The sequence below is a fragment of the Helianthus annuus genome, chromosome 3 (assembly GCF_002127325.2).
Source record: "Helianthus annuus cultivar XRQ/B chromosome 3, HanXRQr2.0-SUNRISE, whole genome shotgun sequence".
NCBI lineage: Eukaryota > Viridiplantae > Streptophyta > Magnoliopsida > Asterales > Asteraceae > Helianthus > Helianthus annuus.
The window spans coordinates 78,205,919-78,278,007 of record NC_035435.2 but is presented as its reverse complement, the minus strand read 5'-3'; the positions used below and the strand labels follow the sequence as shown (position 1 = coordinate 78,278,007).

Below are 72,089 nucleotides of genomic sequence, written 5' to 3'. Positions count from 1 at the left end.
GTTTATTAGTTAACAATAGTGGATATTCTTATTTTTCTCTTTCCCATTTTGTTAATGTGAATTCTACATGTAAGCACCATCTAATTTCAACCATTGAATTACTTAATCAAAGCCCAACATGTCTCTTACACTTCCTACAAATTAACTTTCTTATACATGATCCTTTCACTATATTTAGTGTATACGCATATGTATTTATTTATTAATATGTTTATAAATATTTATTTATTAATATCTATATGTGTTAGCATTCATATGAATGTGTTTGTATATGTGTTAGCATTAATATAAACGTGTTTGTATGTGTAGCTTTATATATATATATATATATATATATATATATATATATATATATATATATAGTGGAGAGTTCAAATAAGAAGAATTTTTTTGTAAGAAGAAAAAAGAATAAGTTTCAACCAACAAGAATGCTTCATTTTACTTCATTTAATATTTACATTTAATTTTAATATAAGGGTATATTGGTAAACTTACATAAATCATTAATTTGTATTCTTTCCCTTTAAGACCATAGGTAATGGTTAATGCCCACTAAGGGGCATTTTTCACCACATCATCATCATAATGCCCTTTTAAAAAATATGTAATGGATAATGCCCATTTCATTTATTACTTTCCATTATTTTTCTTCTCTTTGGGCATTATTATAGAAATGCCCCACCTTCTTCATGCCCTTATAATGCCCAAGGGGGTGGTGTTGAGGGCATTATCAAACTTTTTCATGCCCTTATAATGCCCATTACACATGATCTAATAACTAACTAAATTAAATTTGTAACTCCTTTTCAAAATATATAGTTTTTCCAAATTAAAAAACAACTTAATTTAAATTGTTGAATAAATTACTAGTTGTGTAGGATAAATTACGAGTTGTGTAGGATATATTTCGAGGTGTGTAGGATAGATTTCGACTGTGTAGGATAAAATTCTATAATGTGTATGGTATATGTAGGAAACTTTTGATATGCGTAGGTTTTGTAGATTATATATAGGATAATTAATGATTAGTTGACTAATTAATTAAAGAGAGAAAAAGTAATGATATGAGTTATAAATAAAATAGTATTTTACTAATATGCTCTTTCTTCTTTTTCTTCTCACATTAAATTTCTTCTCAAATGAATCTTCCCCTATATATATATATATAGGGGAAGGTTCAAATGAAAACCACTTTTTATTGTAAAAACTCGAAAACTAATTAAAAAAAGCCAAAAAAACATACACAATTTTTTTTTATTATTTTTTTTTGCAAACCAAATTTCGCAGGTTTTTTTATATATAAAAAAAATTTGAAAAAAAAAATTTGTGTAGTGCACATGTGTAATAATACACATGTGTATCACTACACAAAATTTTTTTTTTTTTTTTTGAAAAAAAGTTTTTTTATATATAAAAACCAGCGATTTTAATAAAAAAAATTGAAAAAAAAATTTGTGTGTTTTCTAAGCTTTTTTTAATTTGTTTTCGAGTTTTTACAATAAAAGTGGTTTTCATTTGAACCATCCCCTATATATATATATATATATATATATATATATATATATCACATATATATATATATATGCAGTATTCTGTTTGTAGATAGCTTTTCTTTTTGCCTATATAAGGCATAGAATGCACTTGGAATATATACCAAGTGCATACCACTCTATATACCATATCAGAGGGTAGTATATACCCTCTTTTTTTAAAACAGTAAAAAGTAAATAAGAGGGGTAATAAAAGTTGTCTTACAGTGGGTTACAAGAAAATGGCTCTTGAATGTGAAGGCAGAAGCTCGAGCAAATCTTAAGATTTATGCACAGCGGATTGAACAAGAGGTCACAAAAGGTAAAAAAGACTTTTTTTTTGGAATATAATATGAAGAACAATGAACGAAACTAAGGGGCTAGGAGGTTAGGCTAAGGAGTGACGGAGAGAATTTTAGTGTGCCATGAGAGGATTGAGAATGCAAGAAATTTTTTTGAATTTTGGGATGATTTTTACAAGTGCATTCTATGCCTTATATAGGCAAAAAGAAAAGCTATCTACAAACAGAATACTGTACATACTGCTCTAATGTCAGAAAAATAGAAAAATAAACGGATACAAATAAAAGAAAGAAGAAGACAATGGATTTATATGTTAATAGATTTTTTAACAGATTTATTATATATATTAACAGATATATATATATATATTAATAGATTTATTAAAAAATTATTTATAAATTATTTTATGCTAACCTCTTTTTTTTAAAGTCTTTTTTACCTTTTGTTACCTCTTGTTCAATCCGCTGTGCATAAATCTTAAGATTTGCTCGAGCTTCTGCCTTCACATTCAGCAGCCAAATTTCTTGTAACCCACTGTAAGACAATTTTTATTACCCCTCTTATTTACTTTTTACTGTAATATTTTTACTTTTTACTGTTCAAAAAAAAAAAAAAGAGGTTAGCCATTATTTTGAATAGTAAAAAGTAAAAATATTATAGTAAAAAGTAAATAAGAGGGGTAATAAAAATTGTCTTACAGTGGGTTACAAGAAAATGGCTCCTGAATGTGAAGGCAGAAGCTCGAGCAAATCTTAAGATTTATGCACAGCGGATTGAACAAGAGGTAACAAAAGATAAAAAAGACTTTTTTTTGGAATATAATATGAAGAATAATGAACGAAACTAAGGGGCTAGGAGGTTAGGCTAAGGAGTGACGGAGAGAATTTTAGTGTGCCATGAGAGGATTGAGAATGCAAGAACTTTTTATTGAATTCTGGGATGATTTTTACAAGTGCATTCTATGCCTTATATAGGCAAAAAGAAAAGCTATCTACAAACAGAATACTGTACATACTGCTCTAATGTCAGAAAAATAAACGGATACAAATAAAAGAAAGAAGAAGACAATAGGCACTATCTACAATAATGGATTCTTTTTCAGATGCATGTGCTGGGCAACAATTTGTCTAGAAATGTTGTGTACACCTGTCTCTTCATGTCAATGCCTTCATCATTTCCTTTTAGAAATCCCTGTGTGTTGAGTCTATGGACTGTGGGCTTCCAGGGTCTGAGTCCGGTTCCTGGTCTTCTTCCAAATCGATTATGTGATCAATTTTAAGAGATTCTCCTTCTCCCACAAATGGTAGTAACATACTCCATTTGGAGGCTGTGTAAATCTGAACATAATGCCCTTCACCTGATAATTTAAAGTCTAACCATTGCAAACTCTTAGGAATTTCTGGGGTTTTTTGATGTGTTTTGATAAAATTGTTTAAGGCTTCTGTATTTTCTTTACTCCCATCCTTTAATTATGGTAACTTACCAAAGTCTATATTGTAGTTTACAAATTTGTCTCTTAAAGAGTATTTATAATCATCAGTATCTCTGATAAAGATCCTTTTCCTAGCTGGCCTGTATGTATAAGCATCTGTATAGGGGAAAGAAGAGAATATTTTGCAGGAAATTGTAGGACATAATGCTCTGATAGCAATATTGCCTGCTATAATTACCATCTTTTCACCCATTTTGTTTAAGAGATTTGTTGTTCTAACGTCTGTCTTTATCTCTATATAATCAATCATACCATTATGGTAAAATTGAAGGATTTGATCATCTATTAATTTTGTAGGTGAGTGGATTTGGATTAACAGCAATCCAGTCCCTCTGCCTTCTTGATCTGTTCTTTCAACAATTTTAAAACCTTGTTTTTCAACATCTTTTGTAAATGCCAAATCTACTAGCTATTTTTGTAATTCGTACAGAATTATTGGGAACTCTGTGCAAACTTTTTGTGACACCAACGTTTTGAATTCTTGAAACTTGTCTGTAACTTGTTGAATGCCTGCCCACCATGGTGTATCAATCATTCTTGCTTTGAATGAATCATAGCTTCTGTTTAAGACTGTGTTTGTTTCTTTTTCTTGAAGTTTTTGTAACACCTGTTTATATTTTGTTTCGAGAATACTAACTTTTTGTTTTAACAGACTATTTTCAACCTTTTCTTGTACAGACTGTGTATTTTTTCCTTGTTGTACAAGCTGATCTTGTAGCTCGATGATCAGCTCCTCTTGATTTTTAATTACTTGTTCTGGCTTAATTTTTGCCATGTCTGCAAACGTTTGAACCTCTTCAGGTTCTATGTAAAAACCATTTACCCCAAAATGTTCTCTTGTTGTTTCTATAGCCTTTTGAAAATCTGTAAAGCCTTTATAAATTGGGTTGGGGCATTGGATGTGCTTAGCCATAGTTTCCCATTTATTAAAAATACCAATTTTAGTACCTCGAAATATGACATAATGGGTAAACTTAGGCTTGTGTGGTTTCTCAGGTGTTTTGCTACTTTGTTCATAAAAATAAATGATTAGTGCATTTAACACCTGGACTTTAAAGGTTGAGGCCTGAGGCATAGTTTGAATATGCCACAGGTTGTCTAGTAAAGAATGTTGTTTTTCTGTTAATTGCATCCTAATAATTGGACGAAACTTTGTATTGGGATCATCACATCGTTGTAATGCATAATTTCCAAAGGTAATGACCGCATTTTGTGTATTCTGTGATTGAGAGCTAGCCCTTTGTGTAAAATGTCTATTTTTTGGAGGACGAACACTTGTAGCTTTTGATTGACTCGGGTTGTAAAACTGTGTAACACTGTTGAAATCTGTCAGTGTTGCAGGCAATTTTCTAAAATTCTGTGTTCTTGCTGCTTGGATTGATTGGCTCATGAATTTCTCTGTTTTTTCTTCTTCGGATGATGTATTCATCGGAGAGGATTTTGTAGGCTGTGTAGGATGTACAAGTATTGCCTTTCCTTTATCTTTTTTCCTGTCCATCTAAAAGCAACAATCTGTTAATATTACGGGATAACATATCGGCTATCCCATTATTTTTCCCCTTAATATGTTCAAAATTTATTTGATATCCACTTCCTTGGATAATATTTTGTAAATTTACCCATCGGGTCCTGTTTATCTTTTTGCTTTGATCATTCTTTATAAATTTTACAATAGCCACACAATCAGTTCTTACTGTAAATTCTTTGTGAAGAAAAAGTTTGAATTTTTCTAATGCATATATCAATGCCTGTATTTCAAAATCGATAGTAGTCTAACTTGTTTGTTTTGAAAATTACCGCTTGCATAAGCACAAATTTTCTCTTCTTGCTTAGGGCTATATTTATTTGGTTTGCAGAGAAGAACTGCTCCCCATCCTTCTTTGCATCCATCTGTCTCAATAATTATGTAATCTATAACAAGTGGTAATTCTAGTGGTTTAATATTTTTAACTGCCATTTTAATTTCCTTAACTAGTTTTATATCTTCTGAATTAAAGTACCTCCGGCCGTTTTTTGTTGTTTTACTGTATAAAGGCCCTACTAACTTTGATAAATTTGGAACAAATTTTCTTGCATAATTGATCAGTCCCAGAAAGGCTTGTATTTGTTTTAAGTTTTCAAATTTTTCTGGGAAATCAAGTATCTTTGTAGATATATGTGATTGTAATTCTATTTTTCCGTTACCTATTTCTAATCCTAGGAAAGATATTTTTCTTTTAAATAATTCCATTTTTCGTTTGGACACTACTATTCCATTCTTTTTTATTTCTTCAAACACCTGTTGTAAATGTTTTTCATGTGCTTGTACTGTTTGGCTTGCTACAAGTATATCATCAATATATACTAAACAAAAGTCATATTTTAAGAAAATACTATCCATAAATCTTTGAAAAATTGAAGGAGCGTTTTTTAGCCCAAAGCTAAGAACATTCCATTCAAATTGTCCTTCTGAGCATGTAAAAGCGGTCCATGGCTTAAAGCTTTCTTCAAGTTTTAACTGATTATATCCTGACTTTAAATCAAATTTTGAAAAAACCTTCTTTTTCTATATAATATTTTTTTGAACAGTAAAAAGTAAAAATGTTACAGTAAAAAGTAAATAAGAGGGGTAAATCTTAAAACTATAGTGTGCCATGAGAGGATTGAGAATGCAAGAAATTTTTATTGAATTCTGGGATGATTTTTACAAGTGCATTCTATGCCTTATATAGGCAAAAAGAAAAGCTATCTACAAACAGAATATTGTACATACTGCTCTATGTAAAAAATTGGTATATACCCCCCTCTGATATGGTAAAAAATTGGTATATACCCCCCTCTGATATGGTGTATATATATATATAGAGTGGGATTCCTGCGCAAAGTGTGTTTTTCCTACAAAGTGTAGGAAGCGATCATGGCCATTGGATGAGTGTGTTTAATGGCTGAGATCAAGCTGGTGGTATTTTTGTAATATTTGCGTGTCATTAATTAATTGTTATAATAGGTTAGGGGTATGTTGTTCATTTACCATGTTTTAAATCAATCAAATAACTGCCAAAAATAACACACCTCCTATAATCTCGCACATTTCCTTCTCCCTATCTAAAACCCACTTGTCACGCCCCGACCACGTAAAACAACAAAACGTGGCGGAAACGTTGGGGAGTGTTGTAACAGAATCATTGTTTCACAACCATGGATTAAACAAATTTTGTTTTATTGAATTAAATGTATTACAATGTCTTAACAACAAAGAAAATATAACATAGTTAACTAGTCTTGCATCTTTTAATGTCACTAAGGCACTCGTCCAATCCTATGTGAGCATGCATCAATATCATCATCAAATATCATCAACTATTGTACCTGAAACACATGTGAAAATACGTCAGCATAAAAATGCCGGCGAGTACATAGGTTTTATTGATTTAGAATTCATGACTTATAAGTTTAGAAAAAGTTGTTTAACAAAAGTCAGTCATGATCCTTGTAAAACGTTTTGTTTTATAAATCGTTTGAAAATCGATGATAGATATGTATAGTAAAACAAAAGAATGATGTAAGGTTAAATGAATAACCAAGTAAAATGAATTTGTATAAAACTAACTGTTTTTGTAAAACAATGTCTTGTGAAAAATATGTTATTTGTGTAAAAATGTATAAATCCAAATTGAATGTTTTTAAATAACGCTACGACATGTAATATAATACAAGCACTTATATATATGAAGTACCAGCGGCGTATCCACCATGCTTGTATCATGTTACACATGTCTCGTTACTTAAATCACTTACCCAAACAAACCACCAATGTAAATTGCCCGTGTCTAAACCAATTGTCAAATGTCTTTGCGAAAACCATGTCAAAATGTAGTCTATGGAATGTGTATATCGATAACAAAATGTCTATGTCAAATGTCAATCAAGTAATGTGTAAACATAATGTCATGTATGGCAAGTGAAATATGTATCAACTAAACCATAGGTAAAAATGCACAAACGATGTACTAAGTATGCGACAAATGGGCATACCTAGCATGTGATGTAAAATGTACTAAGTATGATGAACATACATAGCATGAAATGTCATGTAAAACGATGTACTAGGTATGCACACAATGGGCATACATAGCAAAAACATAATGAAATCATGTACTAATAGTGTACTAGTGAACATAGCAAGTATATGATATGAAAACATGAAAACACGAAAGTAACAAGTAGGCACATGTGTTTCACCCCAAAACGTTTGAAAAACAGTAAAAGAGGGGACTATGTACTCACTTGAGATTGCTCAATAGACTTTAGATATCCACCAAGCAAGCTAGGAGATCACGGAAATCAAACGGCACCTAATATAGGTAACTATGTAAATAACCGGACCTAAATCGGGGGATTGGATAGTATGAGGTTTCGTAAACCAAATGAGTATTGGAACTCATATGATATGGTTTAACAAAGCCCGCATACTAAAATGAAACCTAACCTAAGTGCTTATGACCCATTACGACCCGTTTAGGTAGCTTATGCTACTTTAACGCGTCGTTCGCGTAAAACACGTTCAGACTGCCTAACTAGTCCTATGACAAGTAGAATATGCCTTAATCATGTCTAATATAGTTGCCTAATCAGTTTAGATGTCAAAATTTAGGTTACATATGTTTAAAATGAATTTATGCGTAAAAGGGTATTTTGGTAATTTTCCTAAGGCATATAAACTACCTATCATACAACTACTTAAACGACGTGACCATAAGGTATAACCTTAAAAGGTTATTCCCTATACAACTAAGGTCACCTAACGTGTTTGGTCAGATCCTAATGAACGACCAAATGGGTCGGGTTCGAAAGTATAAGCGACTGATTAGATCGCTTACCTTTACGACCCTAAACAAGCACAAATCTAAAAGCGACGAGCTAAACATGCTAGAACATGTTTAGTAAAGTTAGAAAACAGGTTTGGTATCAAAACAAACGGTTTTGATAACCTAGAGTAGTTTGGTTACAAAATACGCGAGGAAACGCATTTTGGCCGAAACTACGACTCGTCACTGAGCCTAGATAACGTGGAAATCAGTAGGTATAGTCACTAGGGACTATAACCATCGTGATTACGCTCACGTTATGAAGTTCAAACGAACTTCACATTGACCATAAACTGGTTAATGCAGAAAGTCAAACACAGTTTGACTTTAACGCTAAAATGAACGAAAAACGCGAAAGATTACTTACAGAAGGTCCCCGCAAGATTTGACCCGATTCGCTCTCAGGTAGGAAACATAAACTTCCACTTAGAAAGCTTTGAATCAGATCAAATGTGAGGGATGAATGAAATGAAGGTGGGTATTGATAGGAATGGCACAACCGTTAGGATCGTTCATCGCGAAACGTGCTTCGATCTCGGCCTTCCAAGTGGGCACATGGTATTTGGATACCATGGGCTCTTAAAAACCATCAAATTTGGCCCCTAGAATGCTTAAAAACCAGGTTCAAGGGTGTGGAATAGCTGGTAACAGCTGGAACAGATTTTTTTGCTGATCTGGGACTCTCAAGCGGCCCGTGTAAGAGTTTAAGGTAGTCTTACGCGGGCTGCCTGGCCAACTATTACAGAATTGCAGTTTTGGTCCCTGAACTTCAGAAACATGAGTTTTGATGCATTTTTGGCACGTTTAAGCCCCGTTAACCTCATTTCAAGGCTCTAAAATGATGTTAAAGTATAGGGGACATGAAATATGCTCAAAAATATCTCGGATGTCGGTTCGTCTGGTTGTACGGTTGCGTTGTTCGGTTAATTACGACGGAAATCGTAACGAACGCAAAAACGATCCAAATTAAGCGACGAATGGATTTTTATTATGCGAAACACTAAAATAAAATATTTTAATGCTTACATAAATTTTTGGAGGTCCGGAAGTATTTAGAACGTAAAATATGCGTGAAAATGCAAACTTATGCACTTTTTGACGCTTTTAGTCCCTGAATGAGCATAAAGTTTATTTTAGCACACCGAACACCTCAAAGCCTATTTCTAAGCTATGTAAAGGATATTTAGGGTGTGTTTAACTTATGATCATGTTCCGGAAGGTTTGTTACAGTACAAATTGACATACTTTCACAGTTTGTCGAATTTAGTCCCTGTAAGCGAATAAACTTGATTTCAGCATACCAACCCATCCAAAACTTAGTTCTAAGTTATGTAAAGGTTATTTAAGGTATGTTAAGCCTATGTCACTATTCCGGAGTGTTTGTTGCATTAAACTGGTTATATTCACGCATCAGATCGCGTATAACCTTCCAGAAAGCGATTTAAAGCCCGAAATCGAACAAGAATTGATATGTGCAAACGATACACATATTTTTACAAATCCCACGTATGAAACATAATATTTCATTGATTTGGTTTTTGTTTTATGGTCACGGAGGCACAAGTGTCACAGTCTCCCCTACTTTAGGAAATTTTATCCCGAAATTTATTCGTAGGAGTCTGTCTGTGACTTTGTGTGTCACACCCCGAATTTCCACGTGTCACCGGTGGGCCCGGTGGGGGAGTATCGTGACGTAGTTGATATCATCATTGTCAAACAACATAAATTATAATGCACAGCGGAAGCAAAAGAAATAGATTTATTTCAACCATCAAATGTAATATTTAAGTATCACAAGTAGTCGAAATAGATCCACAGGCGGATCGGAATAAAAAGGAGAAAATTGTTCAACAGATAAATGCATCCCAAAGCTTGCGAGACTCTATGATGCTAAGGAGAAACCAGCCTATTACGTATAGCACCTGCACTTAATCTTTTTGGGGAAAATACGTCAGTTTACACTGGTAAATACAATTTAACTGACTCATTTTGAAAAGGTTTTAAAAAAAATTGATTTAAATGCTCAAGGCACAAAACATTTTATAACTTGGGAATAATTAATCAAAGTTAAACTTGTAAAAGAATTACATGTTCGTTATGCGTTCAGTCGCCCGAGTCGTGTCGGGTTTAAGGTTAATTGACACACCACTCAGTATAAGTCCGCGGCGGGAAGCCAACGTTTATACCTTAATAATATGGACATAATACCGGGTGTACGCCTACACCCGGGTGTCAAGGTCGTGGCCATTACTTAAAATGATGCCAAGGATATCCGGGACATGGTCATTAAACTCCCAAAGGCGTAAAAACAAACAAAACCAATTTTTCAAACGGGTCACATTGATAGTACCCAACTACTAATGAGTTGGGGTCAATTGCCCGACCAAGCGGTATTTTATATACCGTACCCCCAAGCCCGTATAAGGGAAAATAAGTTAAAAGTATTTACCTGAGTAAGTATAAACCACAAAAGCAAAATGCAAGTGTCTTTTACTGGGCTCCTATTCTGGAACGAAGGTTTATAATAACCTATTAGAATCCTAACGGGTCTTTTAACATAGCCTAAGCTTAGACCGGTTAGTTTCAAAGAATAAATATGGTTTAATCGCGAGGAAGGCGAAAACCGAAAAGGAATGTGACTTAGACCCTTCAAGCTTGGATACTTGTATTACATGGGTAAACTAAACACATTCAGGATTTAGAGACTAAGATGTTACGGTTTGACCCGTTTCGGCTAATGTGCGTAAACTAGTCACATAAGCCGATCCGAACGCGAAAGTGCGTAACGGGTAACCATATAAATCATATACATGTTTCCTGAGATTATATGCACCAAATATGTTGTAATATCAGTATGGTATGTCCCATTATGCCCCGAATGATTTTAAACTCCAATTACGCCTCATAAGGGTATTTTGGTAATTTTACATAGGCTTAAAAGGTCAAAACGGGAAACCTAAGTCCTCATCCTTAGTTTACTGTTATAATATGAGATTTTACTAAATATCTCAGTAGGTATTAGACCTTTTGTATAAAAACTAGTTTTGACATATACTATGTCGTAAAAATGCCTAAAAGGCGATTTGGAGCCATTTCCGGGTTTTAAAGGAAAAGCTGATATTTTTAAAATTCCAGAAGGCTCAAAATATTATATTTAACATAATAAATCAGTAGGAAAAGGTTTGGGGTCAAAAGGCTTTGTAAAACTCATTTTATGTCCGAAAAGGGCAAAATCGGCATAAGCCGAATTAAGTTTAAAACCTTAAGTTATGGTCAGCCTAAAAATAAATAAAAATCTTTAAAATTCCCAAAATATTATTACATAATAGTGGGTATAAGGTTTCGGTATAAAATCTAAGTTTAAATAGGCTATACGTTAAATACGCTAATTATTTACTAAGAAAGCTTCTAATTACGCTAATGAGCATAACTCTTATTCTAGACTTCAAACTGATGTCAAATTTTGGGGACAAGTTTATAATTCAGTAACTAAGATGTCTACCCTTTTACATTTTCAAAAATCATGATTTTTAGACTTTCGGGCATAAGGGTCAACATATGGGCATTTAACGAAAACATGCATGTGAACAAGATATCTAATGAACCAAGTTGTATAATCATAGGAGGATATACTAACATATTATTAGGTCCAAAAGAAGTTCTAAGGCAATCTTAATCTTGACTAAAACGGGTCAGAAATGAAAGTCAAAGCGAAAGTCAAACTATGCGACTTTCGGTTCCGAACCGGGTCTAAACAGAAAATTGTCGAGTTGAACATGTTGGAACATGTTCTTACATCATTTACCAAATTATATTAGTGATAAAACAAGTTGCATGCATCCTACATTGCTAATTATAAGTTAATTTGAATTTAAGCGTTCTGTTGACTTTTTATAGTTAACTTTGACTCGACAATTAACATGCTTAGAGTGGGAATCTGGAAATACCCTTTTAAGGGTTTGTTACCCACTTAATTACCTACTTAAAGGTATCTTTAATTCGTGATTTGACAGAGCACATTATGATTAATCACGAAGTCAAACCTTAATTATGACGGTTTGACTTTTAGCTAATTAACTAAGTTAAGATGGATTAGGGGAGGTTAAGGTTACTTACAAGAGTCCTAAGAAGGATTAGGGACCTAACGAAACTTAGTTGATGTCCAGCAAAGCTCCAGAGATGTCTTGAACCAAAGTCCCAAGTAAGCAAGTGACAATGGTTACCATTCAAGTCCTTATATAGTGAACTAGAAGGTCCAAGATCATGCCAAGCTAGCCTAGAATGGTTACAAGATCAACCCAAGTGTCCCTATGAGCCTAAATACTGCCTAGCAAGCCCCTGATTTCGAAAACCATCATTCTAAGTCGGTGCAACGGGCTGGACAGGCAGCTGTCCAAAATCTGCTGCCAGCGACGGTCTTACGGACCGTAAGCTTGAGGCCTTACGGTCCGTATGGACCTCTTGCGGACCGTAAGCTGAAATGGTTACGGTCCGTAACCGACCTTGCTGAAACATGTCCAGATACCCTCCTTACGGACCGTAAGCCTAAGGCTTTGCGGTCCGTAACCGATGGCCAGAGAACAAAATTTTTTGTGAGCTTTTAAGTCTTAATCATGCAATCAACCCAACTCCGAAATCAGTCCCTCTTTTTCAGATGTGGGACCATCTTGATCAGCCATTGCATGCCTAGCATGCTCTTACATGTTTCCCATTCAATTTCAACTCACGAGGATCTTGCAAAGTGATGGAGATTTCCAAGAATGAGTCTTGGATTCTCATAATGGTTGGCCAAGGAAAATAAACTATATTGATTTCTATTTACCAGGATTTTATTTTAACATTTTCAGTAATAACAACCTATAATTCCAAAGTCCTTAATAAAGATACAACTTTATTTATTTGAGAGCAACCGGTTATCATATAAGATGGTTATCAGATGATTTAAGGATCTTGGGATTTATAAAAATTTCGGGTCGTTCAGAGGTATTTTAAATAACATGACGCCCTATAAAATCCTACCAAACATCTTTTTATTTAATCCGGTTTTTCTGACACCTTTGTCTAACGTGACACGTGTCTTTATTTTAATGGACAGTAATTTTCAAGGTGTTACATCCTCACCCCCTTAAAAGAAATCTCGACCTCTCGATTTACTGAAACAATTGAGGGTATTTCTCTTTCATCGTGGATTCTAACTCCCACATATAATCAGGACCTCTGCGGCCTTCCCATTTGACCTTGACAATGGGTACATACTTCCTTCGAAGCTTCTTTACCTGTCGGTCCTCAATCGACACGGGTTTTTCTATAAACTTTAAGCTTTCGTCTATATGCACATCTGTATGCGGTATGACTAGCGATTCATCATCTAGACATTTCTTCAGATTGCAGATGTGGAACACATTATGAATACCACTAAGCTCCTCTGGTAAGTTCAACTTATAAGCCACCGATCCTACATATTCGATGATCTCGAATGGTCCAATGTACCTTGGGCTTAACTTACCTTTCTTGCCAAATCTCATTACCCCTTTCCAAGGTGATACTTTGAGCAGAACTTTATCGCCAACCTCGAACTTGAGGGGCTTTCGCCTATCATTAGCATAGCTCTTCTGCCTATCACGGGCAGCCTTTAGGTGCTCACTAATCTGGGTAATCTTGTCCGTCGTTTCCAGGACTAATTCTGGTCCTGATATTTGAACTTCTCCTACCTCTGCCCAACAAATGGGTGTTCTGCACTTTCTACTGTATAGTGCCTCAAAAGGCGCAACCTTAATGCTGGTGTGGTAGCTATTATTGTAGGAGAACTCGATCAGAGGTAGGTGCCTATCCCAACTTCCTCCTAGGTCAATCACGCAAGCCCGAAGCATGTCTTCCAAGGTTTGAATGGTACGCTCACTTTGCCCATCCGTCTGAGGATGATAAGCTGTACTAAAATTCAATTGCGTACCCAGGGACTTTTGGAAACTCTTCCAGAAATGAGATGTGTATCTGGTATCCCTATCGGAGATAATAGATACTGGTACGCCATGCAGGGATACAATCATATCCACGTACAGTTGGGCTAGCATGTCGGAACTGAAAGTTTCTCTAAAGGGTAGGAAATGTGCTGACTTAGTCAGTCGATCAAGTATCACCCAAATAGTGTCATTTCCTTTCTGCGTCTTAGGCAACTTGGTGATGAAATCCATCGTTACCATTTCCCATTTCCAAGTGGGAATTTCAGGCTATTGTAGCAAACCTGACGGTTTCTGATGCTCGGCCTTTACTTGAGCGCACGTCAGACATTTAGCCACATGGGTGCCTATAGACTTTTTCAAGCCTATCCACCAATAATTTGCCTTTACATCCTGGTACATCTTATCCGCTCCAGTATGGACGGAATATCTAGAACTGTGGGCTTCCTTGAGGATGACGTCCCGAAGTCCTCCATAAACAGGAACCCATATTCTTCCATTCAGTCTCAAGATTCCGTCTTTGCCATAGGATAACTGCTCTTCAGTTACCCCTAGCTTTTCATTAGGATAGTTAGCTTCTAACACTGCCTCTTTCTGTCCAGCTAACAACCTTTCGTTCAGACTGTTCCTGACCTCAATGCTTTTGGCATTGATCCTTATTGGCTTCATCCTTTCTTTTCGGCTCAAGGCATCTGCGACTACATTGGCCTTGCCTGGATGGTATCTGATTTCACAATCATAATCATTCAGAGTTTCCATCCAACGTCGCTGTCTCATGTTCAATTCTTTCTGGTTGAACAGGTGTTGGAGGCTTTTGTGATCGGAATAGATCACACATTTGGTACCATACAAATAGTGTCTCCACAACTTTAGTGCAAATACAACGGCACCCAACTCCAGATCATGGGTGGTGTAATTCTTCTCATGCACCTTCAACTGTCGTGAAGCATAGGCAATGACCTTGCCTTTCTGCATTAACACACAACCCATCCCGGTGTGTGATGCATCACAGTAGACTACAAATTCATCAATTCCATCAGGTAACGTCAACACGGGAGCGTTACTCAACTTCTGCTTCAAAATGTTGAATGATTCTTGCTGCTTAGGTCCCCAATTGAATTTGCTATTCTTGCGAGTCAGCAAAGTTAGGGGTGCTACAATTCTTGAGAAATTCTCGATGAATCTCCTGTAGTAACCTGCTAAACCTAGGAAACTGCGGATTTCCGTAGGCGTCTTTGGCTCCTGCCAATTCATGACAGCCTCAACTTTAGCGGGATCCACTTGAATACCGCGCTCACTGACCACATGTCCAAGGAATTGGACTTCTCTCAACCAAAATTCACATTTTGAAAATTTTGCATATAGCTTTTCTTGATGAAGCAGTTTCAGAATACAACGGAGGTGTTTCTCGTGATCAGCTTGATTCTTGGAATAAATGAGAATGTCGTCGATGAAGACGATGACAAATTTGTCCAAATATGGCTTACAGACGCGATTCATGAGATCCATGAATGCGGCAGGTGCGTTAGTGAGCCCGAAAGGCATCACTAGGAACTCGTAATGACCATAACGAGTCCTAAACGCAGTCTTGTACACATCTTCATTCTTAACCTTCAATTGGTGATACCCTGACCTTAAATCAATCTTGGAGAAGTGACTCGCTCCTTGAAGTTGATCGAACAAATCGTCGATCCTGGGCAAAGGATACCTATTCTTGATAGTAACCTTGTTAAGCTCTCGGTAATCGATACATAAACGCATCGAACCATCTTTTTTCTTGACAAATAAGATCGGCGCTCCCCAAGGAGACGAACTAGGTCTAATGAAACCTTTGGCTAATAAATCGTCTAGCTGCGTTCTCAATTCCTTCATCTCCGTTGGTGCTAGTCTATAAGGTGCTCTAGCGATAGGTGCAGCTCCAGGAATGATATCGATCCTAAATTCCACTTGCCTGTCTGGTGGCAAACCAGGCAGTTCTTCTGGAAAAACTTCAGGGTACTCCGAGATAACGGGAATGTCCTCAATCTTAGGCTTCTATTCATCAATGGTCACTTGTGCCATATAGATAACACAACCATTCTTCAAACATTTGGATGCTTTGAGCATAGACACTTGCTCAGGCAGTCCATGATGTGTATCTCCCTGAATGGTGAGAGACTCACCAGATGGAGTCTTGATTGTTACTTGCCTCCTACTGCATACAATCTGGGCTTGGTTATGCGATAACCAATCCATGCCCAATACTACATCGAAGCCGGCTAACTTAAAGGGTAGCAGGGATAGAGGAAAAGAGTGGTTCCTAATGGATATAGTACATCCATCTAACACAGTTGAGACAATTTCTAAAGTCCCATCTGCCAACTCTACCTCATAATTTGCACTTAAGGCTTTAACAGGCAATCCTAACAGCTCACAGAATTTACTATCCACAAAAGATTTATCTGCTCCAGAATCAAACAATACTCTTGCGTAAACGTCATTAATGAGAAACGTACCAGTTATGACGTTATCGTTTTGGATGGCCTCCTGCACATTCATCTGGAAGACCCTAGCATTGGTCTTCTTCCCATCTTCAGTCTTCTTCACAACTTTTGGGCAATTAGTCTTGATGTGTCCCTTTTCGTTGCAACTGTAACAAGTTGCATCCTTCAACTTTTTGCACTCAAGAGTTCGGTGCTCAGAAGACTTACATATCCCACACGCCTTGGGCTGGGATTTCTGTTCATACCTGCACCTCCCAAAGTGGTGCTTCCTACAAACCTTGCACTTGGGCTTATCGCCCGACTGTTGCTCGCTCCTCCTGGCTTCAAACCCCTTCTTACCATCACGGTTCCCCTTATGTTTCTTGCCTGATCGACGTGAATTTTCATCTTCACGTTTCCTCTTGTCAGAATCCGCATTTTTCAATGCTCTTTGTCTTGCTGCATCCTGAGTGAGAGACAGAGATAAATCGGTGACAGATCTGAATGTAGTAGGTCGAGAGGCCTTCACACTGGCCTTGATTTCTGGTGCCAAACCCCCAATAAAGCGCGCGATTCTCTTGGGTTCCGGGGTTACCAGGTAAGGAACCATTCTGGACAAAGTGTTGAAACTGGTGAGGTATGCCTGGCAGTCTAGGTTTTTCATAACCAGAGATAGGAATTCAGATTCTATTCGTTCAACCTCATGCTGAGGGCAGTAGTTATACTTGACAAGAGCAACAAATTGCTTCCAAGACATATTGTACAAGGCAACTTTTCCAGAAGCCTGGATCAATGCCCCCCACCAAGCTAGAGCCTCACCCTTGAAAGACTGGGATGCAAACTTAACCATATCCCTTTCAGCACAACCACTGATGTCTACCACTGTCTCTATCTCATCAAGCCATGTCATACAGTCTACTGCCCCTTTTTCTCCAGTAAACTCTCGAGGTTTACAAGATACAAAATATTTATACGTGCAACCCTTAGCACGTGGGGCTTCATCAAACACGATCTTCTTGGGGTGAACACTATTTTCATTCGAGGAGTGTCGGTCATCATCTTTCTTAGATTTGGGTGGAGTAGGTGGTGGTTTGTTGTGAGCCTCAGAATGATTCTTTGGTTTAGCATGCGGTGTAGGTAGGGTTCTTTGGTCTCACTGTACTCACTGTACTGTCGTTCTAAGGCTTTTGCAACTGCATCATTCACAATTGCTTTTAACTCAGCACCAGTTACTAGGAATTTCGCATCATCACGGTTCCCTACCGGATGGCTATTGACTTCCTCTGATCCGGCCATGTAGCTTCAATTGCTACATATAAATGATGGACAAGGTTTTTAACTCAAAGGCTCTTATAGTATTTTATGTTTTATTAACCAAGGTTTTAAATTGCCATTTTAGGTTAATTCATTAGAACATTAGGATTTTACTATTATCATATGATACTCTATTACTAGCACATAAGGCCTTGTCACAAGGACAGTTAAGATATTTAGTAAACCAAGATTTTTTTATAGTATCTAGGTGTTTTAGGTTAGATCATTTATTAACAGGGAGTCATAAGCTACCACTGTCCTTAGTCACGGAGGACATATAATTATTGCCCACAGGCACTTCACTTCAAAGAAGTGGTTAAATAATTTAAGGGAATTTAAGATTAACCTTCATGATGGATGGCCTGTGTGACTTTACTGATTCACAATTTGCCAAGATCATTATCATACTAACAGACGTTAATAATTGGAATCTATTATGCGGGTTATACCATCTTGGCCATGTTTGCGACAACATAAAGGCTAGGTTTTACCTCCAAGATTCTTTAATAATAAACGCAGAATAGTCCTAAATTGAGATGTTAATTATGGATCTTAACCTAATTATGGAACTACCATCTTGGCCTTGTTTTATAAATTATAAGGCTGGGTCTTTGTTCTCTTTAGATTTTACCAATTTAATATAATGGCAGATCTTTTTAAATTTTCATTCATTTTCATGTTTTACGCATATAATTAACAGAAATAAATAAATATGAAAACTTAACTAAAACATCCCATAAATTGTCTTAAACAAGTACAACATTTGCCCAAAACGGGACTTCTACAAAAACAAATGCCCACGCAGGGGCGGAATTCAAGAACAAACCCACGCAGGGGTTAACTAACCAAACATGCCCACGCAGGAGCAGAGTACTAAAAGACAAGCTCACACGGGAGCTGAATACTGAAGCAAAAAGTCCACGCAGGGACTGAATTACAACTAAATAAAAATAACAAGGATCTTCAATAGCCCCCCCCTTCTGGACTTTCCCTTGATCAGATCTGATAGTCCTTTGAAGAATCCTCTGTTGTGTCTGCGCTCAGTCTGAATTTCCCGTTCACAACGGTCTAGTCTCTCAAGGACTTCCTGCTGACGCTCAGGTGGAATAATCTGTGGCTGTGGCGGATGATACACAGGTGGAGGAGGTGGCGGTTGCTGGTATCCAAAAGTCGGGTAACCAGTAGTCCAAAGTCCTCCATAAGGCCCTTCAGGGTGACTGGCATTGTAGTCCCATGCCTCTTGGTACGGGTCCACACTAGCATAATTGTAGTTGTAGTGGGTATGCGCCGGCTGCTCGAAGGGGTTATACGCCGCTGACCCGGCGTACGCAGGAATTGGGTTATCGAAACCCAATGGTGGTGCCACAGGTACTGAGTTGATGTCTGGAATAGGGCTTGATGGACCTCCCATCTGTGGGTCCTCTTCTTCCTGAAGTGGCGGGTAATGGCTGCCACTTGAAGGCTGGGGAGTACTAATCCGAATTCCTCCTCGCACGGACATCCGTGCGTTCAACCTTCTCCGCCTCGGCGGCTCCGGAGGCGGTTGCTGCTCTACTGGCGGTGGCGGTGGTGGCGTAACTGCCCTGAATCGAGAATCCTGGGAAGGATCCAGTTGCTGTTGATGCTGCTGCTGCTGCTGGTGCTGCTGATGGGACGACGAGTGCTCGGACGGGGTGAAGTACCAGTCATACTGGTTAAACCTTTCCTGGAAGCTATCTGGACCACGGTAAGGTGATCCGTGAAATGATGACCCGTCAGAGATCTCTATCGGGTGATTGGGTGTTCCGGACGCGGGCTCCACTGGATCCGTGTCTTCATCCATATCATCATCGTGTTCGCCTGGGAAATGATCCTCAGGACCAAGTGGGTTATGACCCACAAGTTCAGGGAAGATGTTAGCCGGGTTGAATCGGCTCTGAAAGATCGGAGTGGGATCGCCGTACGCATGGTGCAAGTTGGATCTCTGTAGCGGTATGAAGGCTGGTGGTTGGTTGTTGGGCTCGTTTTCCGATTGGGGCCCAAAGGAATGCTGGTAAGAAGGTGAAGAGCTAAGGGAGATAGACCGTCTTCCAGGTTCAACATAGAGCCTCCATGGCTCTTGCGGGCTGGTGCTCATAGTAATGGATGGGGTTCGCCGGTGCGAAGGCCCGGCTTCGTGATCATGTCCCGTGACGGGTCCCTTGCCTCGACCGCGAAGAAACCTTGGTGGCATGATGACCTGCATATATGATTTAAATAACAACCACAATATATTTATAAAAGACTCAAAATAAAACAAAACAGAGTTGGTCCTATGTTCAATGTCTAGACTTGGAACTCGAAGAATGTGCAATTTGTACACTGAGATTAAACACAAAAGGCTAGTGTTTAATTCACTCAGTGTTGGCTCTGACACCAACCTGTCACACCCCGAATTTCCACGTGTCACCGGTGGGCCCGGTGGGGGAGTATCGTGACGTAGTTGATATCATCATTGTCAAACAACACAAATTATAATGCACAGCGGAAGCAAAAGAAATAGATTTATTTCAACCATCAAATGTAATATTTAAGTATCACAAGTAGTCGAAATAGATCCACAGGCAGATCGGAATAAAAAGGAGAAAATTGTTCAACAGATAAATGCATCCCAAAGCTTGCGAGACTCTATGATGCTAAGGAGAAACCAGCCTATTACGTATAGCACCTGCACTTAATCTTTTTGGGGAAAATACGTCAGTTTACACTGGTAAATACAATTTAACTGACTCATTTTGAAAAGGTTTTAAAAAAAATTGATTTAAATGCTCAAGGCACAAAACATTTTATAACTTGGGAATAATTAATCAAAGTTAAACTTGTAAAAGAATTACATGTTCGTTATGCATTCAGTCGCCCAAGTCGTGTCGGGTTTAAGGTTAATTGACACACCACTCAGTATAAGTCCGCGGCGGGAAGCCAACGTTTATACCTTAATAATATGGATATAATACCGGGTGTACGCCTACACCCGGGTGTCAAGGTCGTGGCCATTACTTAAAATGATGCCAAGGATATCCGGGACATGGTCATTAAACTCCCAAAGGCGTAAAAACAAACAAAACCAATTTTTCAAACGGGTCACATTGATAGTACCCAACTACTAATGAGTTGGGGTCAATTGCCCGACCAAGCGGTATTTTATATACCGTACCCCCAAGCCCGTATAAGGGAAAATAAGTTAAAAGTATTTACCCGAGTAAGTATAAACCACAAAAGCAAAATGCAAGTGTCTTTTACTGGGCTCCTATTCTGGAACGAAGGTTTATAATAACCTATTAGAATCCTAACGGGTCTTTTAACATAGCCTAAGCTTAGACCGGTTAGTTTCAAAGAATAAATATGGTTTAATCGCGAGGAAGGCGAAAACCGAAAAGGAATGTGACTTAGACCCTTCAAGCTTGGATACTTGTATTACATGGGTAAACTAAACACATTCAGGATTTAGAGACTAAGATGTTACGGTTTGACCCGTTTCGGCTAATGTGCGTAAACTAGTCACATAAGCCGATCCGAACGCGAAAGTGCGTAACGGGTAACCATATAAATCATATACATGTTTCCTGAGATTATATGCACCAAATATGTTGTAATATCAGTATGGTATGTCCCATTATGCCCCGAATGATTTTAAACTCCAATTACGCCTCATAAGGGTATTTTGGTAATTTTACATAGGCTTAAAAGGTCAAAACGGGAAACCTAAGTCCTCATCCTTAGTTTACTGTTATAATATGAGATTTTACTAAATATCTCAGTAGGTATTAGACCTTTTGTATAAAAACTAGTTTTGACATATACTATGTCGTAAAAATGCCTAAAAGGCGATTTGGAGCCATTTCTGGGTTTTAAAGGAAAAGCTGATATTTTTATAATTCCAGACGGCTCAAAATATTATATTTAACATAATAAATCAGTAGGAAAAGGTTTGGGGTCAAAAGGCTTTGTAAAACTCATTTTATGTCCGAAAAGGGCAAAATCGGCATAAGCCGAATTAAGTTTAAAACCTTAAGTTATGGTCAGCCTAAAAATAAATAAAAATCTTTAAAATTCCCAAAATATTATTACATAATAGTGGGTATAAGGTTTCGGTATAAAATCTAAGTTTAAATAGGCTATACGTTAAATACGCTAATTATTTACTAAGAAAGCTTCTAATTACGCTAATGAGCATAACTCTTATTCTAGACTTCAAACTGATGTCAAATTTTGGGGACAAGTTTATAATTCAGTAACTAAGATGTCTACCCTTTTACATTTTCAAAAATCATGATTTTTAGACTTTCGGGCATAAGGGTCAACATATGGGCATTTAACGAAATCATGCATGTGAACAAGATATCTAATGAACCAAGTTGTATAATCACAGGAGGATACACTAACATGTTATTAGGTCCCAAAGAAGTTCTAAGGCAATCTTAATCTTGACTAAAACGGGTCAGAACTGAAAGTCAAAGCGAAAGTCAAACTATGCGACTTTCGGTTCTGAACCGGGTCTAAACAGAAAATTGTCGAGTTGAACATGTTGGAACATGTTCTTACATCATTTACCAAATTATATTAGTGATAAAACAAGTTGCATGCATCCTACATTGCTAATTATAAGTTAATTTGAATTTAAGCGTTCTGTTGACTTTTTATAGTTAACTTTGACTCGACCATTAACATGCTTAGAGTGGGAATCTGGAAATACCCTTTTAAGGGTTTGTTACCCACTTAATTACCTACTTAAAGGTATCTTTAATTCGTGATTTGACAGAGCACATTATGATTAATCACGAAGTCAAACCTTAATTACGACGGTTTGACTTTTAGCTAATTAACTAAGTTAAGATGGATTAGAGGAGGTTAAGGTTACTTACAAGAGTCCTAAGAAGGATTAGGGACCTAACGAAACTTAGTTGATGTCCAGCAAAGCTCCAGAGATGTCTTGAACCAAAGTCCCAAGTAAGCAAGTGATAATGGTTACCATTCAAGTCCTTATATAGTGAACTAGAAGGTCCAAGATCATGCCAAGCTAGCCTAGAATGGTTACAAGATCAACCCAAGTGTCCCTATGAGCCTAAATACTGCCTAGCAAGCCCCTGATTTCGAAAACCATCATTCTAAGTCGGTGCAACGGGCTGGACAGGCAGCTGTCCAAAATCTGCTACCAGCGACGGTCTTACGGACCGTAAGCTTGAGGCCTTACGGTCCGTAAGGACCTCTTGCGGACCGTAAGCTGAAATGGTTACGGTCCATAACCGACCTTGCTGAAACATGTCCAGATACCCTCCTTACGGACCGTAAGCCTAAGGCTTTGCGGTCCGTAACCGATGGCCAGAGAACAAAATTTTTTGTGAGCTTTTAAGTCTTAATCATGCAATCAACCCAACTCCGAAATCAGTCCCTCTTTTTCAGATGTGGGACCATCTTGATCAGCCATTGCATGCCTAGCATGCTCTTACATGTTTCCCATTCAATTTCAACTCACGAGGATCTTGCAAAGTGATGGAGATTTCCAAGAATGAGTCTTGGATTCTCATAATGGTTGGCCAAGGAAAATAAACTATATTGATTTCTATTTACCAGGATTTTATTTGAACATTTTCAGTAGTAACAACCTATAATTCCAAAGTCCTTAATAAAGATACAACTTTATTTATTTGAGAGCAACCGGTTATCATATAAGATGGTTATCAGATGATTTAAGGATCTTGGGATTTATAAAAATTTCGGGTCGTTCAGAGGTATTTTAAATAACATGACGCCCTATAAAATCCTACCAAACATCTTTTTATTTAATCCGGTTTTTCTGACACCTTTGTCTAACGTGACACGTGTCTTTATTTTAATGGACAGGAATTTTCAAGGTGTTACATCCTCACCCCCTTAAAAGAAATCTCGACCTCGAGATTTACTGAAACAATTGAGGGTATTTCTCTTTCATCGTGGATTCTAACTCCCACATATAATCAGGACCTCTGCGGCCTTCCCATTTGACCTTGACAATGGGTACATACTTCCTTCGAAGCTTCTTTACCTGTCGGTCCTCAATCGACACGGGTTTTTCTATAAACTTTAAGCTTTCGTCTATATGCACATCTGTATGCGGTATGACTAGCGATTCATCATCTAGACATTTCTTCAGATTGCAGATGTGGAACACATTATGAATACCACTAAGCTCCTCTGGTAAGTTCAACTTATAAGCCACGGATCCTACATATTCGATGATCTCGAATGGTCCAATGTACCTTGGGCTTAACTTACCTTTCTTGCCAAATCTCATTACCCATTTCCAAGGTGATACTTTGAGCAGAACTTTATCGCCAACCTCGAACTTGAGGGGCTTTCGCCTATCATTAGCATAGCTCTTCTGCCTATCACGGGCAGCCTTTAGGTGCTCACTAATCTGGGTAATCTTGTCCGTCGTTTCCAGGACTAATTCTGGTCCTGATATTTGAACTTCTCCAACCTCTGCCCAACAAATGGGTGTTCTGCACTTTCTACCGTATAGTGCCTCAAAAGGCGCAGCCTTAATGCTGGTGTGGTAGCTATTATTGTAGGAGAACTCGATCAGAGGTAGGTGCCTATCCCAACTTCCTCCTAGGTCAATCACGCAAGCCCGAAGCATGTCTTCCAAGGTTTGAATGGTACGCTCACTTTGCCCATCCGTCTGAGGATGATAAGCTGTACTAAAATTCAATTGCGTACCCAGGGACTTTTGGAAACTCTTCCAGAAATGAGATGTGTATCTGGTATCCCTATCGGAGATAATAGATACTGGTACGCCATGCAGGGATACAATCATATCCACGTACAGTTGGGCTAGCATGTCGGAACTGAAAGTTTCTCTAATGGGTAGGAAATGTGCTGACTTAGTCAGTCGATCAAGTATCACCCAAATAGTGTCATTTCCTTTCTGCGTCTTAGGCAACTTGGTGATGAAATCCATCGTTACCATTTGCCATTTCCAAGTGGGAATTTCAGGCTATTGTAGCAAACCTGACGGTTTCTGATGCTCGGCCTTAACTTGAGCGCACGTCAGACATTTAGCCACATGGGTGGCTATAGACTTTTTCAAGCCTATCCACCAATAATTTGCCTTTACATCCTGGTACATCTTATCCGCTCCAGTATGGACGGAATATCTGGAACTGTGGGCTTCCTTGAGGATGACGTCCCGAAGTCCTCCATAAACAGGAACCCATATTCTTCCATTCAGTCTCAAGATTCCGTCTTTGCCATAGGATAACTGCTCTTCAGTTACTCCTAGCTTTTCATTAGGGTAGTTAGCTTCTAACACTGCCTCTTTCTGTCCAGCTAACAACCTTTCGTTCAGACTGTTCCTGACCTCAATGCTTTTGGCATTGATCCTTATTGGCTTCATCCTTTCTTTTCGGCTCAAGGCATCTGCGACTACATTGGCCTTGCCTGGATGGTATCTGATTTCACAATCATAATCATTCAGAGTTTCCATCCAACGTCGCTGTCTCATGTTCAATTCTTTCTGGTTGAACAGGTGTTGGAGGCTTTTGTGATCGGAATAGATCACACATTTGGTACCATACAAATAGTGTCTCCACAACTTTAGTGCAAATACAACGGCACCCAACTCCAGATCATGGGTGGTGTAATTCTTCTCATGCACCTTCAACTGTCGTGAAGCATAGGCAATGACCTTGCCTTTCTGCATTAACACACAACCCATCCCGGTGTGTGATGCATTACAGTAGACTACAAATTCATCAATTCCATCAGGTAACGTCAACACGGGAGCGTTACTCAACTTCTGCTTCAAAATGTCGAATGATTCTTGCTGCTTAGGTCCCCAATTGAATTTGCTATTCTTGCGAGTCAGCAAAGTTAGGGGTGCTGCAATTCTTGAGAAATTCTCGATGAATCTCCTGTAGTAACCAGCTAAACCTAGGAAACTGCGGATTTCCGTAGGCGTCTTTGGCTCCTGCCAATTCATGACAGCCTCAACTTTAGCGGGATCCACTTGAATACCGCGCTCACTGACCACATGTCCAAGGAATTGGACTTCTCTCAACCAAAATTCACATTTTGAAAATTTTGCATATAGCTTTTCTTGATGAAGCAGTTTCAGAATACAATGGAGGTGTTTCTCGTGATCAGCTTGATTCTTGGAATAAATGAGAATGTCGTCGATGAAGACGATGACAAATTTGTCCAAATATGGCTTACAGACGCGATTCATGAGATCCATGAATGCGGCAGGTGCGTTAGTGAGCCCGAAAGGCATCACTAGGAACTCGTAATGACCATAACGAGTCCTAAACGCAGTCTTGTACACATCTTCATTCTTAACCTTCAATTGGTGATACCCTGACCTTAAATCAATCTTGGAGAAGTGACTCGCTCCTTGAAGTTGATCGAACTAATCGTCGATCCTGGGCAAAGGATACCTATTCTTGATAGTAACCTTGTTAAGCTCTCGGTAATCGATACATAAACGCATCGAACCATCTTTCTTCTTGACAAATAAGATCGGCGCTCCCCAAGGAGACGAACTAGGTCTAATGAAACCTTTGGCTAATAAATCGTCTAGCTGCGTTCTCAATTCCTTCATCTCCGTTGGTGCTAGTCTATAAGGTGCTCTAGCGATAGGTGCAGCTCCAGGAATGATATCGATCCTAAATTCCACTTGCCTGTCTGGTGGCAAACCAGGCAGTTCTTCTGGAAAAACTTCAGGGTACTCCGAGATAACGGGAATGTCCTCAATCTTAGGCTTCTATTCATCAATGGTCACTTGTGCCATATAGATAACACAACCATTCTTCAAACATTTGGATGCTTTGAGCATAGACACTTGCTCAGGCAGTCCATGATGTGTATCTCCCTGAATGGTGAGAGACTCACCAGATGGAGTCTTGATTGTTACTTGCCTCCTACTGCATACAATCTGGGCTTGGTTATGCGATAACCAATCCATGCCCAATACTACATCGAAGCCGGCTAACTTAAAGGGTAGCAGGGATAGAGGAAAAGAGTGGTTCCTAATGGATATAGTACATCCATCTAACACAGTTGAGACAATTTCTAAAGTCCCATCTGCCAACTCTACCTCATAATTTGCACTTAAGGCTTTAACAGGCAATCCTAACAGCTCACAGAATTTACTATCCACAAAAGATTTATCTGCTCCAGAATCAAACAATACTCTTGCGTAAACGTCATTAATGAGAAACGTACCAGTTATGACGTTATCGTTTTGGATGGCCTCCTGCACATTCATCTGGAAGACCCTAGCATTGGTCTTCTTCCCATCTTCAGTCTTCTTCACAACTTTTGGGCAATTAGTCTTGATGTGTCCCTTTTCGTTGCAACTGTAACAAGTTGCATCCTTCAACTTTTTGCACTCAAGAGTTCGGTGCTCAGAAGACTTACATATCCCACACGCCTTGGGCTGGGATTTCTGTTCATACCTGCACCTCCCAAAGTGGTGCTTCCTACAAACCTTGCACTTGGGCTTATCGCCCGACTGTTGCTCGCTCCTCCTGGCTTCAAACCCCTTCTTACCATCACGGTTCCCCTTATGTTTCTTGCCTGATCGACGTGAATTTTCATCTTCACGTTTCCTCTTGTCAGAATCCGCATTTTTCAATGCTCTTTGTCTTGCTGCATCCTGAGTGAGAGACAGAGATAAATCGGTGATAGATCTGAATGTAGTAGGTCGAGAGGCCTTCACACTGGCCTTGATTTCTGGTGCCAAACCCCCAATAAAGCGCGCGATTCTCTTGGGTTCCGGGGTTACCAGGTAAGGAACCATTCTGGACAAAGTGTTGAAACTGGTGAGGTATGCCTGGCAGTCTAGGTTTTTCATAACCAGAGATAGGAATTCAGATTCTATTCGTTCAACCTCATGCTGAGGGCAGTAGTTATACTTGACAAGAGCAACAAATTGCTTCCAAGACATATTGTACAAGGCAACTTTTCCAGAAGCCTGGATCAATGCCCCCACCAAGCTAGAGCCTCACCCTTGAAAGACTGGGATGCAAACTTAACCATATCCCTTTCAGCACAACCACTGATGTCTACCACTGTCTCTATCTCATCAAGCCATGTCATACAGTCTACTGCCCCTTTTTCTCCAGTAAACTCTCGAGGTTTACAAGATACAAAATATTTATACGTGCAACCCTTAGCACGTGGGGCTTCATCAAACACGATCTTCTTGGGGTGAACACTGTTTTCATTCGAGGAGTGTCGGTCATCATCTTTCTTAGATTTGGGTGGAGTAGGTGGTGGTTTGTTGTGAGCCTCAGAATGATTCTTTGGTTTAGCATGCGGTGTAGGTAGGGTTCTTTGGTCTCACTGTACTCACTGTACTGTCGTTCTAAGGCTTTTGCAACTGCATCATTCACAATTGCTTTTAACTCAGCACCAGTTACTAGGAATTTCGCATCATCACGGTTCCCTACCGGATGGCTATTGACTTCCTCTGATCTGGCCATGTAGCTTCAATTGCTACATATAAATGATGGACAAGGTTTTTAACTCAAAGGCTCTTATAGTATTTTATGTTTTATTAACCAAGGTTTTAAATTGCCATTTTAGGTTAATTCATTAGAACATTAGGATTTTACTATTATCATATGATACTCTATTACTAGCACATAAGGCCTTGTCACAAGGACAGTTAAGATATTTAATAAACCAAGATTTTTTTATAGTATCTAGGTGTTTTAGGTTAGATCATTTATTAACAGGGAGTCATAAGCTACCACTGTCCTTAGTCACGGAGGACATATAATTATTGCCCACAGGCACTTCACTTCAAAGAAGTGGTTAAATAATTTAAGGGAATTTAAGATTAACCTTCATGATGGATGGCCTGTGTGACTTTACTGATTCACAATTTGCCAAGATCATTATCATACTAACAGACGTTAATAATTGGAATCTATTATGCGGGTTATACCATCTTGGCCATGTTTGCGACAACATAAAGGCTAGGTTTTACCTCCAAGATTCTTTAATAATAAACGCAGAATAGTCCTAAATTGAGATGTTAATTATGGATCTTAACCTAATTATGGAACTACCATCTTGGCCTTGTTTTATAAATTATAAGGCTGGGTCTTTGTTCTCTTTAGATTTTACCAATTTAATATAATGGCAGATCTTTTTAAATTTTCATTCATTTTCATGTTTTACGCATATAATTAACAGAAATAAATAAATATGAAAACTTAACTAAAACATCCCATAAATTGTCTTAAACAAGTACAACATTTGCCCAAAACGGGACTTCTACAAAAAACAAATGCCCACGCAGGGGCGGAATTCAAGAACAAACCCACGCAGGGGTTAACTAACCAAACATGCCCACGCAGGAGCAGAGTACTAAAAGACAAGCTCACACGGGAGCTGAATACTGAAGCAAAAAGTCCACGCAGGGACTGAATTACAACTAAATAAAAATAACAAGGATCTTCAATAGCCCCCCCTTCTGGACTTTCCCTTGATCAGATCTGATAGTCCTTTGAAGAATCCTCTGTTGTGTCTGCGCTCAGTCTGAATTTCCCGTTCACAACGGTCTAGTCTCTCAAGGACTTCCTGCTGACGCTCAGGTGGAATAATCTGTGGCTGCGGCGGCTGATACACAGGTGGAGGAGGTGGCGGTTGCTGGTATCCAAAAGTCGGGTAACCAGTAGTCCAAAGTCCTCCATAAGGCCCTTCAGGGTGACTGGCATTGTAGTCCCATGCCTCTTGGTACGGGTCCACACTAGCATAATTGTAGTTGTAGTGGGTATGCGCCGGCTGCTCGAAGGGGTTATACGCCGCTGACCCGGCGTACGCAGGAATTGGGTTATCGAAACCCAATGGTGGTGCCACAGGTACTGAGTTGATGTCTGGAATAGGGCTTGATGGACCTCCCATCTGTGGGTCCTCTTCTTCCTGAAGTGGCGGGTAATGGCTGCCACTTGAAGGCTGGGGAGTACTAATCCGAATTCATCCTCGCACGGACATCCGTGCGTTCAACCTTCTCCGCCTCGGCGGCTCCGGAGGCGGTTGCTGCTCTACTGGCGGTGGCGGTGGTGGCGTAACTGCCCTGAATCGAGAATCCTGGGAAGGATCCAGTTGCTGTTGATGCTGCTGCTGCTGCTGGTGCTGCTGATAGGACGACGAGTGCTCGGACGGGGTGAAGTACCAGTCATACTGGTTAAACCTTTCCTGGAAGCTATCTGGACCACGGTAAGGTGATCCGTGAAATGATGACCCGTCAGAGATCTCTATCGGGTGATTGGGTGTTCCGGACGCGGGCTCCACTGGATCCGTGTCTTCATCCATATCATCATCGTGTTCGCCTGGGAAATGATCCTCAGGACCAAGTGGGTTATGACCCACAAGTTCAGGGAAGATGTTAGCCGGGTTGAATCGGCTCTGAAAGATCGGAGTGGGATCGCCGTACGCATGGTGCGAGTTGGATCTCTGTAGCGGTATGAAGGCTGGTGGTTGGTTGTTGGGCTCGTTTTCCGATTGGGGCCCAAAGGAATGCTGGTAAGAAGGTGAAGAGCTAAGGGAGATAGACCGTCTTCCAGGTTCAACATAGAGCCTCCATGGCTCTTGCGGGCTGGTGCTCATAGTAATGGATGGGGTTCGCCGGTGCGAAGGCCCGGCTTCGTGATCATGTCCCGTGACGGGTCCCTTGCCTCGACCGCGAAGAAACCTTGGTGGCATGATGACCTGCATATATGATTTAAATAACAACCACAATATATTTATAAAAGACTCAAAATAAAACAAAACAGAGTTGGTCCTATGTTCAATGTCTAGACTTGGAACTCGAAGAATGTGCAATTTGTACACTGAGATTAAACACAAAAGGCTAGTGTTTAATTCACTCAGTGTTGGCTCTGATACCAACCTGTCACACCCCGAATTTCCACGTGTCACCGGTGGGCCCGGTGGGGGAGTATCGTGACGTAGTTGATATCATCATTGTCAAACAACACAAATTATAATGCACAGCGGAAGCAAAAGAAATAGATTTATTTCAACCATCAAATGTAATATTTAAGTATCACAAGTAGTCGAAATAGATCCACAGGCAGATCGGAATAAAAAGGAGAAAATTGTTCAACAGATAAATGCATCCCAAAGCTTGCGAGACTCTATGATGCTAAGGAGAAACCAGCCTATTACGTATAGCACCTGCACTTAATCTTTTTGGGGAAAATACGTCAGTTTACACTGGTAAATACAATTTAACTGACTCATTTTGAAAAGGTTTTAAAAAAAATTGATTTAAATGCTCAAGGCACAAAACATTTTATAACTTGGGAATAATTAATCAAAGTTAAACTTGTAAAAGAATTACATGTTCGTTATGCGTTCAGTCGCCCGAGTCGTGTCGGGTTTAAGGTTAATTGACACACCACTCAGTATAAGTCCACGGCGGGAAGCCAACGTTTATACCTTAATAATATGGATATAATACCGGGTGTACGCCTACACCCGGGTGTCAAGGTCGTGGCCATTACTTAAAATGATGCCAAGGATATCCGGGACATGGTCATTAAACTCCCAAAGGCGTAAAAACAAACAAAACCAATTTTTCAAACGGGTCACATTGATAGTACCCAACTACTAATGAGTTGGGGTCAATTGCCCGACCAAGCGGTATTTTATATACCGTACCCCCAAGCCCGTATAAGGGAAAATAAGTTAAAAGTATTTACCCGAGTAAGTATAAACCACAAAAGCAAAATGCAAGTGTCTTTTACTGGGCTCCTATTCTGGAACGAAGGTTTATAATAACCTATTAGAATCCTAACGGGTCTTTTAACATAGCCTAAGCTTAGACCGGTTAGTTTCAAAGAATAAATATGGTTTAATCGCGAGGAAGGCGAAAACCGAAAAGGAATGTGACTTAGACCCTTCAAGCTTGGATACTTGTATTACATGGGTAAACTAAACACATTCAGGATTTAGAGACTAAGATGTTACGGTTTGACCCGTTTCGGCTAATGTGCGTAAACTAGTCACATAAGCCGATCCGAACGCGAAAGTGCGTAACGGGTAACCATATAAATCATATACATGTTTCCTGAGATTATATGCACCAAATATGTTGTAATATCAGTATGGTATGTCCCATTATGCCCCGAATGATTTTAAACTCCAATTACGCCTCATAAGGGTATTTTGGTAATTTTACATAGGCTTAAAAGGTCAAAACGGGAAACCTAAGTCCTCATCCTTAGTTTACTGTTATAATATGAGATTTTACTAAATATCTCAGTAGGTATTAGACCTTTTGTATAAAAACTAGTTTTGACATATACTATGTCGTAAAAATCCCTAAAAGGCGATTTGGAGCCATTTCTGGGTTTTAAAGGAAAAGCTGATATTTTTATAATTCCAGACGGCTCAAAATATTATATTTAACATAATAAATCAGTAGGAAAAGGTTTGGGGTCAAAAGGCTTTGTAAAACTCATTTTATGTCCGAAAAGGGCAAAATCGGCATAAGCCGAATTAAGTTTAAAACCTTAAGTTATGATCAGCCTAAAAATAAATAAAAATCTTTAAAATTCCCAAAATATTATTACATAACAGTGTGTATAAGGTTTCGGTATAAAATCTAAGTTTAAATAGGCTATACGTTAAATACGCTAATTATTTACTAAGAAAGCTTCTAATTACGCTAATGAGCATAACTCTTATTCTAGACTTCAAACTGATGTCAAATTTTGGGGACAAGTTTATAATTCAGTAACTAAGATGTCTACCCTTTTACATTTTCAAAAATCATGATTTTTAGACTTTCGGGCATAAGGGTCAACATATGGGCATTTAACGAAATCATGCATGTGAACAAGATATCTAATGAACCAAGTTGTATAATCACAGGAGGATACACTAACATGTTATTAGGTCCCAAAGAAGTTCTAAGGCAATCTTAATCTTGACTAAAACGGGTCAGAACTGAAAGTCAAAGCGAAAGTCAAACTATGCGACTTTCGGTTCTGAACCGGGTCTAAACAGAAAATTGTCGAGTTGAACATGTTGGAACATGTTCTTACATCATTTACCAAATTATATTAGTGATAAAACAAGTTGCATGCATCCTACATTGCTAATTATAAGTTAATTTGAATTTAAGCGTTCTGTTGACTTTTTATAGTTAACTTTGACTCGACCATTAACATGCTTAGAGTGGGAATCTGGAAATACCCTTTTAAGGGCTTGTTACCCACTTAATTACCTACTTAAAGGTATCTTTAATTCGTGATTTGACAGAGCACATTATGATTAATCACGAAGTCAAACCTTAATTACGACGGTTTGACTTTTAGCTAATTAACTAAGTTAAGATGGATTAGAGGAGGTTAAGGTTACTTACAAGAGTCCTAAGAAGGATTAGGGACCTAATGAAACTTAGTTGATGTCCAGCAAAGCTCCAGAGATGTCTTGAACCAAAGTCCCAAGTAAGCAAGTGACAATGGTTACCATTCAAGTCCTTATATAGTGAACTAGAAGGTCCAAGATCATGCCAAGCTAGCCTAGAATGGTTACAAGATCAACCCAAGTGTCCCTATGAGCCTAAATACTGCCTAGCAAGCCCCTGATTTCGAAAACCATCATTCTAAGTCGGTGCAACGGGCTGGACAGGCAGCTGTCCAAAATCTGCTGCCAGCGACGGTCTTACGGACCGTAAGCTGAAATGGTTACGGTCCGTAACCGACCTTGCTGAAACATGCCCAGATACCCTCCTTACGGACCGTAAGCCTAAGGCTTTGCGGTCCGTAACCGATGGCCAGAGAACAAAATTTTTTGTGAGCTTTTAAGTCTTAATCATGCAATCAACCCAACTCCGAAATCAGTCCCTCTTTTTCAGATGTGGGACCATCTTGATCAGCCATTGCATGCCTAGCATGCTCTTACATGTTTCCCATTCAATTTCAACTCACGAGGATCTTGCAAAGCGGAGATTTCCAAGAATGAGTCTTGGATTCTCATAATGGTTGGCCAAGGAAAATAAACTATATTGATTTCTATTTACCAGGATTTTATTTTAACATTTTCAGTAGTAACAACCTATAATTCCAAAGTCCTTAATAAAGATACAACTTTATTTATTTGAGAGCAACCGGTTATCATATAAGATGGTTATCAGATGATTTAAGGATCTTGGGATTTACAAAAATTTCGGGTCGTTCAGAGGTATTTTAAATAACATGACGCCCTATAAAATCCTACCAAACATCTTTTTATCTAATCCGGTTTTTCTGACACCTTTGTCTAACGTGACACGTGTCTTTATTTTAATGGACAGGAATTTTCGAGGTGTTACATTGTGTCAAATAACCACCAGAGATATGCAAGGCAAAAATCCTGTCATTTCTTTAACATACATTCTTCAGAAACGAAAATGAACAGAAGGAGTCATTTTCCTCAACGAGTATTCTTCAGAAGCGAAAATGAAGGAATAAACAAACGGAGATTCATTTCCTCAACGGACAATCTTCAGAAACGAAAAATGAACAGACGGAGTCATTTTCAACGGGTGCTTCATCAGAAACGGAAATGAAAAGGAATAAACAAACGGAGATTCATTTCCTCAATGGACAATCTTCAGAAACGAAAATGAACAGACGGAGTCATTTTCAACGGGTGCTTCATCAGAAACGGAAATGAAAAGGATAAACAAACGGATATTCATTTCCTCAACGGACAATCTTTAGAAACGAAAATGAATAGACGGAGTCATTTTCAACGGTTGCTTCCTCAGAAACGGAAATGAAGGAATAAACAAACGGATATTCATTTCCTCAACGGACAATCTTCAGAAACGAAAATGAACAGACGGAGTCATTTTCAACGGGTGCTTCATCAGAAACGGAAATGAAAAGGAATAAACAAACGGAGATTCATTTCCTCAACGGACAATCTTCAGAAACGAAAATGAACAGACGGAGTCATTTTCAACGGGTGCTTCATCAGAAACGGAAATGAAAAGGATAAACAAACGGATATTCATTTCCTCAACGGACAATCTTTAGAAACAAAAATGAACAGACGGAGTCATTTTCAACGGGTGCTTCATCAGAAACAAAAATGAAAAGGATAAACAAACGGATATTCATTTCCTCAACGGACAATCTTTAGAAACGAAAATGAACAGACGGAGTCATTTTCAATGGTTGCTTCCTCAGAAACGGAAATGAAGGAATAAACAAACGGAGATTCATTTCCTCAACGGACAATCTTCAGAAACGAAAATGAACAGACGGAGTCATTTTCAACGGGTGCTTCATTAGAAACGGAAATGAAAAGGAATAAACAAACGGAGATTCATTTCCTCAACGGACAATCTTCAGAAACGAAAATGAACAGACGTAGTCATTTTCAACGGGTGCTTCATCAGAAACGGAAATGAAAAGGATAAACAAACGGATATTCATTTCCTCAACGGACAATCTTTAGAAACGAAAATGAACAGACGGAGTCATTTTCAACGGTTGCTTCCTCAGAAACGGAAATGAAAAGGATTAACAAATGGATATTCATTTCCTCAACGGACAATCTTCAGAAACGAAAATGAACTACCGGAGTCATTTTCAACGGTTGCATTCATCAGAAACGGAAATGAAAAGGGTTAACTCTAGATACATGACAAAACTTGCTGTGGTTTCTATGCACTAAATTCCATAATTATGTACGCGTCCATAATTACGTAATTCCTTGCGCAGTCCGCTCAGTGCATTTCATAATGTGTAGGGGAAGAAAATCAAACTTGTGATGAGTGTGGCTAGACTATCATAGGGTCCTTTTAATTAGATCGACAAATGATCACTTTAATTTGACCACCAAGGAGTCTTTTTAGCTATATCATCACATGATATTCCTAACCAGATTTTTGGATCAATCTGTTTAACTAGACCACTCAAGGGGTCTAATTTATGGAATAATACTTCATAACCCAAGGTACTTTACTACAACGTAGAAGTCCATTAAGGATTTCAGATAGTACCTTTGGATATCCTACTATGAATCCCTTATACGAAGATATGGAAGATTCTACGAGGATTTGGATAACATAAATTTGGATCACACAAAAACATAAAAGGGAACACATAAGCACACAATCACATAATTGATTAACTTGGCCCTTAATTTGTTATCTTTGGACACGAACATTTAAAGCACACCAGGAATCCAATCCGTGTATTTCATTTGGCACTTTAATCATTTTAAAGAATCTATCTATGAAGATAGGAAAATCTTAATAGGAATTCGGCTTTGTCCTTATTGAATTGTAATGTACGTATTGAATCATACAAAGAATTCAATTAAGGGATCCGATGAACATTACCCATCCACAAGGATCTAATTATGAGGATAGAAAGATCCTATATGGATTTTGGAATTTGTGTAAAGAGAGGTGTTTCGACACCTTGCACTAGGCGTGCTTAAGTCGATACACAAGGTAGAAAGTTCATGAGGTTGAGGCGCTAGATATGCCAAGGCGACATATGAAGCAGAATTTGAAGGTTGAGGAGCAGCAGGATTTGTAACATCTTTGCATTGGATTGCAAAGCGGCACATGTTAACCAAATGTCCCCATCGTCCACCGTGGGTACATTTGAAACGGGGTATTCGATTCGGATGATGACGGTGGCATTGATTGCACCAAGGAGCAGTTCCCTTATACGGCTTCATCCTTGAGGCGAGTCATGGTGATAGCTAAATCAACGGTCCTCTAGAGTACGACGCTTATTCGCTGGGTAATTGCAGCACCTGGTTCGGACATTTGAGTGTTGTTGCGGTGAAGAGGCATCTTGAAGACAATGGAAGGCATAAGAGGAAACAAGCGAAAGATAGTCAAAAGGAAATGACAACGCATGAAGATTGTGACCATTTGTTTGTTACCAAAGGCAAACAAATGAGATGGTGACTAATCAAAGTAAGCGGGTCAATATAATGTATCGCGAAGACATGCTCGCCTATAAGTGGACACTCACCCCAAGAGTTCCCAGGTAAGAGTGACTGGTCCGATACTGCGGATTTGTACGAACACTCTAGCCTTAGACAGAAGACCCAGGGTACAGGCACCCACTCTTCCAGTTTGCACGTGTTCACATTATTTAGACCCAAACTTTGACGAGTTTGAAAACTCAAAAGGCACTAAACCAAATATGAGTCAAACTGGAAAGGTTTAAAGCCTTATAATAAATCATCCTAGAACAGATGATTAGTTTTCAAGGCAGATCAAATTTATGTTCTTATTGTGGTTGTCACTTAAGGATAAGTGACGGTATTGTTTTATGACTAAACGCAAGTAAACTCGCGTTAGGGTCCTAGGAAGGTTATAGTCTAGGTCAAAGCATTACTAAAAACCCAATTCCCTATAATCATTGGCTCTGATACCAACTTTTCGGTCACACCCAGACCACGTAAAACAACAAAACGTGGCGGAAACGTCGGGGAGTGTTGTAACAGAATCATTGTTTCACAACCATGGATTAAACAAATTTCGTTTTATTGAATTAAATGTATTACAATGTCTTAACAACAAAGAAAATATAACATAGTTAACTAGTCTTGCATCTTTTAATGTCACTAAGGCACTCGTCCAATCCTATGTGAGCATGCATCAATATCATCATCAAATATCATCAACTATTGTACCTGAAACACATGTGAAAATACGTCAGCATAAAAATGCCAGCGAGTACATAGGTTTTATTGATTTAGAATTCATGACTTATAAGTTTAGAAAAAGTTGTTTAACAAAAGTCAGTCATGATCCTTGTAAAATGTTTTGTTTTATAAATCGTTTGAAAATCGATGATAGATATGTATAGTAAAACAAAAGAATGATGTAAGGTTAAATGACTAACCAAATAAAATGAATTTGTATAAAACTAACTATTTTTGTAAAACAATGTCTTGTGAAAAATATGTTATTTGTGTAAAAATGTATAAATCCAAATTGAATGATTTTTAATAACGCTACGACATGTAATATAATACAAGCACTTATATATAGGAAGTACCAGCGGCGTATCCACCATGCTTGTATCATATTACACATGTTTCGTTACTTAAATCACTTACCCAAACAAACCACCAATGCAAATTGCCCGTGTCTAAACCAATTGTAAAATGTCTTTGCGAAAACCATGTCAAAATGTAGTCCATGGAATGTGTATATCGATAACAAAATGTCTATGTCAAATGTCAATCAAGTAATGTGTAAACATAATGTCTTGTACGGCAAGTGAAATATGTATCAACTAAACCATAGGTAAAAATGCACAAACGATGTACTAAGTATGCGATAAATGGGCATACCTAGCATGTGATGTAAAATGTACTAAGTATGATGAACATACATAGCATGAAATGTCGTGTAAAACGATGTACTAAGTATGCACACAATGGGCATACATAGCAAAAACATAATGAAATCATGTACTAATAGTGTACTAGTGAACATAGCAAGTATATCATATGAAAACATGAAAACACGAAAGTAACAAGTAGGCACATGTGTTTCACCCCAAAACGTTTGAAAAACAGTAAAAGAGGGGACTATGTACTCACTTGAGATTGCTCAATAGACTTTAGATATCCACCAAGCAAGCTAGGAGATCACGGAAATCAAACGGCACCTAATATAGGTAACTATGTAAATAACCGGACCTAAATCGGGGGATTGGATAGTATGAGGTTTCGTAAACCAAATGAGTATTGGAACTCATATGATATTGTTTAACAAAGCCCGCATACTAAAATGAAACCTAACCTAAGTGCTTACGACCCATTACGACCCGTTTAGGTAGCTTATGCTACTTTAACGCATCGTTCGCATAAAACGCGTTCGGACCGCCTAACTAGTCCTATGACAAGTAGAATATGCCTTAATCATGTCTAATATAGTTGCCTAATCAGTTTAGATGTCAAAATTTAGGTTACATATGTTTAAAATGAAATTATGCGTAAAAAGGGTATTTTGGTAATTTTCCTAAGGCATATAAACTACCTATCATACAACTACTTAAACGACGTGACCATAAGGTATAACCTTAAAAGGTTATTCCCTATACAACTAAGGTCACCTATTGTGTTTGGTCGGATCCTAATGATCGACCAAATGGGTCGGGTTCGAAAGTATAAGCGATTGATTAGATCGCTTACCTTTACGACCCTAAACAAGCACAAATCTAAAAGCGACGAGCTAAACATGCTAGAACATGTTTAGTAAAGTTAGAAAACAGGTTTGGTATCAAAACAAACAGTTTTGATACCCTAGAGTAGTTTGGTTACAAAATACGCGAGGAAACGCATTTTGGCCGAAACTACGACTCGTCACTGAGCCTAGATAACGTGGAAATCAGTAGGTATAGTCTCTAGGGACTATAACCATCGTGATTACGCTCACGTTATGAAGTTCAAACGAACTTCGCATTGACCATAAACTGGTTAATGCAGAAAGTCAAACACAGTTTGACTTTAACGCTAAAACAAACGAAAAACGCGAAAGAATACTTACAGAAGGTCCCTGCGAGATTTGACCCGATTCGCTCTCAGGTAGGAAGCATAAACTTCCACTTAGAAAGCTTAGAATCAGATCAAATGTGAGGGATGAATGAAATGAAGGTGGGTATTTATAGGAATGGCACAACCGTTAGGATCGTTCATCACGAAACGTGCTTCGATCTCGGCCGTCCAAGTGGGCACATGGTATTTGGATACCATGGGCTCTTAAAAACCATCAAATTTGGCCCCTAGAATGCTTAAAAACCAGGTTCAAGGGTGTGGAACAGCTGGTAACAGCTAGAATAGCTTTTTTTGCTGATCTGGGACTCTCAAGCGGCCCGTGTAAGAGTTTAAGGTAGTCTTACGCGGGCCGCCTGGCCAACTATTACAGAATTGCAGTTTTGGTCCCTGAACTTCAGAAACATGAGTTTTGATGCATTTTTGGCATGTTTAAGCCCCGTTAACCTCATTTCAAGGCTCTAAAATGATGTTAAAGTATAGGGGACATGAAATATGCTCAAAAATATCTCGGATGTCGGTTCGTCTGGTCGTACGGTTGCGTTGTTCGGTTAATTACGACGGAAATCGTAACGAACGCAAAAACGATCCAAATTAAGCGACGAATGGATTTTTATTATGCCAAACACTAAAATAAAATATTTTAATGCTTACATAAATTTTTGGAGGTCCGGAAGTATTCAGAACGTAAAATATGCGTGAAAATGCAAACTTATGCACTTTTTGACGCTTTTAGTCCCTGAATGAGCATAAAGTTTATTTTAGCACACCGCACACCTCAAAGCCTATTTCTAAGCTATGTAAAGGATATTAGGGTGTGTTTAACTTATGATCATGTTCCAGAAGGTTTGTTACAGTACAAATTGACATACTTTCACAGTTTGTCGAATTTAGTCCCTGTAAGCGAATAAACTTGATTTCGGCATACCAGCCTATCCAAAACTTAGTTCTAAGTTATGTAAAGGTTATTTAAGGTATGTTAAGCCTATGTCACTATTCCAGAGTGTTTGTTGCATTAAACTGGTTATATTCGCACATCAGATCGCGTATAACCTTCCAGAAAGCGATTTAAAGCCCGAAATCTAACAAGAATTGATATGTGCAAACGATACACATATTTTTACAAATCCCAAGTATGAAACATAATATTTCATTGATTTGGTTTTTGTTTGATGGTCACGGAGGCACAAGTGTCACACTACTATCAATAACCATCTTGCATACGAAAATTAGCTAGAATCATGGATCAAGATTACAAATTTAGCGTGAAATACAAGCGTAAGAGATGATCATAATACTGTGTTTTATTGCACTTGATGTTCGATACTAGATATGTTCATAGTAGTGTGTTTTAGTGATAAAACACAATGTTGTTAGTGCATTTATCTCTATCGCCTCCGTCAATCCAGTTCGTAGCAGAATTAGAAGAATACAAGGCATTATATTGTAATATTTAGATAGAAAAGGCAATGTGGCATTATTGTAAATAAGGAAACCCTCCTTATTGCCTTGGCCTATAAATAGAACACTTAGGTGTTAGATTTAGAAATTTTGCCATTTGTGACTTTTGGAGCATAGGAGCCAGAGAGAGAAAGTAGAGAGAGAAAGGCAAAAGGTGATTCACGTTTCTTATACGTTTTCATATCATTCAATCGAATCACAGATTATAGTACGGTTCTCGTGTTTGGTCCACGCATGTGTACGGATTCCGCACGTCACACGTGTCATACACAATCGTTCGGAAGTCAAAAACCGATCCTACGAATGTGACGAACAAGTGACTAACTTGGTAAAAGTGTTGTTTTTTACATTGATATTGTTTTAAAAATTGATGCGTTAAAGCTACTTTGTGATTAACTCCTGCATATACATCTATTCAGTGTGTTTTGTTTAAGAAAGTGTGTTTTTTAAAGTTTGATCATAGTACTGTGTTTTACTGCAGTTGATGTTGGATACTAGATGTGTTCATAGTAGTATGTTTTAGTGATAAAACACAATGTGACGAACAAAGTAACTAACTTGGTAAAGGTGTTGTTTTTTACATTGATATTGTTTTAAGGATTGATGTGTTAAAGCTACATTGTGATTAGATCCTGTATATACATGTATTCAGTATGTTTTGTTGAAGACAATGTGTTTTTTTTTAAAGTTTGATCATAGTACTATGTTTTACTGCACTTGATGTTGAATACTAGGTGTGTTCATAGTAATGTGTTTTAGTGATAAAATACAATGACGAACCAGCTGTTGTCTGATAAAACATAACTGATGAACCAGTTACTGACTGCTACATAAATGTGTTCATAGCAGTGTGTAACACACTATAACGCCATGCTTTTTTTCAGCGAACCACTTTAGAAGAAGAAGAAGAATTTCGACTTGAAGGATAAACAATGAAATACTCCTCATATAACTGTGAATTTGATTTTAATGTGATATTTGGTTTCCTTAAATTTCTCATGAGTTAGTTATAATAAACATATACCCTAAATAGAATAAATATCAAATTACTTTCTTGCCCTTTTCATTAAAATAACTACTTGCCACATGTCAATATATGGTGGCTTCCTTCACTTTGTAGGAAAAATACCTAGTCTAAAACGCCATAAAACACCAAAACGCTATAAAACCCAGTTCATTTTTTTCGAAAAGTATATCAATAGTATACTCGTTGGAAACATAAAAAAACGTTGAGTTTTATGGTGTAATTTTTTTTTTAAAAACTAATCACGTATAAAAAAGATATTGACGTTTAAATATGATGGGGGGAAAAAACATGTGATTAGCATATGAAGCCTTGTTTGGATCTTCCAATTTTACCCCTCCTGGTAGTTATAAGGTTCCCATTATTTACAAAAATGCCACCGCATCATCTTAATCACAAATCACAAAGATCCTATGGCTGAAAATCGTTTTTACTGTTCTCATACTTCATATCGTTTTCTCATGATCCGATTCATATATATATATATATATATATATATATATATATATATATATATATATATATATATATATATATATATATATATATATATATATATATATAAGAAAGCATGTATATATGTATGTAAAATGAGCACAAACCATTTTAGCTTTTTAACCTAAATGTGTATTGTTAGTCATATTATACTATTAAAAAGAAAACTAGATTGTAATAATTTGAACTTTGACTTACTGACAACAGTATCAACTAACCAAAAATTTTGTGATCATCTTAACTTTTAACATATTTTTCCTTAGTGATTCAATACAAACTAAAAGGGAACTCACTTAGTTTTTACTGATGTTGACTGTCACATAAGCAACCCATGTCATTATGCTTTTGTCACATAAGATGTTCACGAAATCAAAACGTTGACTTATTTGCCACATAAGCAATCCACAACAGCAAAAACTAGCTAGGATAATTTTTTACTTAGTACAAGATCCCTAAGGGAAAATAGCTTTAAAGTTGAAACTGTCACAAAATATTTCATTAGTTAAGACTATTGGTGCATTTTGTGTGTCTGTCACTTGTCAAATAGGCTAAATAGAGTGTGTATTGGATATTGTGTAGACGTGTGTGTGATTAAATATGTTAGAGGCGCAAGACACACATGCACTGCGCATGAGTCATCTGTGCACAAGAGTCCTGCGCACGACAAGTTTCCCTATATATAGGTGAGTCATGCGCATTTGTCCATAAGTTTTGGATTTGAGAGGAGAGAACCTGTTTGTTCTTTCCAAGTGCTTATTGATTAATGCTCTTTCGGTGAAAGCCATACAATCGGACCGACTTAAACATTATACCACTGAAATTTCTACTAATTAGTATTTTATCCAAATTTCCATATAAATACACCGGATCGTGCACTTAGACCTAGACCCACTAAATATGTCAAAGTTGGGATTCTTGCAATCCAATTTTCCTTATTTATTTAGTTTAATTAACTTGTGTTGTTTGATTATCTATATCCAATAAATTTGTTACTAAATGGTAGGTTCTCTTCCGATTCGATTTTATTATCATCTCGTTTAAGGTAACACTTGTCTACTACATCGAACCTGAACCCGGACCCGAACACGATATCGAACCCGAACCTGAACCCAAACACAATACTTATTCATGTGTTGATCAGAACCCAACCACTTTAACCTGAAAGTGTTTTATTTTTATTATTTTTCGGATATTAATACTTAAACTTTCCATAAGATACCTAATTAATTTAATATGTAATATACAACTTAAATATTTTTTTAATTTAAATAAAAAATAAAATATGGGTTAGATGGGTTAACACATAAACCCGAACTAGAAAGATGAGTCAACGGGTTGATACTTTAATTTAGCCTATGATACCATTTAGAATATATTCGTACGAAAATTATCTAATAGGGATAAAATCCGGATTGTCTATTGTACGACTGCTTGTATATATATTAAAGAGTTGATATTTCAGAATAAAAAAAAACTAGTACCTATTTCTTCTTCTCTTACGAGTTTGCGATTTATACGCATAGTGGGGGAGTAAAGGGTAAATGTTGTTGGTTTTTTCTTAAATTGTCAATTCGTTAAATTGTGTACATAATACAATATTAAAAAGTGGTTAGGATCCCTCATCTTTAGGGGGCAGGGCACCTCACAAGTAGAGGCTTGAGGGTTCCAACCCTTACTAGAACACCATCGCCACCCCATAGGGTAGGTTGTGAGGGTTGGGTCCACGGGTACGTCAAAGCTGTTTGGGTTTAGAGAGAATGGGTTTGAGGGTGTGGTCCATCTCTTGAATGGTGTGTGTGGTAAAATAGTCGGTACATTGTTCAAGGGTATTTTGTAGTGCAAGGATCTAATTTTTTGTAGTACAAAGATACTTTGTAAAGAAGTTGACATGATGCTGCTTGATTGGTCAGGACAAGGGTGGTACAACTGATCTGGTTTTCACAAAAGTTTCTCAATATAGAGATTGCCTAGAACCATCTTGACGTGTCATCGGGTAAAGCCGTTGTATGAGACGACTTTTCTTGTAGTGACTCGTTACTTTTCAGATGTTTGAAAACCATGTACGAAAATCAAGTAATATGCTATGAATGTAATCTCTCCTAACTAAATCAGAAGTCGTTAATACACTTTTGAATTAATAATTATAAAGCATCATATTAAGCGTGTTTCTCGTTAGCTATCACTTAGATGATAATAATAAAAAAAGAAAATAAGATTATACAAACGATACGAAAAACTATCTCACATAACTTTCGGTTATAAAAGCCTAATCAAGTTCACTTTTTGAATGAAAAAGCATCGTTGCGCTGCTAAATCAAGTTACATTCCTTTCTAATAAAGCCCCAACGGCATCGCATTCCTTTTCCACGACATTTTTACTTTCATTATTAGGACAAAGCCGACAAATGTAACCCCACACGGCATATAAGTTAGAAAATATTAATTGTTATTATATTATTATTTAAGTTAATAACAGAAAAACATATGGGGGTTTGAAACTATTGCAGGTCTCACTTTTAGAAATTCTAAGTTGATTCTTAGTTTACTTTTGTGGTTTCGAATCAACGTTGAGCCATCTATTAGCCATCCGGCGAACATGTGTTTAAATGGTCAATAAGACTTGCAAAAATAGTAAATCAGTCTATTACTCTATTTAAAATTTTTTATTGGTTTACATCTGTTGATGAAACAAATAATAGACTAAGGATAGTAGCTGGGCTGATTAGGCAAAAGAGTTGAAGGGTTCAACTTTGCCTAACGCAGGTCGTGGGGTCCTCCCACGTTTGCAATACGTGGAGAGAGGTTCACTAGTTTGATTTTGTTGTTTGCTCGAGATCCTCCACTGGAATGTGTTCAGCTTCGGATGTAGGAGCAAAAGAAATGTGTGTGTTGAATGTGATGGAGAGTGACTTGTATAGAACAAGTACTCGAGAACAATGACCAGAGATTCGTCTGGAATCAGAGCTGATCGAGAATGTCTCTCACACTTAATGAAGTGTCACATTTATAGGGAGAGTCTTAGCTCAAAGAGGAAGGTGTTGACTAGTGAACATGCTTGCAGTGGGGGACTTACCTTTTCGGGGGTTAAAGCCTTTTGACCCGCGGATAAAAGAGTGCATTCTTTGGACCTGTGTTACTTTTGCGGTTGTGTGAGTTGGTGAAGCAATTAGAGATGTGACCATTTACTGTTCACGTGTTGCTTTATCTCAACTCCCGGGTTTTTAACCTTTGAACCTTTCAACCTTTTCAGTGTTCATGTGTTTTAGTCATTTTATTTGGTTTTGGGCTACCCCCGTCATCAGCCCTCCAAGTTAGAGGTTTTTGGAGAATGAGCTCAAAGACTTCTGACTTTTATACATGTGTTTGTATTGTCTAAAGGCTTCAAGGTTTCGAGGCTTGAAGGGTTAAAAACGGTTGAGCTTTTTTAATTTTGAATTTGACAAGACAGTTGATATGACTTGTGGCAGTTTTCCTTTGTGTCAGGCGGCGGTTTTAATTCTTCCGCTTAATTATATTATTTTATGACTCATTAATTTACATATACTTTTGCAGAAGAACATCATTTGCTCTATTTCTCTCCAGTTTTCCCTTTTTTCAAATCAGGTTAGTTCCCATTGCTTATTTTCTGCTTAATTTCTTATATCATGGGTGCTCGTAAAGACTTAGTGAAATCCTTTTCTCGATTAACTCAAGAAGAGGTTGAAAATTTCTGTATGGAATGGGGGATTGGGATGAAGTTTAAACCGGTTGCACCGGCTTGTGATAAATCTATTGATCAATGTCCCCCTGGTTCGATTGCTTTGTACTGTCGACACTTTGAGTTTTCCAACCTTCGTCACCCGTTTTCAAACTTTGTTTTGAATATCTTGGAGTATTATCGCATATCTTTCGGTCAGATTCACCCTCTTGGCATGGCTAGGGTTTTACACTTTGAAATTTTGTGACGGGCTTCCGGGTATGACCCAACTCTTTTATCGTTCCGTCGTTTTTTCCGATTGGCTAAGAATGGTGACTGGTTTACCTTCGAGCCACTCAAGTTGACACTTGCTTGATTTCGTCTATGGTTTCTACCCTTGGTGTCTGGAAGGACCGGCTTTTCTCGGTGTCCGAGGAAATTGTTCTTTTTAAACTTGTTTGGAAGCACCCGGATGCCATTTTGATTGAGCCTGAGCCTTCTGCTTCTGATATAAATGCTCGTTTTTTAGATACTCTTAGGGAGTGCCCTTCAAGGCTTCGTCCCTTTCCCGAGCATTTGTTGGTGTTATTGGATCTCAATAAGTTGTGGGAAAAACGTGATCGAGACCCGGTGCTTTTGAGAGATGGGCAGGGTATGCATTTATTCTTCTTGTGCTGTTATGTTCCTATTTCTTGCTTGCTTATATGTTTTTATGTTTGTTTTGCAGTCATGTCTGCACTCGATTTTATCAAAAGTGATGACACTTCTGACGTTGCCTTTGATGATGCTGCTGCTACTCCGGGTGAGGATGCGGTTGTTAGGGGGTCCGATCATAGGTTCGAGGGTTCTGGGTATGTGAGTGTCCCCAATGTTAAGGGGTTTACCAAGGCTGGGGGTTCCAAGGCTTCCGTTCGTCGTTCAAAACGTTATTTGAAAGGTGCTGATCAACCATCTGGTTCGGAGCCCATCGATGTTAGTGATGACATTGAAGTATCAGCAGGGCAAGCTATTGATGTTGGTAAGGGTAAGGAGAAAGAGTTGATTGTTTCTGGCAAAAAGAAGAAGTTGGTTAAGAAAGGTAGCACTCCTACCATCCAGGGTTCATCTGCCAAAAGTGTTGAGAGCTTCGAAGGTTCAGAGGGTGAAGCGGTTTATGTACCCAACTGGGGGGTTAAAGTTGGAGATAACTTCAAGGACCCGGCTGTTTGTGCTGAGGTGTTGGCCCACTTTGCTCCTCCTGGTGTTCGAAGTGCTATTTCTGAGATGGAGGCTGATCATCTTATTTCTAGAATGATGCTGAGTTCTTGCAACTTTTCAGCCTTGTTGGCTGAAGGTGTTACCCATTTTGCAAAGAGTATGTAGGAATATGAGGAAGCCTCCAAGAAGAAGGAGAAGATGAAAGCCTCAATGGCTGCTATGAAGAAAGAGATTGATAGCTTTTCTGAGAAGGAGCTAGCTTGGGTCAAGAAAGTGGGTGAATTGACGAGAAGGCACGAAATTGAGATAAATGATCTCAAGAAGGGTTTCGAAGCTGACCGGTTGAAGCTAAAATCTGATAGGGTGGCCTTGACTGTGCAACAGAAGGCTTTTGTTGAAGAAAAAGATGGCTTAAAGGCTTTGGTTGCTCAAGCCACTAGTGATAACCAGTGGCTTATTAAGCAGGGTTTCCACCAAGTTGTTGCCTACCTTCTCCACTCTAAAGAGTTCAATTATGCTCTTGGTGAAGTTTACACTAAGCTGCTCAACTTGGGGAAATATCAAGGTCTCATTGCAGGTTACAAGCTTCATGAGTCTGGTCTTCCTTTGGAAAAATCTCCTTTGTACCGTCCTGAAGCTTCTGAGATCTTCAAGGGTTCCGTTGAGCAGATGGAGAGGCTAACCTACCAGTATGTGAGCCAGGTTGCAGCTTGTTTTGGTAAGCCCCTTTCCGTCTTGCAGGAACTAAAACCGGATGGTCTTAATGAGAAGGTATGTGCCGAAGTGCTCGGTTCTCTTTCAAGGAAACGTTCCTATTCAGGAGATAGCGAGGATACCTTCTCGGGAGAAGTTGATGTTGCCAAAGATGCAAGCTTGGAGGGTTCAGCAGTTGATGGTGATGGTGGCTCGAAGGCTAAGAAGATCAAAAAGACCAAAAAGGCTAAAGGTAACAGTTCTGGAGCTTCTAAGCCTTCCGCTGATTCTTGATATCCATAGCTTTCTTAGCACTCTTTAAAACAATTTACGGTTTGTAATGTTAACTTAAACAATTTTAGGTTTCGCAGGAACCCTTAAGGTTCCTGTTATGTGGTTGTGGTTAGGCCTGGATGGCCTTTTGAACAATTTCCTAGGTTTGCAAGCTACTAAGGCTTGCTTTAACTTTGTTTGGATATTTGGAAGTCTGTTAAGACTTTCCTTATTATGCTATTAACTTTCCACTACTTCCCTTGTGTAATTTTTTGTGTTCGTGCCTATTTGGTAAGGCAGCTTGGTTGGCTTCAATCCTTCAAGGCTTCTGGCTGTCATGCATGTAGCTTGAAGCCTTCGAGGCTTCCGATTGCTATCTTTGTTTTATGCCTTGGTTTGTATTTTTGTGTTGTGTGCAACTTTTTACTTGTACTGTTGCATTGCTACTTGGATTTATTGTTATCTTTATTGTATTGTCTTTGTTGGGTTTGTGTTGTCTTTATGTTTTTCATACATTAAAGGGTTCAGTGCTACAGTCACTTAGCCTTGGTATTTTTAACAAGAAGACATAGCACCTATCCTATTCATTATTTTCCTTATTTTCATTTGATTTCGTAAGCCTGTTTGTTGATAATTTTTCTAAGGCTTAAGGAACATTTGGTGTAGGTTGTTCGGACCCGTCTATGAGACGACTTTGTTTCTTGATTGTAAGTCTCATGGAGTTGTATTGATTTAGGAACTCACCCCTTATATAGTTCCATTCAACCCTTGAACCTATTGAGCGATGTGGCCTGGGAGCTCATCCCCATACATTGGCCTTACCTTGGAGTTTTTTGCTAGGTTCTCAACCTGATTTTAGGATAGAAAGACAAATTTGATAAAACAACTTCATTTATTCAAGAGATGTTGTGTTACAAAAGGTGATCATAACTCTTGAAATACAACTTTGTGGAATACAAACCAATCTTTCTTGTTTAGACATGGAAGCTCTTCAATGTTTTTCTATTCCAGTGTCTTGGAAGCTTTTTACCTTATGAGTCTGCTAACTTATAAGATCCACCCTTATGTGCTTCAGGGATTGTGTATGGCCCCTCCCATTTTGGGCCAAGCTTTCCTTGGTTTTCTTTTTTACTAGCCTCATTGTTTCTAAGCACCAAGTCTCCTGGCTTGAAATGTTCATTCTTGACTCTTTTGTTGTAGTAAGCTTCCATCCTTTGTTTGTATTTGGCTTCTTGAATTGCCGCTTGGTCTCGTGTTTCCTCTAGGAGTTGTAAGTTCAACATGGTCTCTTTCTGGTTTGCTTCGAGATCCATGTTGATCGTTCTTTGAGTTACAACTCTTACCTCAGCTGGAATCACGGCTTCAGACCCAAATTCCAAGCTGTAAGGTGTTCTTTTATGGCTTGTTTTTTCGGTTGTTCTTATGGCCCATAGAACACTTGGCAACTCTTCAAGCCAATTGCTTTCATACCTTCCCAATCTGGCTTTGATCCCTTCAACTATACTTTTGTTCATCCTTTCCACTTGAGCGTTTGATTGTGGATATGCCACCGAGCTGAAAACTTGAGCTATTCTGTACTCTTTGCACCAAACGCTGAAAGGCTTCTCGGCAAATTGCTTTCCATTGTCGGTGAAAAGCACTCCCGGCAGTCCATAACGACAAATAATGTTCTCCCAAATGAAATCAATGACTTGTTTGCCCGTGATTTTTGCAAGTGGTTTAACCTCAGGCCACTTGGTGAAGTAGTATATGGCTACCAACAAGAATTTTACTCCACCTTTGGCTGGTGGGAACGGACCAACGATGTCCATCCCCCATTTGTAAAACGGCCATGCTGAGGTTATCCGGACAAGATCATGCTTCGGACTTTTCGGGACTGGTGCATGAATTTGGCAGGAATCACACTTCCTTAGTTGCTCAGTGGTGTCTCGGTGCATGGAGGGCCAAAAATACCCAAGGTTCATTAGTTTGGCAACCACCGATCTAGCTTCAAAATGAGCTCCGCATATACCTTCGTGAACCTCTTTGACCAAATACTTGCTTTGCTCGGGACCAACACCTCTTAGCAAGGGTGCAAGGTAACCCTTCTTGTAGAGGATTTCACCTTGCAACACGTACTGCCTTGACTTGATTTTAACCCTTTCAGCCTCTGTTTAATCAGCAGGCAACTCACCATTTTTAAGGAATTTCTTGATTGGAGTCATCCAATTGGGATCTTCTTCGGTGATTACGTCTTGAAATTCCAACTCATCAATTGATAGAGCTTTTAACACTTCTACCAATACCTTTTTGGTAAGGTGGGCAAAAGTGAGAGATGCGAGTTTGCTCAAAGCATCAGCTTTCTTGTTTTGAGACCTGGGAATTTCCTTGATGGTACACGTTTGGAAGGTATTCATCAATTCTTTGGATTTTTCTTTGTATCTTTTTATATTGGGTTCCTTTGCAATGTAACTGTCATTCACTTGGCTTGATACCAGCAACGAGTCTGTGAACACTTCAAGCTTTTGGACCTTCGTTTCTTTAGCTAACCTTAAGCCGGCTATCAACGCTTCGTATTTAGCTTCATTATTGGTGGTCTGAAAATCAAATCGAAGAGCATACGTGAATTCTAACCCTTCTGGGTTGATCAGAATGAGCCCGGTACCTAACCCTTCAATGCTTGAAGCCCCATCGGTAAAAAGCTTCCAGGCTTCAAGGTCTGAAGGTTCAGTGGCGGCTGTGTTTACTTCCGTGATTGTTGGCTTTGGGACTTCTATAATAAAATCAGCCAAGACTTGGGCTTTGATGGCCTTTCTTGGAACATAGGTGATGTTATGCTCACCTAGTTCTACTGCCCATTTAGCTAATCGTCCCGAGTTTTCTGGTTTTTCAAGCATATTCTTAATGGGTTGGTCAGTGACCACTTGTATAGGGTGTGCTTGGAAATACCTTCGAAGCCTTCTAGCTGTTTAGACTAGGGCTAGAGCAAGTTTTTCCAGGGGAGGATATTTGATTTCAGCTAATTTTAGAGTTTTGCTGAAGCAATAAACGGATACCTGAACTTTGTCTCGTTCGATGGTGAGGACCGCACTTATTGCTTCTTTAGCAACTGAAAGGTATACCGAGATCAATTCTCCTGTTTCTGGGGCTGCAATGTCAGGTAGGGAAGCTAGGTGTTGCTTCATCTGGTTGAAGGCTTCTTCAGCCTCCTCAGTCCATTAGAAGTCCTTCTTGTCAGAGCATCCCTTGAGCGTTTTGAAGAAAGGTAAAGACCTTTCAGCCAATTTTGAGGTAAAACGATTCAGGGCTGCAAGCTTCCCGTTTAAGCTTTCTACCTCCTTTTTGCTTCGTGGTGGCTTGGTTTCAAGAACAGCTTTCACCTTGTTTGGATTAGCCTTTATACTTTGCTTTCCCACAATATGCCCCAGGAACTTTCTTTCCTCAAACCCAAATGAGCATTTCTCGGGGTTGAGTTTCATGTTGACCTTCCTTAGGTTCTTGAAGGTTTCTTGGATGTCATCGAGCATTTGATATTCCGTTTTACTTTTGATTACCAAGTCGTCGACGTATGCTTCCATGTTTCTACCAATTTGGCTGGCGAAAGTCTTGTCAACTAGGCGTTGATAGGTTGCTCTAGCGTTTTTGAGGCCAAAAGGCATCTTTTGGTAGCAAAAGATCCCTTTATCCATGTGAAAGACGGTTTTCTCTTCATCTTCTTCCTTCATGAGAATTTGATGGTAACCCTTGTAAGCATCAAGAAAACACTTGAAAGGTAACCTGTGAGGGAGTCAACCTTGAGATCAATTTCTGGCAACGGGTAACAATCTTTCGGACAAGCCTTATTCAAATCCTTGAAGTCTATGCACATTCTCCAAGAGTTGTCTGGCTTTCGAACCATGACCGGGTTTGCAACCCAGGATTGATACTTGACTTCTCGGAGAATGCCGGCTGATACGAGCTTTTCAACCTCTTGGCATGCTGCCAAGCTTCTTTCAGGTGCTAGACTCCGTTTCTTTTGGACAACAGGCTTGACATCTGGTGGTATTCTCAACTCGTGTTCAGCAATGCTTCGAGGGATGCCTGTCATATCCTCCGGGCACCAAGCAAAGACGTCGCTGTAATGTACCAATAGCTTTTCGAGATATGAGAGAGTTTCTTGTGAAAGGCTTGGATTAACCCTTATCCTCTGCTCAGGAAACTTAGGGTTTATGATTAGCCTCTGCTTATCTTCTTCACTTTTGGAACTTTCACCTTCAACCATATAGGCCTCTTGAGTAGGTTGAAGGGTTGCGATCCCTCTCTCAGTAGGAAACTTGATTGTTCCATGACCAACAGAAACAACCATGTAGAATGCACACTGACCCGGTCTTCTTATGATCACATCATAGTTTGAAGGTATGTTGATGATCACAAAAGTGAGAGGTTGGACTCTCTCCTTCTGACCTTCGCTGAAACGAACATTAAGGGTCAGTTGCCCTAAAGGCTTAAGGGGTATGTCAGCAATACCTTTTATGGAGTTTTCTGAGGGTTGAAGCCTTGAACGTTTTTCATTGCTTAAACGGTTGAAGAACTTTTCGAACATGATTTCGGTGGCAGCACCAGTGTCTATGTATGCTCTGCTCGTTTGTAATGTTCCCATAGTAGCTTCAACCACAAGAGGGTTTGAAAGTGGGTCTTTCTCTGTAGGAGGGAAACAAACACATTGAAGCTCCCAAGCTTCCAACCGTTGCCTTTTGTGAGGAACTTTTCCATCAAAATCCACCATGTTAACTTGCTTGCCCTTTCCTTTGGCCATCTTGTCCCTTACTCCCTTCACCAAGTGAGCAAGTTCCCCGGACATAACAGCCTCTTCAATCCTTTTCTTAAGCTGGAAGCAATCATTTGTGTGGTGCCCCTTTTCTTCATGAAATTCACAGTATTGGGTGGAATTTTCGTCCTTCTTGCTTTTAGGGAGAGGTCTGGGAGGTCGAGAGCTTTGTTTCATTTCTTCCGCGGCAAGAATCTCTTGAGGGGTCTTGGTAAGGGGTGTGAAGTTCATGGTCCTTTCCCTGCTTGGAGGGTTCCGGCCTTCAGACCTTCGTTGCTCTGAACCCCTTTGACGTTTGTCATAGGAGTTAAAGTTTCCCCTTTTTCTAGCTAGGTTGTTGCCTCGCCAGCTTGATCCCCTTTTTCTTTGCTCTTTAATGTCTACAGCCTCCTCTCCTCGGATGTGGGCTTCAGCCCTTTCGAGAGCTTCCTCCAAGGTCTTGGGCAGGGATTTGTTGAAATCTCTTGTGAGATATTTGGATGTAATGGCATTCATAAAACCGGCCACTCTCATTTTTTTGTCTGCCCCTACATAGGTGAGACCTTCCTTCTTGTATCTTTCGATGAACTCTCGAAGGCTTTCGTCATCCCTTTGCTTTATCTCAAAGATTACTGTAGCATCTTTGACATATCGCCTCTGCTGGGAGAAATTGGCAAGGAATCCCTTGCTATGTCATCGAAGCTTCGAACGCTTCGAGCGGGTAAATCATTGAACCATATTCTGGCTGATCCGACAAGGGTTTGCATGAACATTAGACAATATTCAACATTCGACCATTTCTCGATTCTAGCTGCACCAGTAAAGATCTGAAGATGGTCTTCAGGATCTTCAGTCCCATCATATGTTTTGATGTGGGACGGCATCTTAATCTTCGTTTGAAAATCATAATCGGCTATATGCTGTGAGAAGCATGAGAGGTTACTCGGCTTGTAAGGCTTGGCTAAATCTTCTTCTACTCTTGCACCTATGTTGTTGTTGTTGTTCCCTTGGGTGGCCAGCACTTGATTGATGAAGTCTTTCCACAGGAAGTTGACCATCATCTTGGACATCATCTGGGGCATAAGGTTGAAGCCTTGAAGGCTTCCAGGTGCTGATGGGCAGTTTACTCCAAAAGGGTTGCTCATTACGGCACTTCGTGCCAAGGGTAGTACGGGTAAACCCTGTTCCCATGTAGTCGTTGCTGAGGGTGGAAGACTTGTTACTGGGGACTGTAGGAGCTGGTCAAGAGTCAGCTCGTGTGCCAAAGGAGCACCGTTTGTAGCTGGTTGGGACGAAAAGAGAGGAGTTGTTGTAGGATTTGGCCTCGCGGACAGATATGGGTTTGGAGGAGGATTACTGGGACCAGCCTCATCCCTAGATGCAAGATGTCGTGAGTTTTCAAAATGAGGGATGGGAGGTCCAGGAGATAGTGTTGGTTCTGGCTCGTCATAGTCTAAACGAATCCTCACTCCCTTGTCTCTCTCCTTACTCACATATTGCTTGACGAGAGACCTCAACTCAAGGAAATTGTTGGCGACCCCCTCAGGGGTAAGTTCAACATGTGATGGGGTGCTAGAGACACCGACATTAGGGGAAGGGACCCCTGATCTGGATGGAGTTGGAGTGTTGAAAGTGAGAAACTCGGGAGTGCTCCCCGGTGTCAAGAAATACGTTGGTATAGCCACATGGGCTTGGCCAATGCTTGGGGTAGAGGTATTTGGAACCTGATTCACCTCTCCCGGGGATCCACTTTCTGACATGGTAATTTCGAGAGAATGGAGCTACACTACTAGGTCTTTTGAAGAAAATTAGTGGCGTAGCTCCACGGTGGGCGCCAACTTGTTGATGCAACAAATAATAGACCAAGGATAGTAGCTGGGCTGGTTAGGAAAAAGGGTTGAAGGGTTCAACTTTACCTAACGCAGGTCATGGGGTCCCCCCACGTTTGCAAGACGTGGAGAGAGGTTCACTAGTTTGATTTTGTTGTTTGCTCGAGATCCTCCATCGGAATGTGTTCAGCTTCGGTTGTAGGAGCAAAAGGGATGTGTGTGTTGAATGTGACGGAGAGTGACTTGTATAGAACAAGTACTCGAGAACAATGACTAGAGATTCGCCTGGAATCAGAGCTGATCGAGAATGTCTCTCACACTTAATGAAGTGTCACATTTATAGGGAGAGCCTTAGCTCAAAGAGGAAGGTGTTGACTTGTGAACATGCTTGCAGTGGGGGACTTACCCTTTCGGGGGTTAAATCCTTTTGACCCGCGGATAAAAGAGTGCATTCTGTGGATCTGTGTTAGTTTTGCGGCTGGGTGAGTTGGTGAAGCAATCAGAGATGTGGCCATTTACTGTTCACGTGTTTCTTTATCTCAACTCCTGGGTTTTTAACCTTTGAACCTTTCAACCTTTTCAGCGTTCATGTGTTTTAGTCATTTTATTTGGTCTTGGGATACCCCCGTCATCAACATCCAAAAATAAAATATGATATTTAAAGAAAAACTAAATCACCCCGACCCCAAACTTTTAAATGATACTATCTTGTTTATAAATATAAACATATATCAAGGATCCTATAAAAAAAGTAAAAGTGTGAGAAACGTAAGAAATAATCTAGGGTTGACCTGTGTCATCAATTATATTAATGAAAATGGGCAATAGTGTTATTTACTCCAAAGTTCAATTAAATGATAACATAATCTTGTAACCACCAATGAATTATTTTAGGATACTGATATAATTTTATTTTATTTTTTACAAAGACTGTTTACGAATTAACTGTTATATATGAATGGATAAATTTTATAAATCGGAATCATCTGATTCTTTTGATAACGAAGATTATTACATTCGTTTTTTTAATCGATGTTTTTTTTGCATAGATATTACATTAGCTACAGGGTGTTTTATACTATACTTCAGGATGATGTTTTTAAGTAACATATAATTGTTCTGCTGCAGGTGTTTTATAATATTATGTGACATACAATCTAGTGAGCAGGGTATTTTAAATCACAGTGATTATAATACGTTAGTTGGAGGAATAATTTTGATTATTTTGAAAATATAAAACATCATTCATATTCAAAAAACACAACGACTTGAATCGTAATACAGTTATGGTGTTTTAACATATGAAATGATTGCATTGCACATTACGTGTGGTGTTTTACACCTACACTTCTGGTAGATCTTCTTCGTATGGTGTTTTAAACCTGCGTTCATGGTGTTTTACACGTGCAGTCCAATATGTGTTCTTCGTATATTCTTCATATGGTGTTTTACACCTACATTTACACCTAGATTCATGGTGTTTTACACCTACATTCTAGTATATGTTCTTCGTATGGGGTTTTAAACCTGCATTCCAGTAGACTTCATATCATGCTATACGTTTTTTTTATCTATATAAATATACCAATATGGTACTCATATTAAAGATAAAAAGAGCTCGTTATTATGTGCAATTTTTTTAAAAAAAAAACCATTATGTATAAAAATTTATTGACGTTCAAAAAAATATGTGGAAATTGCATGTGCATTAAAGTGGATGGCAGTTTCTTTATTTAAACAATACAATATTAAAAGACACGATTACCCCTAATCTAGTCAAATTATTCAAAAAATAAAACATAATTTACATTTTAAGACTTTGTTTTAATCTCAACCATTAACTACAAGATCTAAGGATTTAAAACACTTCTTACACTTCTCACAAAACCACCCCATTTTACACTAACCAACAATAAACGTGTGTGTGTGTGTATATATATATATATATATATAGGTTATCACCCGAAACTGATTCCCGGGTTGAGGAAACTTATTTAAATAAACATTATGTGTAATAAAAAAATATAAACAAAGTGCCATGTTATATAAATTAAGTGACAAAGTGGCAATATAATTTAAGGATAGTCGAGTCCAATTGAAGATGCATATCCTTCGAATTGCTAAAACATTTCCCTTAGTAAATCGAGTCCCCTCTACAAAAGAACCAACCAAATTATAAGTGTTTAAAAATATAAAATAAACATTGGTGTCGATACTATGCCTTTACTAAAATTAAGTGCATACTTCAACATGGCTGTATATTCATAAAACCAAACCACTTTTTTGCAATTGAAGAAGACAAAGTAATTTATATTTCTCCAAACAAATGTTTTGGATAACCAATAGTAAAATACAAATCCTATGTAAACTCATAAAAAAACATCCTATAATAACCGGAATTTTAAGTGTAAATAGCTTACTTGTCCTAGGTAGTAAAATGGTATGAGCATACTGTAAGAAGAAAACGTAAAATAAGTAAGAAACGATAAGATTAATCTATATCAGTCGCATTATACCAATCAAAACAGAAAAACCGATCTTACATTCCCTCGTTTCCTCCTACCCGGAAAATAATCTTGATCATATTGTATTAACATCACCACTATTATCAGTATATATAAACACAAATCACTCGAAATTAGATAGTATAATATATTTAGCTATAAGTCTTATAAAATTGATAGAATCTAATGAGCACATGAATAATGAGATTTCACATGCTCAATTCTAGATGTTCTAAATATCTATAAGAAAGACCATTTTTAACACTAGTAAGAAAACTAATACTCAAGTACTGTTACATAAGCTATCACTACATTCATTAAGTTATCCCATAACATACTACAAACTTACAAGTTGTACCTTCAAATGGTACCTAGATCGGATCCTCAGGCTTTGCAAGCTGATCAACGTAAACATTAATGTAAAAAAAAATCAATTAGAATACCTATATCTCAAAATAAATACATCTTATTTCTAAAATTACGTATTACATATAATAATGAAAAACTATCAATCAGAGTCCTAAACGGGTTAAATGGGTAACAATAATATGTTTCATCCATATGTCAATGAACAGTAAAAAGAGTAACCTTTTTCTTTTTGCATTAATAGAATATACTATTAAGTAAACACATATTATGAACTTAATGTAATAAAAAGCAGTTTTCAACTTTTTATGAGATTCATGTACACAGTATTGTCCAATAAATTGTAGGTCCGGTTTTTGCTCCGATTCGATTACGTGACGACACGTTCGACGTGCGGAATCCGTGAACGTGCGAGACCGAACACATGAGACGTACTAATGACGTGATTCTATTGATAATCTGATGACAAGTACAAAGCCGTGAATCACGTAGAGAGATTTTCTCTCTCTAAGATTCTCTCCCTAAATCACCAAATGAGCCAAAAGTTCCTAAATGAAACCCTAAGGCTCCTATTTATAGGCACAAGGTTATAAGGGATTTCCCCTTATTTACAGTAATGCCACCTTGCCTATTTCTCTACTAGTTACAACATAAAGCCTATTTTACTTCTATTTCAGCTACGGTTCCGATTGACGAAGGCGATAGACATTCTGCACTAACAGACTCCCCCTTGGATATTGCCGCAGTCTATCCGTAGTCAACCTCGTAGCGACTAGTTTTTCTCTCTCTCTGAGTCTTCTTGAAGGTTTGACGGTATCAGCAACCATAGACTCCCTCTTTCTTGAACAGAATCCCCGTGGATCTGTTTTCGACTTCAGTTGCTCTCCCTCTCGCTTAGACTCTTTTTCTTCAGGCTCCCCCTTTCGTCAAGCTTCTGTGCTTTTGGGATCGACACCTGCTTTCCGATTACAAGCTTCTTCCAGGAACGATACCTGGCTCTTTGAATCCACGCTTTCGTTTGCGTTGAGCTTGTCTTCAGACTCCCCCTTTGACTCAGCTGTCGGGATCGTAGTCTGGCTTTTACTGATACACAAGTTCAGGATCAATTCCTGGCTTTGTTCTGCATCTGCTCAGGATTTGAAACCTGGTTAACCTGCACATCCTCTACCTCAACATAAGTTTCACAATTTTATAACAGTTGGATTTAAGAAACTTACTAGTAGAAATCATTCATTCATTAATTTGTAAAGTTACATCAAGTTCAAATGAATAACCTTGATTAACTAAACATACAATCTTTCAAAACATTTGTGTTTTGGTCAAAAATTACCAAAGCAATTAAGTGATCAAATTAGTTAAGTGAGGTAGTGTGCTAAAAAGTGTGTTGAAAATATGTTGGTTAAGTTGTTTGGAAAAACAGTGTTCAGGATACGGCCCAGGATATTGAGCTGTATCTACGATCAAACAATGAGCAAAAAGTAAAGGGGTTAACACGAGATGTACGAGGAAAGCCCTTGATCAATCTAGATCGCCGGCACAAAACCTCGGGAGCTGACAATCGCAGCTGCCTTGTTCTTCTTATTGCTTTAAACTTCAGGATACAGTGCAGGATATAGATCAGATCGCTAAGTGTTACAATGAATTTGTATGAAAGTGAAAATTGCTAGAGAGCAAGTGTTAGAGTGTAGCGAGTGTGATTGTGATGTCCTAGTTGATCTGATATACCCACCTATTTATAGTAATGAATTACAAACAATAATCCCTACAAATATGGGCTACTCCGAATATTCCATTATGAACGTTATGGACCGAGTAATACGGCTTCAACTTCTTCATTTGAACGACTTGGACCGAGTCTTCCGTGGAATAAGTCTTGTTAACGTTGCTAGCTTCTAACCCACGTACCTGCACATAATCCATTAGTAATCCCGAGGATACCATTCAGGATGTTACCAATATCCTGAACTAGCATCCCGGATGTAAACAGATACTACATAAACAAGATATATATCAAGATATTTTCCAGGATATGGGCTCAGAATTTCACCCATAACAATTGTCCCCAAAAATGTTACCGTTAAGTATCCTGATACTAACGGTTACATTTTTTCACGAACAACGAGGTAATTAAGAGATAAGACCTTGATGTGACTAGTTGTAACTGCGCAGCCTATAACTACTCATTTCACCCCTATAACTTCTCATCCTTATCATCATTTAACCTTTACCGAAGAGAAAAAGGTAAACATTTCTCTCTCAACTTCATCTTTCATTCTTCCCAATATTCCGGTAACAATATGGCAAGGCAGACAAGATCCAGCTCCGGCGATTCTGCTCCCACGTTTATCCACCAAAATATTCTCCAGGATCCGGAGAAAGAAATATGCACCTTTGATAGTGCACACTTGTCAGCCCTTAAAACCTCCGGCATCTTCCCAAAAGGGACGGTGTTCCGGCCGTTTGATCGGGAAATCCGATCAGATATGGTTTCCGACGAGTGGTTGTGCTTCAATGCCTTTCCTTTTACCTTAGGGTTGCAATTTCCCTTCTCGGACTTCATCACCGAGTTCTTTAACGTCACCAAAATCTGCTTCAGTCAGACAATGCCAATGCTTTGGCGAGTCTTGTCTGTTCTTGATCAAATCAAGAACAACCATATCCCTGATCTTTCTGTTCATGACCTTCCTTTAGCATACCGACTTAGGTGCCATGGCTCCTGTCGATTCTTGTTTTACTCTACTTCCAGTGACCCATTAATCCTCCGAGCCACCAGGAATGAAGAGGAATGGAAATCCAAATTCTTTTTTGCAAAAAGAGATTCAATCCCTGGTGGAGCAGATTACCCGGTGAAATGGTTGAAGAAGGGTAGGACCTAGGTTTTTAGGAAAATCCTGTCTTATATCCTGCCGTATATTTTGGACTGACTTTGTCGTTTTCTTGTACACAGCTGATTTTAGTAAGCTAGCACCTCCCCTTGCAGATTCACAAAAAAGGATTGACGCTATCAGACTCCTTCCTGAAGCTGAAAGAAGTTTCAACCCGTCTCCACCGTCTCCAAGTCCTCTTTCCAGTGTAAACATGTTTGGTAAGGATCCTGTTCAATATCCTGCATACATGTTCTTATTTTGAAATATTTAGGAAAGAATTTTTTCTCCCCGTGTGCAGACTCCAGCAAAGTTCCGATCCTCCTTGACCTTGATGAGCTTGACAGTTATCCTACTCCTGTCATGGTCAAGAAAGAGACACCTGCTGCTACCAGCTCCAAGCCACTGCCGGCCCCCAAGTAACCCTAGGACCCGTGCTTCCACAGCAAAGAAGAGGAAGGGCTCTGAAATCAGTGCCCCTGGCTCCGAGGGGTTCTCCTACGATGAACTCAGCTTTTCTGACTCCTTAGAGCCAATGACATCCTTCCTCAACAAGGTAATATCCTGCTACATATCCTGCATATATATCCTGACAGGATATACTGATTAATATATTCTAACCCATACCTGAATTTAATGTGCAGGGTCTTCAGCATCAGCTCCACCTGTATAATGATGCCTGTGGTACTGTTGCACTCCACGAAGCCAGAATCAAACAGCTTGAAAGCACTGTTGCTGACCAAGGTGCCATTGCTGAAGCAAAGTCCCGGCACTACGAGAGCTTGATGAAGAAGGTCACTCAAGAGGCTGAGCTCAAACTTGCCACCGCAGAAATGGACCACGAGTAGGCCATGGTTTCTTTCCGGGAAGGGATCAAGGCCTCTGCCATCGTCTCCTTGCTACAAGCCCGCATCAAGATGGCCTACGAGGCCAAGGAGACAGGCCTCGTGTGTCTAGCTTGGCCGGTTGACTCTTGGGTGGCCAAACTGAAGGAGCTTGGAGGAAAAGCTGTGCCACTTCCTGTAGAAGCCGGTGAGTCCTCTAAGTCAGCAGAGGTGGTGGATCAGGCTGGAGACAAGAAGGATGCTGGAGCGGATGCTGGTGAGGATGCTGGGCAGGATGCTGGTGCTGAGAAGCCGGGGAAGGCTGGAGAGGATGCCGCTGTGTGAGGGTGTCACACCCCCAAAATCCACACATGGAGTATAACCGTATGGAGGCATGACTGACCAGGATCCAACCACCAATCATATTGAACAATATAAATTAAGTAAATAAAAGTCCAATCCAATCAATATAATTGGTGTCAAAACAATTCAACCAAGTTAAAGTTATCAGCGGAAGCATAAAGTTTAAAACCCAAAACATAAGTTAAAAGTTCATAAGTTTAACATGGAACTCAACAGTCCATGTCCCACAACGTCCACGCCTCCTCGTGCAAGCTCCTGAAATACCTAATGACCTGCAAGGCATGTAACAACGAGTCAACAACAAAGTTGAGCGAGTTCACAGTTGGTGTTCATTATTAAGTTGTTTCAAAACCAGGAGTTCATTTGTAAGTTGTAAGTTAATCCGTTTACCCTGTTTCCCAAACATATCCATAATCAGTGGGGGCTTCCCCATGTTAACCACTAGACCCGTTTACCATATCGACCACTGACTAAAGTAAGTTGGTGCCCTGACGTCAATGTCTATCATCATTGACTAGTGCCCAGATCCATTAGTTCACGCCCGTCCTCTGCGGCACGGTGTGAGGCTTGTCAAACCTAAATAGCGCTATCTAACTAATGACCCGCTCGCCATTGGCCCGGCGATTAAGTCGATATAAAAGGATGGACTTCACGATAGAGAGTTTTGGTCTAGTATCTGTGTTGTCACCCTTCAGTAAAGAGGGTGTGTACGTAATCCCCAAACCAGGAGATTACGTAGGTTTCGATTATATTCTTATCACGTGTAGTCACCCTTCAATTAAGAGGATGTGTACGTGTCCCAAACCAGGAGATCGCGCAGTTTTAGTTTAAATCCTTTACCCATTCCCAACCCTTGGGAATCCCATGCCTTGTGGAAAGTGTGAACTCACCTTAGCTTAGCTTAGCTCGGCAGATAAAAGTCACTTAAGAAAATGTGGCCAACCACGTCCTATCATGGTTACCATACATGTTAGTTTCGCATTCAGGTAATACACATATTCTATCAAGTTGCAAACAAGCATGGTTGTGACATAACACGTATACATCATTTATACAATCTAATTAACAACGAGCTTAAATCCACTTATTATATGCAATCTCATATATAACCTAGTATAATACAAATCACATACTAATGAACAATCATATGAACAGTGAGAATATAATTTAAACACTTCGTGGAAGCTACCCCCATACACTAGTAACTTACAAATTATTAGGTATGAATAATCTAATTACACACACCAAAATTACAATATCATTATAATCATTTAACATAAATCATTATGATTAGTATAACATAATTATGTACGGATAAGAGTTATTATAATAATTATGTTATACACAGTGACATAATCAATCATTATACTAATTTTGTTAAACGATTATGTGGTAATTACTTACTGTGTATGTGTTTAACACCTGATTCAATCTAGTAGCATTGTTAACTAGGTCCCATGTTACGATATATAAATAATATAAATAAATTACCGTCATCACATATGAAGTAACAAGCATTATTATTTAAATAAGTTTATATTTAACAGTTTGTCATATTATGAATTCACGCATAATATCATCATAATTCGACTCCAACATCCCCTAGCATATGCATGTCTACATAGTCATGAATACAACAAAAACACAATTCGCATGATAGATAATCAGTTCCATATTCAGATTGGTATGTATGAGATCGGATTTAAAAAAAACAACTTTCAAACCTGTATATCTAAACAAACAACTCAATCATTAAATTAAGCAAGATCAAAAGACACAAAGACTCTCATAGCAATGTATAAAACAGATCACACACATACTTTCATTCTATAATCAAAATCGCATAACAATGTATCAAAACGGATTGCCACTATTAGACTAAAACACAAGACATCAAGTTGAAACACAATACTGGACATTCCCATCGCACATTACACCAAAACAGACAACCTACCTTTTTTTTCCGTTTCGAACTCGACTCTGTCGCACCGTTACCTCAACGGAGCTGCTCAAGATGACCGCCGCCGCTGCATCTCTCTCTCTCTCTGGTTGTCGTCGTCATGCGCCGCCGTGGGCGACGGTTCCGATTTCGTCGTCGTGAATGGCCTGTCAGCCGTCACCTGGTCTGAATAGAGGGGTGTAGTCGGCCATAGGGATGTGGGTGAGGTGCTATAAGAAGGATACAAGAAGAAGGGGGAGGAGGTTCCTCTTCTGCCGTAAGTAATCTTGAAGGAAGGTAGGGTTTGCAAAGGGTTGTGAAGCCTTATGCATGATGCACATAATTAAAGGGGAGGGGAGGTGGGCTCGGTTTGGGTTAGCTTATGGACCGAACAAACACCCAACACTAAAGTGTGGGCTGAACATACAATGGGCCTAGATGAAATAAAAGAAATAATTGAGTGTGGGTCGTGAACATCAAGGATGTAGGTGGCAGCGATTTGGTTTATCTTGATTAGTATTATGCATATATTTTTTTTTTCATAATATGAATGAATAATTGATATAATGGTGTATGTGGATTCGAGGGTGTAGTATCAGATTGTCCAATTTAAGGAAGGAAGCACACATGCTAGTTGATTAATTTAGCTAGCATGCATCTAGCTCAATTCTCTTTCTTAATTTTTCTAACATCCGAGAACTTAACAAGAAAGCATGCATACACTCGTAAGTTTCATGCTACACGAGCGGGTTGAATTGACACGCGGGACATATGCTTTTGCTCAAACGGTTCGGGTCGGTTCAACATGATATGGATTTGGTTCGAATATTGATTTGCACACTAAAATTTAGATAAGTATATTATTAGTCCATCAAATAAAATAAGTATAATCCGACCTATAAATGCGAAATGAACGGTTCTAACTTCGAAATTACGAGTTGTCACATCATCCCCAAGTTGAAAGAAATTTCGTCCCGAAATTTAGCACGTAGTTACTGGGGAAGCTAGTTAAGTTGCGTGGTTTCCTTGTTTTCCTGGGGTGTCACATCATCCCCCCGTTGGTTTGGAATTTCGTCCCGAAATTCCATAGTAGCTCCAGCCTCAGCAGTGTTTGCACTTTTCTCAAACAACTGGGGATACTTGTATTTCATCAAGTAAGCAACCAAGTTAGGGGAAATTCCTTGGGTCGTGCGAATGAATCCAAAATACTCCTGCGTATCGTGAGGTTCCAAAGAAAAGACATGAAAACGTGCTCAAGAGAGTATGATCGTATCAACAATACATCACCACCCTCAAGGTTTCAAGGAGTGATCACCAATGATCTAAAGTCGAGCCCTCCAAATTCTCTAAGCTAGAGAGTGTTCGTTTCAGTATCTCAGCATGGAGTAGCGAGAACGTAATGTCACTGAGGTAAGAGAGTGATGGTTTGGTCTAAGCCAATGGTAGAAATTGGACATACCATAGTCAATGAGCATGTGTCGGTGCAAGAGCTAGTGCAACGATTCCGCATATTTAAGAAAAACTATCATGAAATTAAAGTACGTCTCTTGTAGTGCAAGGTGGGTCAGGTAAATGTACAAATTATCGTGTTTGCCGGTAGGTTGAGTGATCCAAATCTCCGTCCCCAAATGTCCTAAAGACTATTTCACCAGTAATGGCATCCATTCGCTAAGTTGGGTATACGAGAGAGCTAATCAAATAGAATGAGAATAAACCATCCAACAGGGTAATAAGGTAGTCTTGTGATCGGTGTAAATCGTGGTATGGTTGTTGGTGTTTCATTAAATCAGTTGCCAATCGAAGAAACAGGGAATTAATGATGTTCATGCGAAGAATCAAGCGAAAGCAGGGGTCCAACAATAACCGAAGAATTCAACCAAGTACCCTGTTGCTTAGAAGCAATTCTAGTAGTGAGGTATGACGGAACGACACAAATAGGGAAGTTCGTTGCATCACGGTCACGGAAGTACATCACTTGTTCAAAACAAAATTTGGTTGGTAGGGTTCGAGTTGCAAAACAACGAACATGTGTAACTATGACTGCTTCGTTTGGGCCAGGTCTGGTATTCATGATTGATGGCGTGCAAACTAAATGTACGGAGGGTCAGATGGCGACGTCATGACGAGATAAGTCATATGAATAAATAGGACGCATAAAGAGTTGTCGCAGTAGGGTGACGAGGGAACAGAAAGGAATTTGACCACCACTTGTCAAATTGCAAGTAAACAGTTGAGTGTCAAAGCGAGCACACTAGGGCTAATAAGGGTAACATGCTACTACGTTAACTAAGCACACCATAAACAGCACACCAAGCAAAAGTAATCTAGCAAGTAGGCAATATAAACATAAATCATACCACCTAAAGTGTTGAGCCATGCACGTGGAGCGAAGCGTCGTTGTGGATCGTTGAGCACTGAACAGGTTATAGTCTGGTTTTTGTCAAAAAGTTTTTTTTCTTTTTTTAAAAACCAAGTTCACTATAACCAATGGCTCTGATACCAATCTGTCACACCCCCAAAATCCACACACGGAGTATAACCGTATGGAGGCATGACTGACCAGGATCCAGCCACCAATCATATTGAACAATATAAATTAAGTAAATAAAATTCCAATCCAATCAATATAATTGGTGTCAAAACAATTCAACCAAGTTAAAGTTATCAGCGGAAGCATAAAGTTTAAAACCCAAAACATAAGTTAAAAGTTCATAAGTTTAACATGGAACTCAACAGTCCATGTCCCACAACGTCCACGTGTTAGTGCAATATCTGTCTATCGCCTCCGTCAATCTATTCCGTAGCAGAAATCAAAGAAACCGAAGAGTTTTAGGCTTTTAGGTTACAATTAGTTAAAAAAGGGCAAGGTGGCAAACTTGTAAATAAGGAGAAATCCTTATATTCCTTGTGCCTATAAATAGCTTATTAAGTTGTAAAGGTGAAGACTTTTGGAAGACTTGGAGCTCATTTGGAGAATTAGAGATCTAGTTGTAGAGAGAGAAAGTCTAGAGAGAGAAAGTCTCTCCAAGTGATTCTCGGCATTGTACAAGACGTCATCTATATAGAATCACGTTTTCTTGTACGTTATTGAGTGTTCGATCACATACGTTCACGGATTCCGCACGTCGAACGTACGTTACGCAATCGAACGGTATCGAAACCGGTCCTAACAAGTGGTATCAGAGCTAGGAGCTCGATTGCAAGATCAAACACATCATTTTCGTACCAGATTTCAGCAAAATTTGATCCGATTTCATCTGTTTCATCATCTTCTACCTACTTTTCACGTTTTTTTCTGAAAAACGTCAAATTGAACAGGTTTTCATGGTCCGTTTCGTCTGATTTTTGGATATGATGTGCGTTTAGACTCGATCTACAACCCTACCAAGTTTCAGCTCGAAACTCCAAGTCGTTTTGGAGATATCGCGATTTTTTGGTCCGATTTTGCGTCATACGATCAGATCTGACATGAACCGCTTATACGAACAAGTGTTGGATCGCTCATAGGACATATTTGGGTTGAACCGCTTATACGAAAAAGTGTTGGATCGCTTTTAAGACAAATTCAGAACCGCTCATAGTGACACATGTGAATCGCTCATAAGTCAACTCTTGAACCGCTTTTGTGTGAAGCGTGGTTCGCTTATAAGGTTTGAGTGTTGGGTCGCTCATTAGTCATCTTTTTCATGTGAGTGTCTGAACCATCAGGTGACATCACGTGAGTGTTTGAATATTACGTGAAACGAATCAATAGCTGACATCACCGCCCACTAAGTTTGAAAATCCAAACATCGTTCAAACTTTGCACCGCCCAAAACTATCCAATCCAGGTTCTTCATTCCACCGCCCAAATACCATTTACGTGTAGTTGTTGATTGAAGAGTCACCGCCCAAAACTACATTCAATAGTTGTAACCTGTTCACCACCACCCCACTTACCCAATATATTTTCAAAGACACCGCCCCACTACAAGTTGATTGTCAGCCACAATCAAAATTTTGTGAATAATCATTTTGTTGGTCAGTTGCTGATATCAATATCCACCGCCCAATCAACATAATCTTTTGCACCGCCTCACTTGTAAATTCGGCCCAATCTAGATTTTAATAGTGCATCGCCCCACTATTCTCATTTGGCCCAATCCTTGTTGCCGACCCAAGTCACTGAGATATATATTGATTAGTGAAAAATTCGGCCCAATCCAGGAGATTAGAAGTGTTTTTTACAAGGAGCAAATATCAACATTGAAACGTGTTCACGAATCTTTGACAACGAGTCTTAGATTGGTTTCATCAACATACGGTTACATATTCAGTTCAGTTTAAACTGATTGTTTGATTGTTGATTTGCAGGTAACACGAGGGAATTTACAAGGTAATTCACAAATATAAGCTCATGGCGAAAAATGAACCTATTCCGTGGAAAGACGATCGTACAGAGGAACAGAAGTACCAATACAGGAAGATGACTGCTGAAACAAAGATTATCAGACTTTCTGGTATCTATTTGGAAGCGAGATGAGCAAATAGATGGGATCCAGACAGAAAGTGCTACCTTGATAGGTATGGCAACATCGCGATTGATGACAAAACGCTAGATATCGAAGCCATCATCCAGGAGTACAAAGAAGAGGATGATTATTGGCAGAAGAAATGGTGGGGAGATGAAGAAGAGAAGAAGAAAAAGAAAGAGTTAATAGATGAAATAGAAAGAAACTCAGAAAATATAAGTTTGGATGAGTTTATTGAATTAATCAACAGGGTTAGAGAAGGAATAACAAAGATTGAAGAATCTAAGAAGGATAAAACTTCAAAATGTGAAGTTGTATGCTCGAAATGCGAAAAATCAGAAGCCGACAGTGTGAAACTCTTGAAGGATGTGGAGAGTTTGACATTGGAAAACAATACTCTGAAAAACGAGAAGAAAGCTGATGACGAACATATTCAGGGTTTACGTTTAAATTGCGAAAAATTGAGATCTGAAAATGACGAATTTTTAAAGATTGTTGAGAGTTTAACAACAGAAAACAAAATTTTGAAAGAAAATGAAAAAGATTTTGAAAGCAAAAGAAAATCTTCAGAAGATGAAGATCTCTGGATAAAATTGGAAAACAAAAATCTGAAAGAAAATGAAACAAGATTTCAAGAACAGTTAAAAGTCTTGGAAAATGAAAAATCTGTTCTTGAAAATCTTAAAATTGAAAATGAAAAATCAATTAAGTCTCATCTTGAGAGAATATCTCAGCTTGAAAATGAAGCTGAGAATTCAAGGATCAAGATTGATGAACTTGAAACGAAATTGAAAGGTTTTGTGACTTCATCAGACAGGTTGAATTTTCCTTGTCCAAAACCGATCAATTCTGTTCCAATAAGTGACAAGGTCACAAATTTTGACAAAGTCAAAATTGGAGATTGTGATGATGTATCTGATGATGAAAAAGAAAAAGAAAAGAAAAGAAAAATATTTTTAGATTTAAAAGAAAAATTTAAAAATACTGTTTTGCAATCTACTGAGAAAGGTGAATGCTCAAAGCAAAAAACCTGTAAAGAAGATTGTGGAACAGAAACAAAAAGATAAAAATTTGAAAAACCCTAAAAAAGAAAATAAAAGCTCATCAGATAAGTCATCCAATCATTTTCAAAAATCAGAAAAATTTAAAAATGAAAATTTACAAAGTGTTGGTAATAAGTGGTGCAGGTTTGACCACAGTGCTCAAATGCCAAATCAAGGATACAAGAAGAGAAATGACTACCACAAGGCAACTCAATGCTATGATCTAAGTGTGTGGTATGAAAATGGTGTACGATATGAAAGAAAGAAGAGGTATGATAACAGAATGTGTTACTCTTGTGGCTATCAAGGGCACATAGCTGTTAACTGCCAAAGTCAGAGATTTGAAATGAGAAGATGCTTTAACTGCAATATCAGAGGTCACATTGCCAGAGATTGCCCAAGGAGATCAATGGGAAGATCGAGGGCTGAATCTCAAAGAACAACAAAGAAACCAGTCAAAGTCAAGCCCAAAGAACAGAAGGTTCAACAACCTAAAGTTCAGGAAACAAAAGTAAAACTTTCTCAAGGGCAGAAAGACAGACTGCGTAAGAAGAGGAAGAAGGCCAGAGAATATCTGGAAAGGATTTTGTCCTCGGGTTCACCTGACACATTGAATAAGAGTGCTGATAAATCGATTCACTCGACAACAAAGTCAAGTAAACCGAATTCATCAGATGCAAATCTGAGGACGAAAAAGGACGAGAAAAAGGTCGGCGATGAATCTGATATGTCGAAATCAGACAAGCCACCTTCAGGCGATGAATCTGACAGGTTAAAGTCAGACAAGCCACAATCAGGCAATGATTCTGGTTCGACAAAACCAGAAGAGCCAGTTGTTGAGGTAAAAACTACCAAACCCAAGGCTGGTCAGGCTTGGGTGGATCTTTTCAAGTGAAAAATCCTGACTTGCCGGAGTTCCCAGGTTGGTAAGTGTGGAACAGGTATCGGCATCTTTCTTGAGAAATTCACAGGTTGGTAACTATGATTTTTCGACTTACATGTGGTAAATCAGGGACATTAAGTTGTACTTGATTTTCTACAAGTGATGTTTGTGATTAAAGGAAAACAATGTGATGAAACCCCGAGTTTATGAAATGTCACACAAAACTAATTTTCCGGAAAAACCATTTTGATTATAACAAACTTAAGTGTTTTGAAATCATAATGGGAAAATAGTTTGTTGTGAGGGGGAGTTCTGATTGTTTACGCCAAGTGGATGGAGAATTGAAGTGATTCGATATCAGTTTGTCATTTTATTTGTACAGTTTTCAAATTTTCCTTGAAAATCAAAATCGAAACATATTTTGATTTTAGGGGGAGAAAAATTTTAAAAAATTTTGAAAATTTGAAAATTCCAAAAACATTGAAAAAGTAAAAATGAGTTTTGTTGTGAAAAAGAGGAAATGATTGTACATCAGTGGACTATCACAGCACGCTAAGGAAATGTAATGTAAAATGTGATAAACGGTCTCACTGATGATGTGACGATAGGTTTTCGCACATTTAGTAGATATATTCAGGATATAAACCTAAAATTTCAAACTTGTGAAATTCGTGGGGAACATTACTTGGATATATAGGTAACCCCTGAAATCTCGTTTGAAAGGTCTCGTATTCTGATATACTAGGTGTTTATACTCTATGATGTCTGGGGTATTATTCCGGGACTTCTGCTGAACGGTGGTTCTGACCTAGTCCTTGGCTAATACTTTATCCAAAATGCTTGAAACATAGAATTATAGCCCTCAGATTGATTAAACAATAAAATTGATAATCATCTGTTGTAGCTGAAAAGATTCTCTAAAGGGAACAAATTGCAAAATTCGAAAACTGATATCTCTCTGCGTATACGGAAGTATCGACCTGAGATCCCTCAGTCTTCGCATACCCTAATTTATGTACAGACATCATTGTAGTATTCTTGCCTGTAAGACTGAATATTGGGATTCTGGATACGGGAGTATATTCAAGAGGTGGGACACATGAATTGAGCTAAGTTCCTAAAACATCTAAATCGTATCCTGAATAGATTGAAAATTGTGTGAAAATTTAAGAGGACAACTATATCGTCAATCGAGGTGAATCGTTTAGAACTTAAAATGATTAAAGCTTAATGGTGCTAGTGATTTGTCTCAAGAACTGATATGATCCTCTTACACAAATTCACAAAAATATTATTTGTATATAGTTGTTTACTGTTTTTCATTCAAAAACAAAAATCCAAAAAGATTTTCGGAGTGTTTTAGCATAAATTTTTGAAAAGTCAAAAAGATTTTCGACAACTGATTTTGAAGAGCTGATATTCAAAATTCGAGTGCTAATCATGATGAATAGGTTTGGGGAATATGTTGAATACTTTAAATGACATATATAAATGGTTTGAAAGATTGTGTACATTGGTTAATCAAGGTCATTTATTTGAACTTGATGTAACTAACATGTTTGTTGTAAATAATATCTACCAGTAAGTTTACGGGAATTAATTGGTTAAAAATTTGTGAAACTTATGGTGAGGTAGAGGATATGCAGGTTAACCAGGTTTCAAATCCTGAGCAGATGCAGAACAAAGCCAGGAATTGATCCTGAACTTGTGAAACGATGAAAGCCAAACTACGATCCCGACAGCTGAGTCTAAGGAGGAGTCTGAAGACGAGCTCAAGGAAAATGAAAGCGTACAAAGAGCCAGGTATCATTCCTGGAGGAGCTTGTGTACGGAAATCCAGGTGCCGATCCCAAAAGCACGGAAGCTTGACGAAAGGGGGAGCCTGAAGACAGATCCACGGGGATTCTGTTCGAGAGAGAGAAAGAGAAGGCGCTACGA

The 72,089-nt window shown here is 38.7% G+C and overlaps 1 protein-coding gene across 1 annotated transcript; it reads right to left on the bottom strand.

The window, feature by feature from the left end:
* Window positions 1–50,413: 50,413 nt before the first annotated feature.
* Window positions 50,414–51,964, bottom strand: LOC110932082 (uncharacterized protein K02A2.6-like). The gene is made up of 3 exons (XM_022175443.1): window positions 51,575–51,964; window positions 51,296–51,445; window positions 50,414–51,139 (listed from the first exon to the last, which is right to left on the bottom strand). The coding sequence occupies exons 1-3, from the start codon at window positions 51,962–51,964 to the stop codon at window positions 50,414–50,416; spliced, it is 1,266 nt and encodes a 421-aa protein (XP_022031135.1).
* Window positions 51,965–72,089: the final 20,125 nt, after the last annotated feature.

Excerpts from the sequence above, each read along its gene's own strand:
- LOC110932082 (XM_022175443.1), bottom strand. The coding sequence starts at position 51,964 with ATGAAGGAAGAAGATGAAGAGAAAACCGTCTTTCACATGGATAAAGGG. Across the intron at positions 51,446-51,574 it reads CACCACGAAGCAAAAAGGAG|GCTGAAGAAGCCTTCAACCA; the intron begins GTAGAAAGCTTA and ends TGGACTGAGGAG. Across the intron at positions 51,140-51,295 it reads TCGAACGAGACAAAGTTCAG|AATATGCTTGAAAAACCAGA; the intron begins GTATCCGTTTAT and ends CAACCCATTAAG.